The following is a 72,089-nucleotide window of genomic DNA, read 5'->3' on the forward strand; positions in this document are numbered from 1 at the left end:
TGCAACCAATGCGAAAGTAACGGTCATTTCTACGTTCCGGGCAGCCTAGGCTTCACTCTAGGGCGTTGCTCCACCACATCAAATACATACGGCCTTAGAAGTCAACTCCAGAAGCATAAAATACAATATAATTAAAACAGTTTTTCCATCGTATAAAATGAATAATTGCAAACAATGTGAAAGTAACGGTCATTCCTACGTTCCGGGCAACCCAGGGTTCACTCTAGGGCATTGCTCCCCCAGATCGAATAGATAGGGCCTAAAAAGTCAACGCCAGAAGCATAAAATACAATATAAATACAAAAGCTTTTCCACTATATAAAATGAATATTTGCAAACAGTGTGAAAGTAATGGTCATTTCTATGTTCCGGGCAACCTAGGCTTCACTCTAGGGCGTTGCTCCACCAGGTCGAATAGCTGCGACCTTAGAAGACAACGCCTGAAGCATAAAATACAATAAAAATACAACAGTTTTTCCGTCGTATAACAGGAATAATTGCAACCAGTCTGAAAGACATTGTCATTTCTACGTTGCGGGCAACCTAGGCTTCTCTCTAGGGCGTTGCTATACCAGACCGAATAGTTAGGGCCTAGGAAGTCATCGCCAGAAGCACATAATACAATATAAATACAACACCTTTTCCATCGTATAACAGGAATAATTGCAACCAGCGTTCAGGTTATGGTCATTTCTACGTTCCGGGCAACATAGGCTTCATTCTAGGGCGTTGCTCCACTAGATCGAATAGTTAGGGCCTTAGAAGTCAACGCCAGAAGCATAAAATACGATATAGATACAACAGTTTTTCCATCGTATAAAACGAATAATTGCAACCAGTGTGAAAGTAATGGCCATTTCTACGTTCAGGGCACCCTAGGCTTCGCACTAGGGCGTTGCTCCACCAGATCGAATAGCTAGGGACTTGGAGGTCAACGCCAGGAGCATAAAATGCAATAAAAATACATCAGTCTTTCCATCGTATAACAGGAATAATTGCAACCAGTGTGAATATAATGGGCACTTCGACGTTCCGTGCAACCTAGGCTTCACTCTAGGGCATTGCACCACCAGGTCGAATAGTTAGGGCCTTCGAAAGCAACTCCAGACGCATAAAATACAATAAAAATACAACAGTCTTTCCATCGTATAAGAAGAATAATTGTAACCAGTGTGAAGGTAATGGTCATTTCTACGTTTCGGGCAACATACGCTTCACTCTTGAACGTTGCCCCACGAGATCGAATAGCTAGGACCTTAGAAGTCTACGCCAGAAACATAAAATACTATAAAAATGCAACAGTTTTTCCATCCTATAACAGGAATAACCACAACCAGTGTGAAAGTACTGGTCATTTCTACGTTCCGGGTATCCTAGGCTTCTCTCTAGGGCGTTTCTCCACCAGAGCGAATAGTTAGGGCCTAAGAAGTCAACGCCAGAAGCATAAAGTGCTATAAAAATACAACAGTCCTTCCACCGTGTAACAGGAATAATTGCAACCTGTGTGAAGGAAATGGTCATTTCTACGTTCCGGGCAACCTAGGCTTCCCTCTAGGGTGTTGTTCCACCAGATCGAATTGCTAGGGCCTTAGAAGTCAACGCACAAAGCATAAAATACAATAAAAGGACAACAGTTTTTCCTTCATATAGCATGAATAATTGCAATCAGTGTGAAAGTAATGATCATTTCGACGTTTCGGGCATCCTAGATTTAACTGTGAGGTATTGCTCCACCAGATCGAATACGTAGGGCCTTAGAAGTCAAATCCAGAAGCATAAAGTACTATAAAAATCCAACAGTTTGTCCATCGTATAACAGGAACAATTGCAACCCGTGCAAAAGTGATGGTCATTTCTACTTTCCGGGCAACCCAGGCTTCACTCTAGGGCGTTGCTCCACCAGATCGAGTAGTTAGGGCCTTAGAAGTCAACGCCCGAAGCATAAAATGTAAAATAAATAGAACAGTTTTTCCATCGTATAAAACGAATAATTGCTACCAGTGTGAAAGTTATGGTCATTTCTACTTTCCGGGCAACCTAGTCTTCACCCTAGGGCGTTGTTCCACCATATGGTATAGTTTGGGCCTAAGAAGTCAACGCCAGAAGCATAAAATACGATATAAATACAACAGCTTTTCCATCGTATAAAACGAATAATTGCAACCAGTGTGAAAGTAATGGCCTACTCTACGTTCCGGGCATCCTAGGCTTCACTCTAGGGCGTAGCTCCACCACATCGAATAGCTACGGCCTTAGGAGTCAACGCCTGAACCATAAAATACAATAGAAATATCACAGTTTTTCCATCGTATAACAGGAATAATTGCATCAACTGTGAAGGTAATGGTCATTTCTACGTTCCGGGCAACCTAGGCTGCACTCTAGGGTGTTGCTCCACAAGATAAAATAGTTAGGGCCTAAGAGGTCAACGCCAGAAGCATAAAATACAATATAAATACAACAGCTTTTCCATCGTATATAATGTATATTTGCGAATAGTGTGAAAGTAATGGTCATTTCTACGTTCCGGGCAACCTATGCTTCACACTAGGGCGTTGCTCCTCCAGATCGAATAGCTAGCGCATTAGAAGTCAACGCCAGACACATAAGGTACAATAAAAAAACAACTGCTTTTCCACCGTATAACAGGAATAATTGCAACCAGTGCGAATGTGATGGTCATTTCTACGTTCAGGGCAACCTTGGCTTCACTCTAGGGCGTTGCTCCACCAGATCGAATAGTTAGGGCCTTGGAAATCAACGCCCGAAGCCTAAAATAAAATAAAAATACTCAATGGTTCAATCGTATAACAGGGATAATTGCAACCAATGTGAAAGTAATTGTCATTTCAACGTACCGGGCAACCTAGGCTTCACTCTAGGGCGTTACTCCACCACATCGAATAGATATGGCCATAGAAGTCAACGCCAGAATCATAAAATCCAATATAAATACAACAGCTTTTCCACTGTATAAAATGAATATTTGCAAACAGTGTGAAAGTAATGGTCATTTTTACATTCCGGGCAACCTAGGCTTTACTCTGGGGCGTTGCACCACCCCGTCGAATACCTACGACCTTAGAAGACAACGCCTGAAGCATAAAATACAAGAAAAATACAACAGCTTTTCCATCGTATAAAACGAATAATTGCAACCAGTGTGGAAGTTATGGTCATTTCTACGTTCCGGGCAACATAGACTTCACTCTAGGGCGTTGCTCGACCAGTTAGAATAGCTAGGGCCTTAGAAGTCAACGCCGGAAGCATAAAATAAAAATAAATAGAACAGTTTTTCCATCGTATAAAACGAATAATTGCTACCAGTGTGAAAGTTATGGTCATTGCTACGTTCCGCGCACCCTAGGCTTCACCCAAGGGCGTTGTTTCACCAGATGGAATAGTTAGGGCCTAAGAAGTCAACGCCAGAAGCATAAAATACGATATAAATACAACAGCTTTTCCATCGTATTAGACGAATAATTCCAACCAGTGAGAATGTAATGGTCATTTCTACGTTCTGGGCAGCCTAGGCTTCACTCTAGGGCGTTGCTCCACCAGATCGAATAATTAGGGCCTTAGAAATCCACTCCAGAAGCATAAAATACAATAAAGATGCAACAGTTTTTCCACCGTAAAACAGGAATAATTGCAACCAGTGTGAAGGTAATGGTCTTTTCTACGTTCCGGGCAACCTAGGCATCACTCTAGGGCGGTGCACCACCAGATCAAATAGTTAGGGCCTAAGAAGTCAACGCCAGAAGCATAAAATGCAACATAAATTCAACAGATTTTCCATCGTATATAATGTATATTTGCAAACAGTGTGAAAGTAATGGTCATTTATACGTACCGGGCAACCTAGGCACCACTCTCGGGCGTTGCTCCACCAAATCGAATAGCTAGGGCCTTAGAAGTCAACGCCAGAAGCATACAATACAATATAAGTACAAAAGTTTTTCCATCGTATAAAACGAATAATTGCAAACAGTGTGAAAGTTATCGTCATTTCTACTTTCCGGGCAACCCAGGCTTCACCCTAGGGCGTTGTTCCACCAGATGGAATAGTTAGGACCTAAGAAGTCAACGCCAGAAGCATAAAATACAATAAAGATGCAACAGTTTTTCCATCGTAAAACAGGAATAATTGCAACCAGTGTGAAGGTAATGGTCTTTTCTATGTTCCGGGCAACCTAGGCTTCACTCTAGGGCGGTGCACCACCAGATCAAATAGTTAGGGCCTAAGAAGTCAACGCCAGAAGCATAAAATGCAACATAAATACAACAGATTTTCCATCGTATATAATGTATATTTGCAAACAGTGTGAAAGTAATGGTCATTTCTACGTACCGGGCAACCTAGGCACCACTCTCGGGCGTTGCTCCACCAAATCGAATAGCTAGGGCCTTAGAAGTCAACGCCAGAAGCATACAATACAATATAAGTACAAAAGTTTTTCCATCGTATAAAACGAATAATTGCAAACAGTGTGAAAGATATGGACATTTCTACGTTCCGGGCTACCTAGGCTTCACTCTATGGCGTTCTTCCACCACATCGAAAAGCAACGGCCACAGAAGTCAACGCCAGAAGCATAAAATACAATATAAATACAACACCTTTTCCATCGTATAACAGGAATAATTGCAACCAGTGTTAAGGTTATGGTCATTTCTACGTTCCGGGCAACATAGGCTTCATTCTAGGGCGTTGCTCCACTAGATCGAATACTTAGGGGCTTAGAAGTCAACGCCAGAAGCATAAAATACGATATAGATACAACAGTTTTTCCATCGTATAAAACGAATAATTGCAACCAGTGTGAAAGTAATGGCCATTTCTACGTTCCGGGCACACTAGGCTCTGCACTAGGGCGTTGTTCCACCAGATCGAATTGCTAGGTCCTTAGAAGTCAACGCCCAAAGGATAAAATACAATAAAAGTACAACAGTTTTTCCTTCATATAGCATGAATAATTGCAATCAGTGTGAAAGTAATGATCATTTCGGCGTTTCGGGCATCCTAGATTTAACTGTGAGGTATTGCTCCACCAGATCGAATACGCAGGGCCTTAGAAGTCAAATGCAGAACCATAAAGTACTATAAAAATCCAACAGTTTGTCCTTCGTATAACAGGAATAATTGCAACCCGTGCGAAAGTGATGGTCATTTCTACGTTCCGGGCAACCCAGGCTTCACTCTAGGGCGTTGTTCCACCAGATCGTATAGTTAGGGCCTAAGAAGTCAACGCCAGAAGCATAAAATACAGTAAAAATGGAACAGTTTTTCCATCATATAGAATGAATAATTGTAGTCAGTGTGAAAGTAATGATCATTTCGACGTTTCGGTCATCCTAGATTTAACTGTGAGGCACTGCTCCACCAGATCGAATACGTAGGGCCTTAGAAGTCAACGCCAGAAGCATAAAGTACAATAAAAGTGCAACAGTTTGTCCATCTTATAACAGGAATAATTGCAACCAGAGTGAAAGTAATGGTCCTTTCTAGGTTTCGGGCAACCTAGGCTTCACTCTAGGGCGTTGCTCCACCAGATCCAATAGCTAGGGCCTTTGAAGCCAACGCCAGAAGCATAAAATAAAATAAAAATTCACAATGTTTCAATCGTATAACAGGAATAATTGCAACAAGTGTGACGGTAATGGCCATTTCTACGTTCCGGGCAACCTAGGCTTCACCCTAGGTCGGTGCGCCACCACATCGAATAGCTATGGCCTTAGAAGTCAACGCCAGAAACATAAAATACAACATAAGTAAAACAGTTTTTCCATCGTATAAAATGAATAATTGCAAACAGTGCGAAAGTAACGGTCATTCCTACGTTTCGGTCAACCCAGGCTTCACTCTAGGGAGCTGCTACACCAGATCGAATAGTTACGGCCTTAGAAGTCAACGCCAGAAGCATAAAATACAATATAAATACAACAGTTTTTCCTTCGTATAGCAGGAATAATTGCAACCAATGCGAAAGTAACGGTCATTTCTACGTTCCGGGCAGCCTAGGCTTCACTCTAGGGCGTTGCTCCACCACATCAAATACATACGGCCTTAGAAGTCAACTCCAGAAGCATAAAATACAATATAATTAAAACAGTTTTTCCATCGTATAAAATGAATAATTGCAAACAATGTGAAAGTAACGGTCATTCCTACGTTCCGGGCAACCCAGGGTTCACTCTAGGGCATTGCTCCCCCAGATCGAATAGATAGGGCCTAAAAAGTCAACGCCAGAAGCATAAAATACAATATAAATACAAAAGCTTTTCCACTATATAAAATGAATATTTGCAAACAGTGTGAAAGTAATGGTCATTTCTATGTTCCGGGCAACCTAGGCTTCACTCTAGGGCGTTGCTCCACCAGGTCGAATAGCTGCGACCTTAGAAGACAACGCCTGAAGCATAAAATACAATAAAAATACAACAGTTTTTCCGTCGTATAACAGGAATAATTGCAACCAGTCTGAAAGACATTGTCATTTCTACGTTGCGGGCAACCTAGGCTTCTCTCTAGGGCGTTGCTATACCAGACCGAATAGTTAGGGCCTAGGAAGTCATCGCCAGAAGCACATAATACAATATAAATACAACACCTTTTCCATCGTATAACAGGAATAATTGCAACCAGCGTTCAGGTTATGGTCATTTCTACGTTCCGGGCAACATAGGCTTCATTCTAGGGCGTTGCTCCACTAGATCGAATAGTTAGGGCCTTAGAAGTCAACGCCAGAAGCATAAAATACGATATAGATACAACAGTTTTTCCATCGTATAAAACGAATAATTGCAACCAGTGTGAAAGTAATGGCCATTTCTACGTTCAGGGCACCCTAGGCTTCGCACTAGGGCGTTGCTCCACCAGATCGAATAGCTAGGGACTTGGAGGTCAACGCCAGGAGCATAAAATGCAATAAAAATACATCAGTCTTTCCATCGTATAACAGGAATAATTGCAACCAGTGTGAATATAATGGGCACTTCGACGTTCCGTGCAACCTAGGCTTCACTCTAGGGCATTGCACCACCAGGTCGAATAGTTAGGGCCTTCGAAAGCAACTCCAGACGCATAAAATACAATAAAAATACAACAGTCTTTCCATCGTATAAGAAGAATAATTGTAACCAGTGTGAAGGTAATGGTCATTTCTACGTTTCGGGCAACATACGCTTCACTCTTGAACGTTGCCCCACGAGATCGAATAGCTAGGACCTTAGAAGTCTACGCCAGAAACATAAAATACTATAAAAATGCAACAGTTTTTCCATCCTATAACAGGAATAACCACAACCAGTGTGAAAGTACTGGTCATTTCTACGTTCCGGGTATCCTAGGCTTCTCTCTAGGGCGTTTCTCCACCAGAGCGAATAGTTAGGGCCTAAGAAGTCAACGCCAGAAGCATAAAGTGCTATAAAAATACAACAGTCCTTCCACCGTGTAACAGGAATAATTGCAACCTGTGTGAAGGAAATGGTCATTTCTACGTTCCGGGCAACCTAGGCTTCCCTCTAGGGTGTTGTTCCACCAGATCGAATTGCTAGGGCCTTAGAAGTCAACGCACAAAGCATAAAATACAATAAAAGGACAACAGTTTTTCCTTCATATAGCATGAATAATTGCAATCAGTGTGAAAGTAATGATCATTTCGACGTTTCGGGCATCCTAGATTTAACTGTGAGGTATTGCTCCACCAGATCGAATACGTAGGGCCTTAGAAGTCAAATCCAGAAGCATAAAGTACTATAAAAATCCAACAGTTTGTCCATCGTATAACAGGAACAATTGCAACCCGTGCAAAAGTGATGGTCATTTCTACTTTCCGGGCAACCCAGGCTTCACTCTAGGGCGTTGCTCCACCAGATCGAGTAGTTAGGGCCTTAGAAGTCAACGCCCGAAGCATAAAATGTAAAATAAATAGAACAGTTTTTCCATCGTATAAAACGAATAATTGCTACCAGTGTGAAAGTTATGGTCATTTCTACTTTCCGGGCAACCTAGTCTTCACCCTAGGGCGTTGTTCCACCAGATGGTATAGTTTGGGCCTAAGAAGTCAACGCCAGAAGCATAAAATACGATATAAATACAACAGCTTTTCCATCGTATAAAACGAATAATTGCAACCAGTGTGAAAGTTATGGTCATTTCTACGTTCCGGGCAACCTAGGCTTCACCCTAGGGCGTTGCTCCAACAGCTCGAATAGTTAGGGCCTAAGAAGCGAACGCCAGAAGCATAAAATGCAATAAAAATACAACAGTTTTTCCATCGTATAGCAGGAATAATTTGCAACCAGTGTGATAGTAGTGGTCATTTCTACATTCCGGGCAACCCAGGTTTCACTCCAGGGCGTTGCTCCACCAGATCGAATAGTTAGGGCCTAAGATGTCAACGCCAGAAGCATAAAATACAATAAAAATGGAACAGTTTTTCCATCGTATAGCATGAATAATTGCAACCAGTGTGACAGTAATGACCATTTCAACGTTTCGGGCATCCTAGACTTAACTGTGAGGCATTGCTCAACCAGATCGAATACAAAGGGCCTTAGCAGTCAACGCCAGAAGCATAAAGTACATAAAAATCCAACAGTTTGTCCATCGTATAACAGGAATATTGCAACCAGTGTGAAAGTAATGGGCATTTCGACGTTCCGTGCAGCCTAGGCTTCACTCTAGGGCATTGCTCCACCAGGTCGAATAGGTAGGGCCTTAGAAAGCAACTCCAGACGCATAAAATACAATAAAAATACAACAGTCTTTCCATCGTATAAAAAGAATAATTGTAACCAGTGTGAAAGTAACGGTCATTTCTTCGTTTCGGGCAGCATACGCTTCACTCTTGAACGTTGCCCCGCGAGGTCGAATAGCTAGGACCTTAGAAGTCAACGCCAGAATCATAAAATACTATAAAAATGCAACACCTTTTCCATCGTATAAAACGAATAATTGCAATCAGTATGAAAGTTATCGTCATTTCTACTTTCCGGGCAACCCAGGCTTCACCCTAGGGCGTTGTTCCACCAGATGGAATAGTTAGGACCTAACAAGTCAACGCCAGAAGCATAAAATACGATATAAATACAACAGCTTTTCCATCGTATAAAACAAATAATAGCAACCAGTTTGATAGTGATGGTGATTTCTACGTACCGGGCAACCTAGGCTTCACTCTAGGGCGTTGCTCCACCAGATCGAATGGTTAGGGCCTTAGAAGTCAACGCCCGAAGCATAAAATGTAAAATAAATAGAATAGTTTTTCCATCGTATAAAACGAATAATTGCTACCAGTGTGAAAGTTATGGTCATTTCTACTTTCCGGGCAACCTAGACTTCACCCTAGGGCGTTGTTCCACCAGATGGAATAGTTATAGCCTAAGAAGTCAACGCCAGAAGCATAAAATACGATATAAATACAACAGCTATTCCATCGTATAAAACGAATAATTGCAACCAGTGTGAAAGTTATGGTCATTTCTACGTTCCGGGCAACCTAGGCTTCACCCTAGGGCGTTGCTCCAACAGCTCGAATAGTTAGGGCCTTAGAAGTCAATGCCCGAAGCATAAAATGCAATAAAAATACAACAGCTTTTCCATCGTATAGCAGGATTGATTTGCAACCAGTGTGATAGTAGTGGTCATTTCTACGTTCCGGGCAACCTGGGTTTCACTCCAGGGCGGTGCTCCAACAGATCGAATAGTTACGGCCTAAGAAGTCAACGCCAGAAGCACAAAATACGATAAAGATGCAACAGTTTTTCCATCGTATAAAACGAATAATTGCAACCAGTGTGAAAGTTATGGTCATTTCTACAGTCCGAGCAACCTAGGCTTCACTCTAGGGCGTTGCTCCACCAGACCGAATGGTTAGGTCCTTAGAAGTCAACGCCAGAAGCATAAAATACGATATAAATACAACAGCTTTTCCATCGTATAAAAGGAATAATTGCAACCAGTATGAAACTTATGGTCATTTCTACGTACCGGGCATCCTAGGCTTCACTCTAGGGCGTTGCTCTACCAGATCGAATAGTTAGGGCCTTAGAAGTCAACGCCCGAAGCATAAAATACAAAATAAATAGAACAGTTTTTCCATCGTATAAAACGAATAATTGCTACCAGTGTGAAAGTTATGGTCATTTCTACGTTCCGGGCAACCTAGGCTGCACTCTAGGGCGTTGCTCCACTAGATCGAATAGTTAGGGCCTTAGAAGTCAACGCCCGAAGCATAAAATACGATATAAATACAACAGCTTTTCCATCGTATAAAACAAATAATTGCAACCAGTGTGAAAGTTATGGTCATTTCTACGTTCCGGGCAACCTAGGCTTGACTGTATGGCGTTCTTCCACCACATCGGATAGCTACGGCCTCAGAAGTCAGCGCCTGAAGTATAAAATACAATAAAAATACAACAGTCTTTCCATCCTATAACAGGAATAATTGCAACCCGTGTGAAAGGGATGGTCATTTCTACGTTCCACGCAACCTAGGCTTCGCTCTAGGGCGTTGCTCCACCAGATCAAACAGTTAGGTCCTTAGAAGTCAACGCCAGAAGCATAAAATACATTATAAATACAACAGCTTTTCCATCGTATAAAAGTAATAATTGCAAACAGTGTGAAAGTAATGGTCATTTCTACGTTCCGGGCAACCTAGGCTTCACTGTATGGCGTTCTTCCACCACATCGAATAGCTACGGCCTCAGAAGCCAACGCCTGAAGTATAAAATACAATAAAAACACAACACTCTTTCCATCCTATAACAGGAATAATTGCAACAAGCGTGAAAGTAATGATCATTTCGGCGTTTCGGGCAACCTAGGCTGCACTCTAGGGCGTTGCTCCACTAGATCGAATAGTTAGGGCCTTAGAAGTCAACGCCCGAAGCATAAAATACAAAATAAATAAAACAGTTATTCCATCGTATAAAACGAATAATTGCAACCAGTGTGAAAGATATGGACATTTCTACGATCCGGGCTACCTAGGCTTCCCTCTATGGCGTTCTTCCACCACATCGAATAGCAACGGCCACAGAAGTCAACGCCAGAAGCTTAAATACAATATAAATATAACAGTTTTTCCATCGTATACAACGAATAATAGCAACCAGTGTGAAAGTTGTGGTCATTTCTACGTTCCGGGCAACCTAGGCTTCACTGTACGGCGATGCTCCACCAGATCAAACAGTTAGGGCCTTGGAAGTCAACGCCCGAAGCATAAAATACAAAATAAATAGAACGGTTTTTCCATTGTATAAAACGAATAATTGCTGCCAGTGTAAAAGTTATGGTCATTTCTACGTTCCGGGCAACCTAGGCTTCTCCCTCGGGCGTTGTACCACCAGATCGAATAGGTAGTGCCTAAGAAGTGAACGCCAGAAGCATAAAATACAATATAAATACAACAGTTTTTCCATCGTATAAAACGAATAATTGCAACCAGTATGAAACTTATGGTCATTTCTACTTACCGGGCAACCTAGGCTTCACTCTAGGGCGTTGCTCTACCAGATCGAATAGTTAGGGCCTTAGAAGTCAACGCCCGAAGCATAAAATACAAAATAAATAGAACAGTTTTTCCATCGTATAAAACGAATAATTGCTACCAGTGTGAAAGTTATGGTCATTTCTACTTTCCGGACAACCTAGGCTTCACCCTAGGGCGTTGTTCCACCAGATGGAATAGTTAGGTCCTAAGAAGTCAACGCCAGAAGCATAAAATACGATATAAATACAACAGCTTTTCCATCGTATAAAACAAATACTTGTAACCAGTTTGATAGTGATGGTCATTTCTACGTACCGGGCAACCTAGGCTTCACTCTAGGGCGTTGCTCCACCAGAGCGAATAGTTAGGGCCTTAGAAGTCAACGCCCGAAGCATAAAATATAAAATAAATAGAACAGTTTTTCCATCGTGTAAAACGAAAAATTGCTACCAGTGTGAAAGTTATGGTCATTTCTACGTTCCGCGATATCTGGGCTTTACCCTAGTGCATTGTTCCACCAGATGGAATAGTTAGGGCCTAAGAAGTCAACGCCAGGAGCATAAAAAGCGATATAAATACAACAGCTTTTCCATCGTATAAAACGAATAATTGCAACCAGTGTGGAAGTTATGGTCATTTCTACGTTCCGGGCATCCTAGGCTTCACTCTGGGGCGGTGCTCCACCAAATCGAATAGCTAGGGCCTTAGAAGTCAACGCCACAAGCATAAAATACAATAAAGATGCAAAAGTTTTTTCATCGTATAACAGGAATAACTGCAAACAGTATGAAAGTACTTGTCATTTCTACGTTCCGGGTAACCTAGGTTTCACTCTAGGGCGTTGCTCCACCAGATCGAATAGCTAGGGACTTAGAATTCAACGCCATAGGAATAAAATACAATATAAATACAACAGTTTTTCCATCGTATAAAACGAATAATAGCAACCAGTGTGAAAGTTATGGTCATTTCTACGTACCGGGCAACCTGGGCTTCACTCTAGGGCGTTGCTCTACCAGATGGAATAGTTAGGGCCTTAGAAGTCAACGCCCGAAGCATAAAATACAAAATAAATGGAACAGCTTTTCCATCGTATAAAACGAATAATTGCTACCAGTGTGAAAGTTATGGTCATTTCTACTTTCCGGGCAACCTAGGCTTCACCCCAGGGCGTTGTTCCTCCAGATGGAATAGTTAGGGCCTAAGAAGTCAACGCCAGAAGCATAAAATACGATATAAATACAACAGCTTTTCCATCGTATAAAACAAATAATTGCAACCAGTTTGATAGTGATGGTCACTTCTACGTACCGGGCAACCTAGGCTTCACTCTAGGGCGATGCTCCACCAGAGCGAATAGCTGGGGCCTTAGAAGTCAACGCCCGAAGCATAAAATATAAAATAAATAGAACAGTTTTTCCATTGTATGAAACGAATAATTGCAACCAGTGTAAAAGTTATGGACATTTCTACGTTCCGGCCAACCTAGGCTTCACCCGAGGCCGTTGTTCCACCAGATCGAAGAGTTAGAGCCTAAGAAGTGAACGCCAGAAGCATAAAATACGATATAAATACAACAGTTTTTCCATCATATAAAACGAATGATAGCAACCAGTGTGAAAGCTATGGTCATTTCTACGTTCCGGGCAACCTAGGCTGCACTCTAGGGCGTTGCTCCACCAGATCGAATAGTTAGGGCCTTAGCAGTCAACGCCCGAAGCGTAAAATACAAAATAAATAAAACAGTTTTTCCATCGTATAAAACGAAAAATTGCAAACAGTGTGAAAGATATGGTCATTTCTACGTACCGGGCAACCTAGGCTTAACTCTAGGGCGTTGCCCCACCAGATCGAATAGTTAGGGCCTTAGAAGTCAACGCCCGAAGCATAAAATACAAAATAAATAGAACAGTTTTTCCACCGTATAGAACGAATAATTGCTACCAGTGTGAAAGTTATGGTCATTTCTGCGTTCCTGGCAACCTAGGCTTCACCCTAGGGCGTTGTACCACCAGATCGAATAGTTAGGGCCTAAGAAGTCAACGCCAGGAGCATAAAAAACGATATTAATACAACAGCTTTTCCATCGTATAAAACGAATAATTGCAACCAGTGTGGAAGTTATGGTCATTTCTACGTTCCGGGCAACCTGGGCTTCACTCTAGGGCGGTGCTCCACCAAATCGAATAGCTAGGGCCTTAGAAGTCAACGCCAGAAGCATAAAATACAATAAAGATGCAAAAGTTTTTTCATCGTATAACAGGAATAACTGCAAACAGTATGAAAGTACTTGTCATTTCTACTTTCCGGGAAACCTAGGTTTCACTCTAGGGCGTTGCTCCACCAGATCGAATAGCTAGGGACTTAGAATTCAACGCCATAAGAATAAAATACAATATAAGTACAACAGTTTTTCCATCGTATAAAACGAATAATAGCAACCAGTGTAAAAGTTATGGACATATCTACGTTCCGGGCAACCTAGGCTGCACTCTAGGGCGTTGCTCCACCAGATCGAATAGTTAGGGCCTTAGAAGTCAACGCCCGAAGCGTAAAATACAAAATAAATAAAACTGTTTTTCCATCGTATAAAACGAAAAATTGCAAACAGTGTGAAAGATATGGACATTTCTACGATCCGGGCTACCTAGGCTTCCCTCTATGGCGTTCTTCCACCGCATCAAATAGCAACGGCCTCAGAAGTCAACGCCCGAAGCATAAAATACAAAATAAATAGAACGGTTTTTCCATTGTATAAAACGAATAATTGCTGCCAGAGTAAAAGCTATGGTCATTTCTACGTTCCGCGCAACCTAGGCTTCACCCTAGGGCGTTGTACCACCAGATCGAATAGTTAGGGCCTAAGAAGTCAACGCCAGGAGCATAAAAAACGATATAAATACAACACCTTTTCCATCGTATAAAACGAATGATAGCAACCAGTGTAAAAGTTATGGTCATTTCTACGTTCCGGGCAACCTAGGCTGCACTCTAGGGCGTTGCTCCACCAGATCAAACCGTTAGGGCCTTAGAAGTCAACGCCCGAAGCATTAAATACAAAATAAATAGAACAGTTTTTCCATTGTATAAAACGAATAATTGCTACCAGTGTAAAAGTTATGGTCATTTCTACGTTCCGGGCAACCTAGGCTTCACCCTAGGGCGTTTTTGCACCATATCGAATAGCTAGGGCCAAGAAGTGAACGCCAGAAGCATAAAATACAATATAAATACAACAGTTTTTCCATCGTATAAAACGAATAATTGCTACCAGTGTGAAAGTTATATTCATTGCTACGTTCCGCGCAACCTAGGCTTCACCAAAGGGCGTTGTTCCACCAGATGGAATAGTTAGGGCCTAGGAAGTGATCACCAGAAGCATTAGATACAATATAAATACAACAGTCTTTCCATCCTATAACAGGAATAATTGCAGCCCGTGTGAAAGTGATGGTCATTTCTACGTTCCAGGCAAACTAGGCTTCACACTAGGGCGTTGTTCCACCAGATCGAATAGCTAGGGCCTAAGTAGTCAACGCCAGAAGAATAAAATACAATATAAATACAACAGTTTTTCCATCGTATAAAATGAATAATTGCAAACAGTGTGAAAGTAATGGTCATTTCTGCGTTGCGGGCAACCTAGGCTTCACCCTAGGGCGTTGCTCCACCAGATCGAATAGATAGGGACTTAGAAGCCAACGCCAGAAGCATAAAGTGCAACAAAAATACCACAGTTTTTCCATCGTATAACAGGAGTAATTGCAAAAACTGCGAAGGTAATGGTCATTTCTACGTTCCGGGCAGCCTAGGCTTCACTCTAGGGCGTTGCTCCACAAGATCGAATAGTTAGTGCCTTAGGAGTCAACGACAGAAGCATAAAATACAATAAAAATACAACAGTTTTTCTATCGTATAACAGGAATAATTGCATCAACTGTGAAGGTAATGGTCACTTCAACGTTCCGGGCAACCTAGGCTTCACTCTAGGGCGTTGCTCCATCAGATCGCATAGTTAGGGCCTAAGGAGCCGAAGCCAGAAGAATGAAATACAATATAAATACAACAGCTTTTCCATCGTATAAAACGAATAATTGCTACCAGTGTGAAAGTTATGGTCACTTATACGTTCCGGGCAACCTACGCTTCACTCTAGGGCGTTGCTCCATCAGATCGCATAGTTAGGGCCTAAGAAGTGAACGCCAGAAGCATAAAATACAATATAAATGCAACGGTTTTTCCATCATATAAAACGTGTAATTGCAACCAGTATGAAAGTTATGGTCATTTCTACTTTCCGGGCAACCTAGGCTACACCCTAGGACGTTGCTCCAGCAGATTGAATAGTTAGGGCCTTAGAAGTCAATGCCCGAAGCATAAAATGCAATAAAAATACAACAGTTTTTCCATCATATAACAGGAATAATTGCAACCAGTATGAAAGTTATGGTCATTTCTACGTTCCGGGCAACCTAGGCTTCACTCTATGGCGTTCTTCCACCACATCGAATAGTTACGGCCTCAGATGTCAACGCCTGAAGCATAAAATACAATAAAAATACAACAGTCTTTCCATACTATAACAGGAATAATTGCAACCCGTGTGAAAGTGATGGTCATTTGTACGTTCCAGGCAACCTAGGCTTCACTCTAGGGCGTTGCTCCACCAGATCGAATTGTTAGGGCCTAAGAAGTCAACGCCAGAAGCATAAGATACAATATAAATATAACAGTTTTTCCATTGTATAAAACGAATAATTGCTACCAGTGTAAAAGTTATGGTCATTTCTGCGTTCCGGGCAACGTAGGTTTCACTCTACGGCGTTGATCCGCCAGAGGGAATAGTTAGGGCCAAAGAATTAAACGCCAGAAGGATAAAATACAATATAAGTACCACAGTTATTCCATCGTATAAAATGAATAATTGCAACCAGTGTGAAATTTATGGTCATTCCTACATTCCGAGCAACCTAGACTTCACTCTAGAGCGTTGCTCCACCAGATCGAGTAGTTAGGTCCTTAGAAGTCAACGCCAGAAGCATAAAATACGATATAAATACAACAGCTTGTCCATCGTAAAACAGGAATAATTGCAACCAGTGTGAAAGTTATGGTCAGTTCTACTTTCCGGGCAACCTAGGCTTCACCCTAGGGCATTGTTCCAACAGATTGAATAGATAGGACCTTAGAGGTCAATGCCCGAAGCATAAAATGCAATAAAAGTACAACAGTTTTTCCATCATATAACAGGAATAATTGCAACCAGTTTGAAGTGATGGTCATTTCTTCGTTCCGGGCAACTTAGGCTTCACTCTAGGGCGTTGTTCCACCATATCGAACAGTTAGGGCCAAAGAAGTCAACGCCAGAAGCATAAAATGCAATATAAATATGTCAGTTTTTCCATTGTATAAAACGAATAATAGCAACCAGTGTGAAAGTTATGGTCACTTCTTCGTTCCGGGCAACCTAGGCTTCACACTAGGGCGTTGCTCCACCAGATCGAATAGTTAGGGCCTTAGAAGTCAACGCCCGAAGCATAAAATACAAAATAAATAAAACAGCTTTTCCATCGTATAAAACGAATAATTGCAACCAGTGTGAATGTAATGGTCATTTCTACGTTCCGGGCAACCTAGGCTTCACTCTAGGGCGTTGCTCCACCAGATCGAATTGTTAGGACCTTTCAAATCAACGCCAGAAGCATAAAATACAATAAAGATGCAACAGTTTTTCCATCATATAACAGGAATAACTGCAAACAGTGTGAAAGTAATTGTCATTTCTACGTTCCAGGCAACCTAGGCTTCACTCTAGGGCGTTGTTCCACCAGATCGAATAGTTAGGGCCTATGAAGTCAACGTCAGAAGCATAAAATACCATATAAATATAACAGTCTTTCAATCGTATAAAACGAATAATAGCAACCAGTGTGAAAGTTATGGTCATTTCGACGTTCCGGGCAACCTAGGCTTCACCCTAGGACGTTGTTCCACCAGATCGAACAGTTAGGGCCTAAGAAGTGAACGCCAGGAGCATAAAATACAATAAAAATACAACAGTCTTTTCATCGTATAACCGGAATAATAGCAACATGCGTGAAAGTAATGATCATTTCGGCGTTTCGGGCATACTAGACTTAACTCTGAGGCATTGCTCCACCAGATTGAATAGTTAGGGCCTAAGGAGTCAACGCCAGAAGCATAAAATACAATATAAATGCAACAGCTTTGCCACCGTATAAAATGAATAATTGCAAACAGTGTGAAAGATATGGACATTTCTACGTTCCGGGCAACCTAGGCTTCACTCTATGACGTTCTTCCACCACATCGAATAGCTACGGCCTCAGAAGTCAACGCCTGAAGCATAAAATACAATATAAATATAACAGTTTTTCCACCGTATAAAACGAATAATAGCAACCAGTGTGAAAGTTATGGTCATTTCTACGTTCCGGGCAACCTAGGCTTCACTCTAGGGCGTTGCTCCACCAGATCAAACAGTTAGGGCCTTAGCAGCCAACGCCCGAAGCATTAAATACAAAATAAATAGAACAGTTTTTCCATTGTATAAAACGAATAATTGCTACCAATGTAAAAGTTATGGCCATGTCTACGTTGCGGGCAACCTAGGCTTTACCTTAGGCCGTTGTTCAAACCAGATCGAATAGTTAGGGCCTAAGAAGTGAACGCCAGAAGCATAAAATACAATATAAATACAACAGTTTTTCCATCATATAAAACGAATAATTGCAACCAGTATGAATGTTATGGTCATTTCTACTTTCCGGGCAACCTAGGATACACCCTAGGGCGTTGCTCCAACAGATTGAATAGTTAGCGCCTTAGAAGTCAACGCGCGAAGCATAAAATGCAAAATAAATAGAACAGTTTTTCCATCGTATAAAACGAATAACTGCAACCAGTGTGAAAGTACTGGTCATTTCTACGTTCCGGGTAACCTATGTTTCACTCTAGGGCGTTGCTCCACCAGATCGAATAGCTAGGGACTTAGAATTTAACGCCAGAAGGATAAAATACAATATAAGTACAACAGTTTTCTCATCGTATAAAATGAATAATTGCAGACATTGTGAAAGTAATGGTCATTTCTACGTTCCGGTCAACCTAGGCGTCACCCTAGGGCGTTGCTCCACCACGTCCAATAGCTACGGCCTTAGAAGTCAACGCCAGGAGCATAAAATACAATATAAATACAACAGCTTTTCCATCGTATAAAATGAATAACTGCAAACAGTGTGGAAGTAATGGTCACTTCTACGTTCCGGGCAACCTAGGCTTCACTCTAGGGTGTTCCTCCACCAGATGGAATTGCTAGGGACTGAGAATTCAATGCCAGAAGCATAAAATGCAATATAAATTTAACAGCTTTTCCATCGTATAAAAGGAATAATAGCAACCAGTGTGAAAGTTATGGTCATTTCTACGTTCCGGTCAACCTAGGCTTCACTCTAGGACGTTGATCCACCAGATCGAATAGTTAGGGCCTATGAAGTCAACGCCAGAAGCTAAAATACAATAAAGGTGCAACAGTTTTTCCATCGTATAACAGGAATAATTGCAACCAGTGTGAAAGTAATGGTATGTTCTACGTTCCGGGCAACCTAGGCTTCACTCTAGTGCGGTGCTCCACCAGATCAAACAGTTAGGGCCTAAGAAGTCAACGCCAGAAGCATAAATTACAATATAAGTACAACAGCTTTTCCATCGTATATAATGTATATTTGCAAACAGTGTGGAAGTAATGGTCACTTCTACGTTCCGGGCAACCTAGGCTTCACTCTAGGGTGTTGCTCCACCAGATCGAATAGTTAGGGCCTTAGAAGTCAACACCATGAGCATAAGATACAATAAAAATACAACAGTCTTTTCATCGTATTACAGGAATAATTGCAATAAGCGTGAAAGTAATGATCATTTCGGCGTTTCGGGCATCCTAGACTTAACTCTGGGGCATTGCGCCTCCAGATCGAATAGTTAGGGCCTAAGAAGTCACTGCCGGAAGCATAAAATACAATATAAATACAACAGCTTTGCCATCGAATAAAATGAATAATTGCAAACTGTGTGAAAGATATGGTCATTTCTACGTTCCGGGCAACCTAGGCGTCACTCTAGGGCGTTGCTCCACCAGAGCGAATAGTTAGGGCCTTAGAAGTCAACGCCCGAAGCATAAATTATAAAATAAATAGAACAGTTTTTCCATCGTATAAAACGAATAATTGCAACCAGTGTGAATGTAATGGTCATTTCTACGTTCCGGGCAATCTAGGCTTCACTCTAGGGCGTTGCTCCACCAGATCGAATAGTTAGGGCCTTACAAATCAACGCCAGAAGCATAAAATACAATAAAGATGCAACAGTTTTTCCATCATATAACAGGAATAACTGCAAACAGTGTGAAAGTAATTGTCATTTCTACATTCCAGGCAACCTAGGCTTCACTCTAGGGTGTTGTTCCACCAGATCGAATAGTTAGGGCCTAAGAAGTGAACGCCAGAAGCATAAAATACAATATAAATACAACAGTTTTTTCACTCGATAAAACAAACAATTGAAACCAGTATGAAAGTTATGGTCATTTCTACGTTCCGGGCAACCTAGGCTTCACTCTAGGGCGCTGCTCCACCAGATCGAATGGTTAGGTCCTAAGAAGTCAACGCCAGAAGCATAAAATACGATATAAATACAACAGCTTTTCCATCGTAGAACAGGAATAATTGCAACCAGTGTGAAAGTTATGGTCATTTCTGCGTTCCGGGCAACCTAGGCTTCACTCTAGGTCGTTGCTCCACCAGAACAAACATTTAGGGACTTAGAAGTAAACGCCCGAAGCATAAAATACAAAATAAATGCAACAGTTTTTCCATTGTATAAAACGAATAGTTGCTACCAGTGTGAAAGTTATGGTCATTTCCACTTTCCGGGCAACCTAGGCTTCACCCTAGGGCGTTGCTCCAACAGAATGAATAGTTAGGACCTTAGAGGTCAATGCCCGAATCATAAAATGCAATAAAAATACAACAGTTTTTCCATCATATAACAGGAATAATAGCAGCCAGTTTGAAAGTGATGGACATTTCTTCGTTCCGGGCAACTTAGGCTTCACTCTAGGGCGTTGTTCCACCATATCGAACAGTTAGGGCCAAAGAAGTCAACGTCAGAAGCATAAAATACAATATAAATATGACAGTTTTTCCATTGTATAAAACCAATAATAGCAACCAGTGTGAAAGTTATGGTCATTTCTTCGTTCCGGGCAACCTAGGCTTCACACTAGGACGTTGCTCCACCAGATCGAATAGTTAGGGCCTTAGAAATCAACGCCAGAAGCATAAAATACAATAAAGGTGCAACAGTTTTTCCATCATGTAACAGGAATAACTGCAAACAGTGTGAAAGTAATTGTCATTTCTACGTTCCAGGCAACCTAGGCTTCACTGTAGGGCGTTGTTCCACCAGATCGTATAGTTAGGGCCTAAGAAGTCAACGACAGAAGCATAAAATACAATATAAATACAACAGTTTTTCCATCATATAAAACGAATAATTGCAACCAGTATGAAAGTTATGGTCATTTCTACTTTCCGGGCAACCTAGGCTTCACCCTAGGGCGTTGCTCCAACCGATGGAATAGCTAGGGCCTTAGAAGTCAACGCCAGAAGCATAAAATACAATAAAGATGCAAAAGTTTTTTCATCGTATAACAGGAATAACTGCAAACAGTATGAAAGTACTTGTCATTTCTACTTTCCGGGAAACCTAGGTTTCACTCTAGGGCGTTGCTCCACCAGATCGAATAGCTAGGGACTTAGAATTCAACGCCATAAGAATAAAATACAATATAAGTACAACAGTTTTTCCATCGTATAAAACGAATAATAGCAACCAGTGTAAAAGTTATGGACATATCTACGTTCCGGGCAACCTAGGCTGCACTCTAGGGCGTTGCTCCACCAGATCGAATAGTTAGGGCCTTAGAAGTCAACGCCCGAAGCGTAAAATACAAAATAAATAAAACTGTTTTTCCATCGTATAAAACGAAAAATTGCAAACAGTGTGAAAGATATGGACATTTCTACGATCCGGGCTACCTAGGCTTCCCTCTATGGCGTTCTTCCACCGCATCAAATAGCAACGGCCTCAGAAGTCAACGCCCGAAGCATAAAATACAAAATAAATAGAACGGTTTTTCCATTGTATAAAACGAATAATTGCTGCCAGAGTAAAAGCTATGGTCATTTCTACGTTCCGCGCAACCTAGGCTTCACCCTAGGGCGTTGTACCACCAGATCGAATAGTTAGGGCCTAAGAAGTCAACGCCAGGAGCATAAAAAACGATATAAATACAACACCTTTTCCATCGTATAAAACGAATGATAGCAACCAGTGTAAAAGTTATGGTCATTTCTACGTTCCGGGCAACCTAGGCTGCACTCTAGGGCGTTGCTCCACCAGATCAAACCGTTAGGGCCTTAGAAGTCAACGCCCGAAGCATTAAATACAAAATAAATAGAACAGTTTTTCCATTGTATAAAACGAATAATTGCTACCAGTGTAAAAGTTATGGTCATTTCTACGTTCCGGGCAACCTAGGCTTCACCCTAGGGCGTTTTTGCACCATATCGAATAGCTAGGGCCAAGAAGTGAACGCCAGAAGCATAAAATACAATATAAATACAACAGTTTTTCCATCGTATAAAACGAATAATTGCTACCAGTGTGAAAGTTATATTCATTGCTACGTTCCGCGCAACCTAGGCTTCACCAAAGGGCGTTGTTCCACCAGATGGAATAGTTAGGGCCTAGGAAGTGATCACCAGAAGCATTAGATACAATATAAATACAACAGTCTTTCCATCCTATAACAGGAATAATTGCAGCCCGTGTGAAAGTGATGGTCATTTCTACGTTCCAGGCAAACTAGGCTTCACACTAGGGCGTTGTTCCACCAGATCGAATAGCTAGGGCCTAAGTAGTCAACGCCAGAAGAATAAAATACAATATAAATACAACAGTTTTTCCATCGTATAAAATGAATAATTGCAAACAGTGTGAAAGTAATGGTCATTTCTGCGTTGCGGGCAACCTAGGCTTCACCCTAGGGCGTTGCTCCACCAGATCGAATAGATAGGGACTTAGAAGCCAACGCCAGAAGCATAAAGTGCAACAAAAATACCACAGTTTTTCCATCGTATAACAGGAGTAATTGCAAAAACTGCGAAGGTAATGGTCATTTCTACGTTCCGGGCAGCCTAGGCTTCACTCTAGGGCGTTGCTCCACAAGATCGAATAGTTAGTGCCTTAGGAGTCAACGACAGAAGCATAAAATACAATAAAAATACAACAGTTTTTCTATCGTATAAAACGAATAATTGCTACCAGTGTGAAAGTTATGGTCACTTATACGTTCCGGGCAACCTACGCTTCACTCTAGGGCGTTGCTCCATCAGATCGCATAGTTAGGGCCTAAGAAGTGAACGCCAGAAGCATAAAATACAATATAAATGCAACGGTTTTTCCATCATATAAAACGTGTAATTGCAACCAGTATGAAAGTTATGGTCATTTCTACTTTCCGGGCAACCTAGGCTACACCCTAGGACGTTGCTCCAGCAGATTGAATAGTTAGGGCCTTAGAAGTCAATGCCCGAAGCATAAAATGCAATAAAAATACAACAGTTTTTCCATCATATAACAGGAATAATTGCAACCAGTATGAAAGTTATGGTCATTTCTACGTTCCGGGCAACCTAGGCTTCACTCTATGGCGTTCTTCCACCACATCGAATAGTTACGGCCTCAGATGTCAACGCCTGAAGCATAAAATACAATAAAAATACAACAGTCTTTCCATACTATAACAGGAATAATTGCAACCCGTGTGAAAGTGATGGTCATTTGTACGTTCCAGGCAACCTAGGCTTCACTCTAGGGCGTTGCTCCACCAGATCGAATTGTTAGGGCCTAAGAAGTCAACGCCAGAAGCATAAGATACAATATAAATATAACAGTTTTTCCATTGTATAAAACGAATAATTGCTACCAGTGTAAAAGTTATGGTCATTTCTGCGTTCCGGGCAACGTAGGTTTCACTCTACGGCGTTGATCCGCCAGAGGGAATAGTTAGGGCCAAAGAATTCAACGCCAGAAGGATAAAATACAATATAAGTACCACAGTTATTCCATCGTATAAAATGAATAATTGCAACCAGTGTGAAATTTATGGTCATTCCTACATTCCGAGCAACCTAGACTTCACTCTAGAGCGTTGCTCCACCAGATCGAATAGTTAGGTCCTTAGAAGTCAACGCCAGAAGCATAAAATACGATATAAATACAACAGCTTGTCCATCGTAAAACAGGAATAATTGCAACCAGTGTGAAAGTTATGGTCAGTTCTACTTTCCGGGCAACCTAGGCTTCACCCTAGGGCATTGTTCCAACAGATTGAATAGATAGGACCTTAGAGGTCAATGCCCGAAGCATAAAATGCAATAAAAGTACAACAGTTTTTCCATCATATAACAGGAATAATTGCAACCAGTTTGAAGTGATGGTCATTTCTTCGTTCCGGGCAACTTAGGCTTCACTCTAGGGCGTTGTTCCACCATATCGAACAGTTAGGGCCAAAGAAGTCAACGCCAGAAGCATAAAATGCAATATAAATATGTCAGTTTTTCCATTGTATAAAACGAATAATAGCAACCAGTGTGAAAGTTATGGTCACTTCTTCGTTCCGGGCAACCTAGGCTTCACACTAGGGCGTTGCTCCACCAGATCGAATAGTTAGGGCCTTAGAAGTCAACGCCCGAAGCATAAAATACAAAATAAATAAAACAGCTTTTCCATCGTATAAAACGAATAATTGCAACCAGTGTGAATGTAATGGTCATTTCTACGTTCCGGGCAACCTAGGCTTCACTCTAGGGCGTTGCTCCACCAGATCGAATTGTTAGGACCTTTCAAATCAACGCCAGAAGCATAAAATACAATAAAGATGCAACAGTTTTTCCATCATATAACAGGAATAACTGCAAACAGTGTGAAAGTAATTGTCATTTCTACGTTCCAGGCAACCTAGGCTTCACTCTAGGGCGTTGTTCCACCAGATCGAATAGTTAGGGCCTATGAAGTCAACGTCAGAAGCATAAAATACCATATAAATATAACAGTCTTTCAATCGTATAAAACGAATAATAGCAACCAGTGTGAAACTTATGGTCATTTCGACGTTCCGGGCAACCTAGGCTTCACCCTAGGACGTTGTTCCACCAGATCGAACAGTTAGGGCCTAAGAAGTGAACGCCAGGAGCATAAAATACAATAAAAATACAACAGTCTTTTCATCGTATAACCGGAATAATAGCAACATGCGTGAAAGTAATGATCATTTCGGCGTTTCGGGCATACTAGACTTAACTCTGAGGCATTGCTCCACCAGATTGAATAGTTAGGGCCTAAGGAGTCAACGCCAGAAGCATAAAATACAATATAAATGCAACAGCTTTGCCACCGTATAAAATGAATAATTGCAAACAGTGTGAAAGATATGGACATTTCTACGTTCCGGGCAACCTAGGCTTCACTCTATGACGTTCTTCCACCACATCGAATAGCTACGGCCTCAGAAGTCAACGCCTGAAGCATAAAATACAATATAAATATAACAGTTTTTCCACCGTATAAAACGAATAATAGCAACCAGTGTGAAAGTTATGGTCATTTCTACGTTCCGGGCAACCTAGGCTTCACTCTAGGGCGTTGCTCCACCAGATCAAACAGTTAGGGCCTTAGCAGCCAACGCCCGAAGCATTAAATACAAAATAAATAGAACAGTTTTTCCATTGTATAAAACGAATAATTGCTACCAATGTAAAAGTTATGGCCATGTCTACGTTGCGGGCAACCTAGGCTTTACCTTAGGCCGTTGTTCAAACCAGATCGAATAGTTAGGGCCTAAGAAGTGAACGCCAGAAGCATAAAATACAATATAAATACAACAGTTTTTCCATCATATAAAACGAATAATTGCAACCAGTATGAATGTTATGGTCATTTCTACTTTCCGGGCAACCTAGGATACACCCTAGGGCGTTGCTCCAACAGATTGAATAGTTAGCGCCTTAGAAGTCAACGCGCGAAGCATAAAATGCAAAATAAATAGAACAGTTTTTCCATCGTATAAAACGAATAACTGCAACCAGTGTGAAAGTACTGGTCATTTCTACGTTCCGGGTAACCTATGTTTCACTCTAGGGCGTTGCTCCACCAGATCGAATAGCTAGGGACTTAGAATTTAACGCCAGAAGGATAAAATACAATATAAGTACAACAGTTTTCTCATCGTATAAAATGAATAATTGCAGACATTGTGAAAGTAATGGTCATTTCTACGTTCCGGTCAACCTAGGCGTCACCCTAGGGCGTTGCTCCACCACGTCCAATAGCTACGGCCTTAGAAGTCAACGCCAGGAGCATAAAATACAATATAAATACAACAGCTTTTCCATCGTATAAAATGAATAACTGCAAACAGTGTGGAAGTAATGGTCACTTCTACGTTCCGGGCAACCTAGGCTTCACTCTAGGGTGTTCCTCCACCAGATGGAATTGCTAGGGACTGAGAATTCAATGCCAGAAGCATAAAATGCAATATAAATTTAACAGCTTTTCCATCGTATAAAAGGAATAATAGCAACCAGTGTGAAAGTTATGGTCATTTCTACGTTCCGGTCAACCTAGGCTTCACTCTAGGACGTTGATCCACCAGATCGAATAGTTAGGGCCTATGAAGTCAACGCCAGAAGCTAAAATACAATAAAGGTGCAACAGTTTTTCCATCGTATAACAGGAATAATTGCAACCAGTGTGAAAGTAATGGTATGTTCTACGTTCCGGGCAACCTAGGCTTCACTCTAGTGCGGTGCTCCACCAGATCAAACAGTTAGGGCCTAAGAAGTCAACGCCAGAAGCATAAATTACAATATAAGTACAACAGCTTTTCCATCGTATATAATGTATATTTGCAAACAGTGTGGAAGTAATGGTCACTTCTACGTTCCGGGCAACCTAGGCTTCACTCTAGGGTGTTGCTCCACCAGATCGAATAGTTAGGGCCTTAGAAGTCAACACCATGAGCATAAGATACAATAAAAATACAACAGTCTTTTCATCGTATTACAGGAATAATTGCAATAAGCGTGAAAGTAATGATCATTTCGGCGTTTCGGGCATCCTAGACTTAACTCTGGGGCATTGCGCCTCCAGATCGAATAGTTAGGGCCTAAGAAGTCACTGCCGGAAGCATAAAATACAATATAAATACAACAGCTTTGCCATCGAATAAAATGAATAATTGCAAACTGTGTGAAAGATATGGTCATTTCTACGTTCCGGGCAACCTAGGCGTCACTCTAGGGCGTTGCTCCACCAGAGCGAATAGTTAGGGCCTTAGAAGTCAACGCCCGAAGCATAAATTATAAAATAAATAGAACAGTTTTTCCATCGTATAAAACGAATAATTGCAACCAGTGTGAATGTAATGGTCATTTCTACGTTCCGGGCAATCTAGGCTTCACTCTAGGGCGTTGCTCCACCAGATCGAATAGTTAGGGCCTTACAAATCAACGCCAGAAGCATAAAATACAATAAAGATGCAACAGTTTTTCCATCATATAACAGGAATAACTGCAAACAGTGTGAAAGTAATTGTCATTTCTACATTCCAGGCAACCTAGGCTTCACTCTAGGGTGTTGTTCCACCAGATCGAATAGTTAGGGCCTAAGAAGTGAACGCCAGAAGCATAAAATACAATATAAATACAACAGTTTTTTCACTCGATAAAACAAACAATTGAAACCAGTATGAAAGTTATGGTCATTTCTACGTTCCGGGCAACCTAGGCTTCACTCTAGGGCGCTGCTCCACCAGATCGAATGGTTAGGTCCTAAGAAGTCAACGCCAGAAGCATAAAATACGATATAAATACAACAGCTTTTCCATCGTAGAACAGGAATAATTGCAACCAGTGTGAAAGTTATGGTCATTTCTGCGTTCCGGGCAACCTAGGCTTCACTCTAGGTCGTTGCTCCACCAGAACAAACATTTAGGGACTTAGAAGTAAACGCCCGAAGCATAAAATACAAAATAAATGCAACAGTTTTTCCATTGTATAAAACGAATAGTTGCTACCAGTGTGAAAGTTATGGTCATTTCCACTTTCCGGGCAACCTAGGCTTCACCCTAGGGCGTTGCTCCAACAGAATGAATAGTTAGGACCTTAGAGGTCAATGCCCGAATCATAAAATGCAATAAAAATACAACAGTTTTTCCATCATATAACAGGAATAATAGCAGCCAGTTTGAAAGTGATGGACATTTCTTCGTTCCGGGCAACTTAGGCTTCACTCTAGGGCGTTGTTCCACCATATCGAACAGTTAGGGCCAAAGAAGTCAACGTCAGAAGCATAAAATACAATATAAATATGACAGTTTTTCCATTGTATAAAACCAATAATAGCAACCAGTGTGAAAGTTATGGTCATTTCTTCGTTCCGGGCAACCTAGGCTTCACACTAGGACGTTGCTCCACCAGATCGAATAGTTAGGGCCTTAGAAATCAACGCCAGAAGCATAAAATACAATAAAGGTGCAACAGTTTTTCCATCATGTAACAGGAATAACTGCAAACAGTGTGAAAGTAATTGTCATTTCTACGTTCCAGGCAACCTAGGCTTCACTGTAGGGCGTTGTTCCACCAGATCGTATAGTTAGGGCCTAAGAAGTCAACGACAGAAGCATAAAATACAATATAAATACAACAGTTTTTCCATCATATAAAACGAATAATTGCAACCAGTATGAAAGTTATGGTCATTTCTACTTTCCGGGCAACCTATGCTTCACTCTAGGGCGTTGCTCCACCAGATCGACTAGTTAGGTCCTTACAAGTCAACGCCGGAAGCATAAAATACAAAATAAATAGAACAGTTTTTCCATCGTATAAAACGAATAATTGCAACCAGTGTGAAAGTAATGGTCATTTCTACGTTCCGAGAAACCCTGGCGTCACTCTAGGGCGTTGCTCCACCAGATGGAATTGCTAGGGACTTAGAATTCATCGCTAAAAGCATAAAATACAATTAAAATACAACAGTTTTTCCATCGTATAACAGGAATAATTGCAACCAGTGTGAAGGTAATGGACATTTCTACGTTCCGGGCAACGTAGGTTTCACTCTAGGGCGTTGATCCACCAGAGGGAATAGTTAGGGCCTAAGATGTCAACGTCAGAAGCATAAAATACAATATAAATATAACAGTCTTTCAATCGTATAAAACGAATAATAGCAACCAGTGTGAAAGTTATGGTCATTTCGACGTTCCGGGCAACCTAGGCTTCACCCTAGGGCGTTGTACCACCAGATCGAATAGTTAGGGCCTAAGAAGTCAACGCCAGAAGCATAAAATACGATATAAATACAACAGCTTTTCCATCGTAGAACAGGAATAATTGCAACCAGTGTGAAAGTTATGGTCATTTCTGCGTTCCGGGCAACCTAGGCTTCACTCTAGGTCGTTGCTCCACCAGAACAAACATTTAGGGACTTAGAAGTAAACGCCCGAAGCATAAAATACAAAATAAATGCAACAGTTTTTCCATTGTATAAAACGAATAGTTGCTACCAGTGTGAAAGTTATGGTCATTTCCACTTTCCGGGCAACCTAGGCTTCACCCTAGGGCGTTGCTCCAACAGAATGAATAGTTAGGACCTTAGAGGTCAATGCCCGAATCATAAAATGCAATAAAAATACAACAGTTTTTCCATCATATAACAGGAATAATAGCAGCCAGTTTGAAAGTGATGGACATTTCTTCGTTCCGGGCAACTTAGGCTTCACTCTAGGGCGTTGTTCCACCATATCGAACAGTTAGGGCCAAAGAAGTCAACGTCAGAAGCATAAAATACAATATAAATATGACAGTTTTTCCATTGTATAAAACCAATAATAGCAACCAGTGTGAAAGTTATGGTCATTTCTTCGTTCCGGGCAACCTAGGCTTCACACTAGGACGTTGCTCCACCAGATCGAATAGTTAGGGCCTTAGAAATCAACGCCAGAAGCATAAAATACAATAAAGGTGCAACAGTTTTTCCATCATGTAACAGGAATAACTGCAAACAGTGTGAAAGTAATTGTCATTTCTACGTTCCAGGCAACCTAGGCTTCACTGTAGGGCGTTGTTCCACCAGATCGTATAGTTAGGGCCTAAGAAGTCAACGACAGAAGCATAAAATACAATATAAATACAACAGTTTTTCCATCATATAAAACGAATAATTGCAACCAGTATGAAAGTTATGGTCATTTCTACTTTCCGGGCAACCTATGCTTCACTCTAGGGCGTTGCTCCACCAGATCGACTAGTTAGGTCCTTACAAGTCAACGCCGGAAGCATAAAATACAAAATAAATAGAACAGTTTTTCCATCGTATAAAACGAATAATTGCAACCAGTGTGAAAGTAATGGTCATTTCTACGTTCCGAGAAACCCTGGCGTCACTCTAGGGCGTTGCTCCACCAGATGGAATTGCTAGGGACTTAGAATTCATCGCTAAAAGCATAAAATACAATTAAAATACAACAGTTTTTCCATCGTATAACAGGAATAATTGCAACCAGTGTGAAGGTAATGGACATTTCTACGTTCCGGGCAACGTAGGTTTCACTCTAGGGCGTTGATCCACCAGAGGGAATAGTTAGGGCCTAAGATGTCAACGTCAGAAGCATAAAATACAATATAAATATAACAGTCTTTCAATCGTATAAAACGAATAATAGCAACCAGTGTGAAAGTTATGGTCATTTCGACGTTCCGGGCAACCTAGGCTTCACCCTAGGGCGTTGTACCACCAGATCGAATAGTTAGGGCCTAAGAAGTCAACGCCAGGAGCATAAAAAACGATATAAATACAACAGCTTTTCCATCGTATAAAACGAATAATTGCAACCAGTGTGGAAGTTATGGTCATTTCTACGTTCCGGGCAACCTGGGCTTCACTCTAGGGCGGTGCTCCACCAATCGAATAGCTAGGGCCTTAGAAGTCAACGCCAGAAGCATAAAATACAATAAAGATGCAAAAGTTTTTTCATCGTATAACAGGAATAACTGCAAACAGTATGAAAGTACTTGTCATTTCTACTTTCCGGGAAACCTAGGTTTCACTCTAGGGCGTTGCTCCACCAGATCGAATAGCTAGGGACTTAGAATTCAACGCCATAAGAATAAAATACAATATAAGTACAACAGTTTTTCCATCGTATAAAACGAATAATAGCAACCAGTGTAAAAGTTATGGACATATCTACGTTCCGGGCAACCTAGGCTGCACTCTAGGGCGTTGCTCCACCAGATCGAATAGTTAGGGCCTTAGAAGTCAACGCCCGAAGCGTAAAATACAAAATAAATAAAACTGTTTTTCCATCGTATGAAACGAAAAATTGCAAACAGTGTGAAAGATATGGACATTTCTACGATCCGGGCTACCTAGGCTTCCCTCTATGGCGCTCTTCCACCGCATCAAATAGCAACGGCCTCAGAAGTCAACGCCCGAAGCATAAAATACAAAATAAATAGAACGGTTTTTCCATTGTATAAAACGAATAATTGCTGCCAGAGTAAAAGCTATGGTCATTTCTACGTTCCGCGCAACCTAGGCTTCACCCTAGGGCGTTGTACCACCAGATCGAATAGTTAGGGCCTAAGAAGTCAACGCCAGGAGCATAAAAAACGATATAAATACAACACCTTTTCCATCGTATAAAACGAATGATAGCAACCAGTGTAAAAGTTATGGTCATTTCTACGTTCCGGGCAACCTAGGCTGCACTCTAGGGCGTTGCTCCACCAGATCAAACCGTTAGGGCCTTAGAAGTCAACGCCCGAAGCATTAAATACAAAATAAATAGAACAGTTTTTCCATTGTATAAAACGAATAATAGCAACCAGTGTGAAAGTTATGGTCATTTCTTCGTTCCGGGCAACCTAGGCTTCACACTAGGACGTTGCTCCACCAGATCGAATAGTTAGGGCCTTAGAAATCAACGCCAGAAGCATAAAATACAATAAAGGTGCAACAGTTTTTCCATCATGTAACAGGAGTAACTGCAAACAGTGTGAAAGTAATTGTCATTTCTACGTTCCAGGCAACCTAGGCTTCACTGTAGGGCGTTGTTCCACCAGATCGTATAGTTAGGGCCTAAGAAGTCAACGACAGAAGCATAAAATACAATATAAATACAACAGTTTTTCCATCATATAAAACGAATAATTGCAACCAGTATGAAAGTTATGGTCATTTCTACTTTCCGGGCAACCTAGGCTTCACCCTAGGGCGTTGCTCCAACCGATGGAATTGCTAGGGACTTAGAATTCATCGCTAAAAGCATAAAATACAATTAAAATACAACAGTTTTTCCATCGTATAACAGGAATAATTGCAACCAGTGTGAAGGTAATGGACATTTCTACGTTCCGGGCAACGTAGGTTTCACTCTAGGGCGTTGATCCACCAGAGGGAATAGTTAGGGCCTAAGATGTCAACGTCAGAAGCATAAAATACAATATAAATATAACAGTCTTTCAATCGTATAAAACGAATAATAGCAACCAGTGTGAAAGTTATGGTCATTTCGACGTTCCGGGCAACCTAGGCTTCACCCTAGGGCGTTGTACCACCAGATCGAATAGTTAGGGCCTAAGAAGTCAACGCCAGGAGCATAAAAAACGATATAAATACAACAGCTTTTCCATCGTATAAAACGAATAATTGCAACCAGTGTGGAAGTTATGGTCATTTCTACGTTCCGGGCAACCTGGGCTTCACTCTAGGGCGGTGCTCCACCAATCGAATAGCTAGGGCCTTAGAAGTCAACGACAGAAGCATAAAATACAATAAAGATGCAAAAGTTTTTTCATCGTATAACAGGAATAACTGCAAACAGTATGAAAGTACTTGTCATTTCTACTTTCCGGGAAACCTAGGTTTCACTCTAGGGCGTTGCTCCACCAGATCGAATAGCTAGGGACTTAGAATTCAACGCCATAAGAATAAAATACAATATAAGTACAACAGTTTTTCCATCGTATAAAACGAATAATAGCAACCAGTGTAAAAGTTATGGACATATCTACGTTCCGGGCAACCTAGGCTGCACTCTAGGGCGTTGCTCCACCAGATCGAATAGTTAGGGCCTTAGAAGTCAACGCCCGAAGCGTAAAATACAAAATAAATAAAACTGTTTTTCCATCGTATGAAACGAAAAATTGCAAACAGTGTGAAAGATATGGACATTTCTACGATCCGGGCTACCTAGGCTTCCCTCTATGGCGCTCTTCCACCGCATCAAATAGCAACGGCCTCAGAAGTCAACGCCCGAAGCATAAAATACAAAATAAATAGAACGGTTTTTCCATTGTATAAAACGAATAATTGCTGCCAGAGTAAAAGCTATGGTCATTTCTACGTTCCGCGCAACCTAGGCTTCACCCTAGGGCGTTGTACCACCAGATCGAATAGTTAGGGCCTAAGAAGTCAACGCCAGGAGCATAAAAAACGATATAAATACAACACCTTTTCCATCGTATAAAACGAATGATAGCAACCAGTGTAAAAGTTATGGTCATTTCTACGTTCCGGGCAACCTAGGCTGCACTCTAGGGCGTTGCTCCACCAGATCAAACCGTTAGGGCCTTAGAAGTCAACGCCCGAAGCATTAAATACAAAATAAATAGAACAGTTTTTCCATTGTATAAAACGAATAATAGCAACCAGTGTGAAAGTTATGGTCATTTCTTCGTTCCGGGCAACCTAGGCTTCACACTAGGACGTTGCTCCACCAGATCGAATAGTTAGGGCCTTAGAAATCAACGCCAGAAGCATAAAATACAATAAAGGTGCAACAGTTTTTCCATCATGTAACAGGAGTAACTGCAAACAGTGTGAAAGTAATTGTCATTTCTACGTTCCAGGCAACCTAGGCTTCACTGTAGGGCGTTGTTCCACCAGATCGTATAGTTAGGGCCTAAGAAGTCAACGACAGATGCATAAAATACAATATAAATACAACAGTTTTTCCATCATATAAAACGAATAATTGCAACCAGTATGAAAGTTATGGTCATTTCTACTTTCCGGGCAACCTAGGCTTCACCCTAGGGCGTTGCTCCAACCGATGGAATAGCTAGGGCCTTAGAAGTCAATGCCCGACGCATAAAATGCAATAAAAATACAACAGTTTTTACATCCTATAACAGGAATAATTGCAACCAGTTTGAAAGTGATGGTCATTTCTACGTACCGGGCAACCTATGCTTCACTCTAGGGCGTTGCTCCACCAGATCGACTAGTTAGGTCCTTACAAGTCAACGCCGGAAGCATAAAATACAAAATAAATAGAACAGTTTTTCCATCGTATAAAACGAATAATTGCAACCAGTGTGAAAGTAATGGTCATTTCTACGTTCCGAGAAACCCTGGCGTCACTCTAGGGCGTTGCTCCACCAGATGGAATTGCTAGGGACTTAGAATTCATCGCTAAAAGCATAAAATACAATTAAAATACAACAGTTTTTCCATCGTATAACAGGAATAATTGCAACCAGTGTGAAGGTAATGGACATTTCTACGTTCCGGGCAACGTAGGTTTCACTCTAGGGCGTTGATCCACCAGAGGGAATAGTTAGGGCCTAAGAAGTCAACGCCAGAAGCATATAACACAATATAAATACAACAGCTTTTCAATCGTATAAAACGAATAATTGCAACCAGTGTGAAAGTTATGGTCATTTCTTCGTTCCGGGCAACCTAGGCTTCACACTAGGACGTTGTTCCACCAGATCGAATAGTTAGGGCCTAAGATGTCAACGTCAGAAGCATAAAATACAATATAAATATAACAGTCTTTCAATCGTATAAAACGAATAATAGCAACCAGTGTGAAAGTTATGGTCATTTCGACGTTCCGGGCAACCTAGGCTTCACCCTAGGGCGTTGTACCACCAGATCGAATAGTTGGGGCCTAAGAAGTCAACGCCAGGAGCATAAAAAACGATATAAATACAACAGCTTTTCCATCGTACAAAACGAATAATTGCAACCAGTGTGGAAGTTATGGTCATTTCTACGTTCCGGGCAACCTGGGCTTCACTCTAGGGCGGTGCTCCGCCAATCGAATAGCTAGGGCCTTAGAAGTCAACGCCAGAAGCATAAAATACAATAAAGATGCAAAAGTTTTTTCATCGTATAACAGGAATAACTGCAAACAGTATGAAAGTACTTGTCATTTCTACTTTCCGGGAAACCTAGGTTTCACTCTAGGGCGTTGCTCCTCCAGATCGAATAGCTAGGGACTTAGAATTCAACGCCATAAGAATAAAATACAATATAAGTACAACAGTTTTTCCATCGTATAAAGCGAATAATAGCAACCAGTGTAAAAGTTATGGACATATCTACGTTCCGGGCAACCTAGGCTGCACTCTAGGGCGTTGCTCCACCAGATCGAATAGTTAGGGCCTTAGAAGTCAACGCCCGAAGCGTAAAATACAAAATAAATAAAACTGTTTTTCCATCGTATGAAACGAAAAATTGCAAACAGTGTGAAAGATATGGACATTTCTACGATCCGGGCTACCTAGGCTTCCCTCTATGGCGCTCTTCCACCGCATCAAATAGCAACGGCCTCAGAAGTCAACGCCCGAAGCATAAAATACAAAATAAATAGAACGGTTTTTCCATTGTATAAAACGAATAATTGCTGCCAGAGTAAAAGCTATGGTCATTTCTACGTTCCGCGCAACCTAGGCTTCACCCTAGGGCGTTGTACCACCAGATCCAATAGTTAGGGCCTAAGAAGTCAACGCCAGGAGCATAAAAAACGATATAAATACAACACCTTTTCCATCGTATAAAACGAATGATAGCAACCAGTGTAAAAGTTATGGTCATTTCTACGTTCCGGGCAACCTAGGCTGCACTCTAGGGCGTTGCTCCACCAGATCAAACCGTTAGGGCCTTAGAAGTCAACGCCCGAAGCATTAAATACAAAATAAATAGAACAGTTTTTCCATTGTATAAAACGAATAATTGCTACCAGTGTAAAAGTTAGGGTCATTTCTACGTTCCGGGCAACCTAGGCTTCACCCTAGGGCGTTTTTCCACCATATCGAATAGCTAGGGCCAAGAAGTGAACGCCAGAAGCATAAAATACAATATAAATACAACAGTTTTTCCATCGTATAAAACGAATAATTGCTACCAGTGTGAAAGTTATATTCATTGCTACGTTCCGCGCAACCTAGGCTTCACCCAAGGGCGTTGTTCCACCAGATGGAATGGTTAGGGCCTAGGAAGTGATCACCAGAAGCATTAGATACAATATAAATACAACAGTCTTTCCATCATATAACAGGAATAATTGCAGCCCGTGTGAAAGTGATGGTCATTTCTACGTTCCAGGCAAACTAGGCTTCACACTAGGGCGTTGTTCCACCAGATCGAATAGCTAGGGCCTAAGAAGTCAACGCCAGAAGAATAAAATACAATATAAATACAACAGTTTTTCCATCGTATAAAATGAATAATAGCAACCAGTGTGAAAGTTATGGTCATTTCGACGTTCCGGGCAACCTAGGCTTCACCCTAGGACGTTGTTCCACCAGATCGAACAGTTAGGGCCTAAGAAGTGTACGCCAGAAGCATAAAATACAATAAAAATACAACAGTCTTTTCATCGTATAACCGGAATAATAGCAACATGCGTGAAAGTAATGATCATTTCGGCGTTTCGGGCATACTAGACTTAACTCTGAGGCATTGCTCCACCAGATTGAATAGTTAGGGCCTAAGGAGTCAACGCCAGAAGCATAAAATACAATATAAATGCAACAGCTTTGCCACCGTATAAAATGAATAATTGCAAACAGTGTGAAAGATATGGACATTTCTACGTTCCGGGCAACCTAGGCTTCACTCTATGACGTTCTTCCACCACATCGAATAGCTACGGCCTCAGAAGTCAACGCCTGAAGCATAAAATACAATATAAATATAACAGTTTTTCCACCGTATAAAACGAATAATAGCAACCAGTGTGAAAGTTATGGTCATTTCTACGTTCCGGGCAACCTAGGCTTCACTCTAGGGCGTTGCTCCACCAGATCAAACAGTTAGGGCCTTAGCAGCCAACGCCCGAAGCATTAAATACAAAATAAATAGAACAGTTTTTCCATTGTATAAAACGAATAATTGCTACCAATGTAAAAGTTATGGCCATGTCTACGTTGCAGGCAACCTAGGCTTTACCTTAGGCCGTTGTTCAAACCAGATCGAATAGTTAGGGCCTAATAAGTGAACGCCAGAAGCATAAAATACAATATAAATACAACAGTTTTTCCATCATATAAAACGAATAATTGCAACCAGTATGAATGTTATGGTCATTTCTACTTTCCGGGCAACCTAGGCTTCACTCTAGGGCGTTGCTCCACCAGATCGAATAGTTATGTCCTTAGAAGTCAACGCCCGAAGCATAAAATGCAAAATACATAGAACAGTTATTCCATTGTATAAAACGAATAACTGCAACCAGTGTGAAAGTACTGGTCATTTCTGCGTTCCGGGCAACCTAGGCTTCACCATAGAGCGTTGTTCCACCAGATGGAATAGTTAGGGCCTAAGAAGTCAACGCCAGAAGCATAAAATACGATATAAATACAACAGCTTTTCCATCGTATAAAACGAATAATGGTAACCAGTGTGAAAGTTATGGTCATTTCTACGTTCCGGTCAACCTAGGCTTCACTCTAGGACGTTGATCCACCAGATCGAATAGTTAGGGCCTATGAAGTCAACGCCAGAAGCTAAAATACAATAAAGGTGCAACAGTTTTTCCATCGTATAACAGGAATAATTGCAACCAGTGTGAAAGTAATGGTATGTTCTACGTTCCGGGCAACCTAGGCTTCACTCTAGTGCGGTGCTCCACCAGATCAAACAGTTAGGGCCTAAGAAGTCAACGCCAGAAGCATAAATTACAATATAAGTACAACAGCTTTTCCATCGTATATAATGTATATTTGCAAACAGTGTGGAAGTAATGGTCACTTCTACGTTCCGGGCAACCTAGGCTTCACTCTAGGGTGTTGCTCCACCAGATCGAATAGTTAGGGCCTTAGAAGTCAACACCATGAGCATAAGATACAATAAAAATACAACAGTCTTTTCATCGTATTACAGGAATAATTGCAATAAGCGTGAAAGTAATGATCATTTCGGCGTTTCGGGCATCCTAGACTTAACTCTGGGGCATTGCGCCTCCAGATCGAATAGTTAGGGCCTAAGAAGTCACTGCCGGAAGCATAAAATACAATATAAATACAACAGCTTTGCCATCGAATAAAATGAATAATTGCAAACTGTGTGAAAGATATGGTCATTTCTACGTTCCGGGCAACCTATGCTTCACTCTAGGGCGTTACTCCACCAGATCGAATAGTTAGGTCCTTACAAGTCAACGCCCGAAGCATAAAATACAAAATAAATAGAACAGTTTTTCCATCGTATAAAACGAATAATTGCAACCAGTGTGAAAGTAATGGTCATTTCTACGTTCCGAGAAACCCTGGCGTCACTCTAGGGCGTTGCTCCACCAGATGGAATTGCTAGGGACTTAGAATTCATCGCTAAAAGCATAAAATACAATTAAAATACAACAGTTTTTCCATCGTATAACAGGAATAATTGCAACCAGTGTGAAGGTAATGGACATTTCTACGTTCCGGGCAACGTAGGTTTCACTCTAGGGCGTTGATCCACCAGAGGGAATAGTTAGGGCCTAAGAAGTCAACTCCAGAAGCATATAATACAATATAAATACAACAGCTTTTCAATCATATAACAGGAATAATTGCAACCAGTTTGAAAGTGATGGTCATTTCTTCGTTCCGGGCAACTTAGGCTTCACTCCAGGGCGTTGCTCCACCTGATCGAATAGTTAGGGCCAAAGAAGTCAACGCCAGAAGCATAAAATACAATAAAGATGCAACAGTTTTTCCATCATATAACAGGAATAATTGCAACCAGTTTGAAAGTGATGGTCATTTCTTCGTTCCGGGCAACTTAGGCTTCACTCCAGGGCGTTGCTCCACCTGATCGAATAGTTAGGGCCAAAGAAGTCAACGCCAGAAGCATATAATACCATAAAAATACAACAGCTTTTCAATCGTATAAAACGAATAATTGCAACCAGTGTGAAAGTTATGGACATTTCTACATTCCGGCCAACCTAGGCTTCACCCTAGGGCGTTGCTCCACCAGATCGAATAGTTAGGGCCTTAGAAGTCAACGCCCGAAGCATAAAATACAATAAAGATGCAACAGTTTTTCCATCATATAACAGGAATAATTGCAACCAGTTTGAAAGTGATGGTCATTTCTTCGTTCCGGGCAACTTAGGCTTCACTCCAGGGCGTTGCTCCACCTGATCGAATAGTTAGGGCCAAAGAAGTCAACGCCAGAAGCATAAAATACAATATAAATATGACAGTTTTTCCATTGTATAAAACGAATAATGGCAACCCGTGTGAAAGTTATGGTCATTTCTTCGTTCCGGGCAACCTAGGCTTCACACTAGGACGTTGCTCCACCAGATCGAATAGTTAGGGCCTTAGAAATCAACGCCAGAAGCATAAAATACAATAAAGGTGCAACAGTTTTTCCATCATGTAACAGGAATAACTGCAAACAGTGTGAATGTAATTGTCATTTCTACGTTCCAGGCAACCTAGGCTTCACTGTAGGGCGTTGTTCCACCAGATCGTATAGTTAGGGCCTAACAAGTCAACGACAGAAGCATAAAATACAATATAAATATAACAGTTTTTCCATCGTATAAAGCGAATAATAGCAACCAGTGTGAAAGTTATGGCCATTTCTACGTTCCGGGCAACCTAGGCTTTACCCTAGGTTGCTGTTCCTCCAGATCGAATAGTTAGGGCCTAAGAAGTGAACGCCAGAAGCATAAAATACAATATAAATACAACAGTTTTTCCATCATATAAAACGAATAATTGCAACGAGTATGAAAGTTATGGTCATTTCTACTTCCCGGGCACCCTAGGCTTCACCCTAGGACGTTGTTCCACCAGATCGAACAGTTAGGGCCTAAGAAGTCAACGTCAGAAGCATAAAATACAATATAAATATAACAGTTTTTCCATCGTATAAAACGAATAATAGCAACCAGTGTGAAAGTTATGGTCATTTCGACGTTCCGGGCAACCTAGGCTTCACCCTAGGACGTTGTTCCACCAGATCGAATAGTTAGGTCCTTAGAAGTCAACGCCCGAAGCATAAAATACAAAATAAATAGAACAGTTTTTCCATCGTATAAAACGAATAATTGCTACCAGTGTGAAAGTTATGGTCATTTCTACTTTCCTGGCAACCTAGGCGTCACTCTAGGGCGTTGCTCCACCAGATCGAATAGCTAGTGACTTAGAATTCATCGCTAAAAGCATAAAATACAATTATAATACAACAGTTTTTTCATCGTATAACAGGAATAATTGCAACCAGTGTTAATGTAATGGTCATTTCTACGTTCTCGGCAACCTAGGTTTCACTCTAGGGCGTTGCTCCACCAGGTCGAATAGTTAGGGCCTAAGAAGTCAACGCCAGAAGCATAAAATACGATATAAATACAACAGCTTTTCCATCGTATAAAGCGAATAATTGCAACCAGTGTGAGAGTTCTGGTCATTTCGACGTTCCGGCAACCTAGGCTTCACTCTAGGGTGTTGCTCCACCAGATCGAATAGTTAGGGCCTTAGAAGTCAACACCATGAGCATAAGATACAATTAAAATACGACAGTCTTTTCATCGTATTACAGGAATAATTGCAATAAGCGTGAAAGTAATGATCATTACGGCGTTTCGGGCATCCTAGACTTAACTCTGGGGCATTGCGCCTCCAGATCGAATAGTTAGGGCCTAAGAAGTCACTGCCGGAAGCATAAAATACAAAATAAATACAACAGCTTTGCCATCGAATAAAATGAATAATTGCAAACTGTGTGAAAGATATGGTCATTTCTACGTTCCGGGCAACCTAGGCATCACTCTAGGGCGTTGCTCCACCACATCTAATAGCTACGGCCTTAGAAGTCAACGCCAGAAGAATAAAATACAATAAAGATGCAACAGCTTTTGCATCGTATAAAACGAATAATTGCAGCCAGTGTGAAAGTTATGGTCATTTCTACTTTCCGGGCAACCTAGGCTTCACCCTAGGGCGTTGCTCCACCAGATGGAATAGCTAGGGCCTAAGAACTCAACGCCAGAAGCATAAAATAGAATAAAGACGCAACAGTTTTTCCATCGTATAACAGGAATAACTGCAAACAGTATGAAAGTACTGGTCATTTCTACGTTCCGGGTAACCTAGGTTTCACTCTAGGGCGTTGCTCCACCAGATCGTATAGTTAGGGCCTATGAAGTCAACGCCATAAGAATACAATACAATATAAATATACCAGTTTTTCAATCGTATAAAACGAATAATAGCAACCAGTTGTCTAGATTATGGTCATTCCAACGTTCCTGGCAATCTAGGCTTCACTCTAGGGCGTTGCTCCACCAGATCAATCAGTTAGGGCGTTAGAAGTCAACGCCCGAAACATAAAATGCAAAATAAATAGAATAGCTTTTCCATTGTATAAAACGAATAATTGCTACCAGTGTGAAAGTTATGGTCATTTCTACGTTCCGGCAACCTAGGCTTCACTCTAGGGTGTTGCTCCACCAGATCGAATAGTTAGGGCCTTAGAAGTCAACACCATGAGCATAAGATACAATAAAAATACAACAGTCTTTTCATCGTATTACAGGAATAATTGCAATAAGCGTGAAAGTAATGATCATTTCGGCGTTTCGGGCATCCTAGACTTAACTCTGGGGCATTGCGCCTCCAGATCGAATAGTTAGGGCCTAAGAAGTCACTGCCAGAAGCATAAAATACAATATAAATACAACAGCTTTGCCATCGAATAAAATGAATAATTGCAAGCAGTGTGAAAGATATGGTCATTTCTACGTTCCGGGCAACCTAGGCGTCACTCTAGGGCGTTTGTCCACCACATCTAATAGCTACGGCCTTAGAAGTCAACGCCAGAAGAATAAAATACAATAAAGATGCAACAGCTTTTGCATCGTATAAAACGAATAATTGCAGCCAGTGTGAAAGTTATGGTCATTTCTACTTTCCGGGCAACCTAGGCTTCACCCTAGGGCGTTGCTCCACCAGATGGAATAGTTAGGGCCTAAGAAGTCAACGCCAGAAGCATAAAATAGAATAAAGACGCAACAGTTTTTCCATCGTATAACAGGAATAACTGCAAACAGTATGAAAGTACTGGTCATTTCTACGTTCCGGGTAACCTGGGTTTCACTCTAGGGCGTTGCTCCACCAGATCGTATAGTTAGGGCCTATGAAGTCAACGCCATAAGAATAAAATACAATATAAATGTACCAGTTTTTCAATCGTATAAAACGAATAATAGCAACCAGTTGTCTAGGTTATGGTCATTCCAACGTTCCTGGCAATCTAGGCTTCACTCTAGGGCGTTGCTCCACCAGATCAATCAGTTAGGGCGTTAGAAGTCAACGCCCGAAACATAAAATGCAAAATAAATAGAATAGCTTTTCCATTGTATAAAACGAATAATTGCTACCAGTGTGAAAGTTATGGTCATTTCTACGTTCCGGGCAACCTAGGCTTCGCACTAGGGCGTTGTTCCACCAGATCGAATGGTTAGGGCCTAAGAAGTGAACGCCAGAAGCATAAAATACAATATAAATACAACAGTTTTTTCACTCCATAAAACAAATACTTGAAACCAGTATGAAAGTTATGGTCATTTCTACGTTCCGGGCAACCTAGGCTTCACTCTAGGGCGTTGCTCCACCAGATCGAATGGTTAGGTCCTAAGAAGTCAACGCCAGAAGCATAAAATACGATATAAATACAACAGCTTTTCCATCGTATAAAACGAATAATTGCAACCAGTGTGAAAGTAATGGTCATTTCTACGTTCCGCGCAACGTAGGTTTCACCCTAGGGCGTTGTTCCACCAGATCGAATAGTTAGGGCCAAAGAAGTGAACGCCAGAAGCAAAAAATACAATATAAATACAACAGTTTTGCCATCATATAAAACGAATAATTGCAACCAGGATAAATTTATGGTCATTTCCACTTTCCGGGCAACCTAGGCTTCACCCTAGGGCGTTGCTCCAACAGATTGAATAGTTAGGGCCTTAGAAGTCAATGCCCGAAGCATAAAAGGCAATAATAGTACAACAGTTTTTCCATCATGTAACAGGAATAACTGCAAACAGTGTGAAAGTAATTGTTATTTCTACGTTCCAGGCAACCTAGGCTTCACTGTAGGGCGTTGTTCCACCAGATCGTATAGTTAGGGCCTAAGAAGTCAACGACAGAAGCATAAAATACAATATAAATACAACAGTTTTTCCATCATATAAAACGAATAATTGCAACCAGTGTGAAAGTTATAGTCATTTCTACTTTCCGGGCAACCTAGGCTTCACCCTAGGGCGTTGCTCCAACCGATGGAATAGCTAGGGCCTTAGAAGTCAATGCCCGACGCATAAAATGCAATAAAAATACAACTGTTTTTACATCCTATAACAGGAATAATTGCAACCACTTTGAAAGTGATGGTCATTTCTACGTACCGGGCAACCTAGGCTTCACTCTAGGGCGTTGCTCCACCAGATCGAATAGTTAGGTCCTTAGAAGTCAACGCCCGAAGCATAAAATACAAAATAAATAGAACAGTTTTTCCATCGTATAAAACGAATAATTGCAACCAGTGTGAAAGTAATGGTCATTTCTACGTTCCGAGAAACCCTGGCGTCACTCTACGGCGTTGCTCCAGCAGATGGAATTGCTAGGGACTTAGAATTCATCGCTAAAAGCATAAAATACAATTAAAATACAACAGTTTTTCCATCGTATAACAGGAATAATTGCAACCAGTGTGAAGGTAATGGTCATTTCTACGTTCCGGGCAACGTAGGTTTCACTCTAGGGCGATGATCCACCAGAGGGAACAGTTAGGGCCTAAGAAGTCAACGCCAGAAGCATATAATACAATATAAATACAACAGCTTTTCAATCGTATAAAACGAATAATTGCAACCAGTGTGAAAGTTATGGACATTTCTACATTCCGGCCAACCTAGGCTTCACCCTAGGGCGTTGCTCCACCAGATCGAATAGTTAGGGCCTTAGAAGTCAACGCCAGAAGCATAAAATCCAATAAAGATGCAACAGTTTTTCCATCGTTTTACAGGAATAACTGCAACCAGTGTGAAAGTAATTGTCATTTCTACGTTCCAGGCAACCTAGGCTTCACTGTAGGGCGCTGTTCCACCAGATCGTATAGTTAGGGCCTAAGAAGTCAACGACAGAAGCATAAAATACAATATAAATACAACAGTTTTTCCATCATATAAAACGAATAATTGCAACCAGTGTGAAAGTTATGGTCATTTCTACTTTCCGGGCAACCTTGGCTTCACCCTAGGGCGTTGCTCCAACCGATGGAATAGCTAGGGCCTTAGAAGTCAATGCCCGACGCATAAAATGCAATAAAAATACAACAGTTTTTACATCCTATAACAGGAATAATTGCAACCAGTTTGAAAGTGATGGTCATTTCTACGTACCGGGCAACCTAGGCTTCACTCTAGGGCGTTGCTCCACCAGATCGAATAGTTAGGTCCTTAGAAGTCAACGCCCGAAGCATAAAATACATAATAAATAGAACAGTTTTTCCATCGTATAAAACGAATAATTGCAACCAGTGTGAAAGTAATGGTCATTTCTACGTTCCGAGAAACCCTGGCGTCACTCTACGGCGTTGCTCCACCAGATGGAATTGCTAGGGACTTAGAATTCATCGCTAAAAGCATAAAATACAATTAAAATACAACAGTCTTTCCATCGTATAACAGGAACAATTGCAACCAGTGTGAAAGTTATGGACATTTCTACATTCCGGCCAACCTAGGCTTCACCCTAGGGCGTTGCTCCACCAGATCGAATAGTTAGGGCGTTAGAAGTCCACGCCCGAAGCATAAAATACGATAAAGATGCAACAGTTTTTCCATCGTATAAAACGAATGATTGCTACCAGTGTGAAATTTATGGTCATTCCTACATTCCGAGCATCCTAGGCTTCACTCTAGAGCGTTGCCCCACAAGATCGAATGGTTGGGTCCTTAGACGTCAACGCCAGAAGCATAAAATACGATATAAATACAACAGTTTGTCCATCGTAGAACAGGAATAATTATAACCAGTGTGAAAGTTATGGTCATTTCTACGTTCCGGGCAACCGAGGCTTCACTCTAGGGCGTGGCTCCACCAGATCAAACAGTTAGGGCCTTAGAAGTCAACGCCCGAAGCATAAAATACAAAATAAATGGAACAGGTTTTCCATTGTATAAAACGAATAATTGCTACCAGTGTGAAAGTTATGGTCATTTCTACGTTCCGGGCAACCTAGGCGTCACTCTAGGGTGTTGCTCCACCAGATCGAATAGTTAGGGCCTTAGAAATCAACGCCAGAAGCATAAAATACAATAAAGATGCAACAGCTTTTCCATCCTATAAAACGAATAATTGCAACCAGTGTGAAAGTTATGGTCATTTCTACTTTCCGGGCAACCTAGGCTTCACTCTAGGGCGTTGCTCCAACAGAATGAATAGTTAGGACCTTAGAGGTCAATGCCCGAAGCATAAAATGCAATAAAAATACAACAGTTTTTCCATCATATAACAGGAATAATAGCAACCAGTTTGAAAGTGATGGTCATTCCTTCGTTCCGAGCAACCTAGGCTTCACTGTAGGCCGTTGTTCCACCAGATCGTATAGTTAGGGCCTAAGAAGTCAACGACAGAAGCATAAAATACAATATAAATACAACAGTTTTGCCATCATATAACACGAATAATTGCAACCAGGATAAATTTATGGTCATTTCCACTTTCCGGGCAACCTAGGCTTCACCCTAGGGCGTTGCTCCAACAGATTGAATAGTTAGGGCCTTAGAAGTCAATGCCCGAAGCATAAAAGGCAATAATAGTACAACAGTTTTTCCATCATGTAACAGGAATAACTGCAAACAGTGTGAAAGTAATTGTTATTTCTACGTTCCAGGCAACCTAGGCTTCACTGTAGGGCGTTGTTCCACCAGATCGTATAGTTAGGGCCTAAGAAGTCAACGACAGAAGCATAAAATACAATATAAATACAACAGTTTTTCCATCATATAAAACGAATAATTGCAACCAGTGTGAAAGTTATAGTCATTTCTACTTTCCGGGCAACCTAGGCTTCACCCTAGGGCGTTGCTCCAACCGATGGAATAGCTAGGGCCTTAGAAGTCAATGCCCGACGCATAAAATGCAATAAAAATACAACTGTTTTTACATCCTATAACAGGAATAATTGCAACCACTTTGAAAGTGATGGTCATTTCTACGTACCGGGCAACCTAGGCTTCACTCTAGGGCGTTGCTCCACCAGATCGAATAGTTAGGTCCTTAGAAGTCAACGCCCGAAGCATAAAATACAAAATAAATAGAACAGTTTTTCCATCGTATAAAACGAATAATTGCAACCAGTGTGAAAGTAATGGTCATTTCTACGTTCCGAGAAACCCTGGCGTCACTCTACGGCGTTGCTCCAGCAGATGGAATTGCTAGGGACTTAGAATTCATCGCTAAAAGCATAAAATACAATTAAAATACAACAGTTTTTCCATCGTATAACAGGAATAATTGCAACCAGTGTGAAGGTAATGGTCATTTCTACGTTCCGGGCAACGTAGGTTTCACTCTAGGGCGATGATCCACCAGAGGGAACAGTTAGGGCCTAAGAAGTCAACGCCAGAAGCATATAATACAATATAAATACAACAGCTTTTCAATCGTATAAAACGAATAATTGCAACCAGTGTGAAAGTTATGGACATTTCTACATTCCGGCCAACCTAGGCTTCACCCTAGGGCGTTGCTCCACCAGATCGAATAGTTAGGGCCTTAGAAGTCAACGCCAGAAGCATAAAATCCAATAAAGATGCAACAGTTTTTCCATCGTTTTACAGGAATAACTGCAACCAGTGTGAAAGTAATTGTCATTTCTACGTTCCAGGCAACCTAGGCTTCACTGTAGGGCGCTGTTCCACCAGATCGTATAGTTAGGGCCTAAGAAGTCAACGACAGAAGCATAAAATACAATATAAATACAACAGTTTTTCCATCATATAAAACGAATAATTGCAACCAGTGTGAAAGTTATGGTCATTTCTACTTTCCGGGCAACCTTGGCTTCACCCTAGGGCGTTGCTCCAACCGATGGAATAGCTAGGGCCTTAGAAGTCAATGCCCGACGCATAAAATGCAATAAAAATACAACAGTTTTTACATCCTATAACAGGAATAATTGCAACCAGTTTGAAAGTGATGGTCATTTCTACGTACCGGGCAACCTAGGCTTCACTCTAGGGCGTTGCTCCACCAGATCGAATAGTTAGGTCCTTAGAAGTCAACGCCCGAAGCATAAAATACATAATAAATAGAACAGTTTTTCCATCGTATAAAACGAATAATTGCAACCAGTGTGAAAGTAATGGTCATTTCTACGTTCCGAGAAACCCTGGCGTCACTCTACGGCGTTGCTCCACCAGATGGAATTGCTAGGGACTTAGAATTCATCGCTAAAAGCATAAAATACAATTAAAATACAACAGTCTTTCCATCGTATAACAGGAACAATTGCAACCAGTGTGAAAGTTATGGACATTTCTACATTCCGGCCAACCTAGGCTTCACCCTAGGGCGTTGCTCCACCAGATCGAATAGTTAGGGCGTTAGAAGTCCACGCCCGAAGCATAAAATACGATAAAGATGCAACAGTTTTTCCATCGTATAAAACGAATGATTGCTACCAGTGTGAAATTTATGGTCATTCCTACATTCCGAGCATCCTAGGCTTCACTCTAGAGCGTTGCCCCACAAGATCGAATGGTTGGGTCCTTAGACGTCAACGCCAGAAGCATAAAATACGATATAAATACAACAGTTTGTCCATCGTAGAACAGGAATAATTATAACCAGTGTGAAAGTTATGGTCATTTCTACGTTCCGGGCAACCGAGGCTTCACTCTAGGGCGTGGCTCCACCAGATCAAACAGTTAGGGCCTTAGAAGTCAACGCCCGAAGCATAAAATACAAAATAAATGGAACAGGTTTTCCATTGTATAAAACGAATAATTGCTACCAGTGTGAAAGTTATGGTCATTTCTACGTTCCGGGCAACCTAGGCGTCACTCTAGGGTGTTGCTCCACCAGATCGAATAGTTAGGGCCTTAGAAATCAACGCCAGAAGCATAAAATACAATAAAGATGCAACAGCTTTTCCATCCTATAAAACGAATAATTGCAACCAGTGTGAAAGTTATGGTCATTTCTACTTTCCGGGCAACCTAGGCTTCACTCTAGGGCGTTGCTCCAACAGAATGAATAGTTAGGACCTTAGAGGTCAATGCCCGAAGCATAAAATGCAATAAAAATACAACAGTTTTTCCATCATATAACAGGAATAATAGCAACCAGTTTGAAAGTGATGGTCATTCCTTCGTTCCGAGCAACCTAGGCTTCACTGTAGGCCGTTGTTCCACCAGATCGTATAGTTAGGGCCTAAGAAGTCAACGACAGAAGCATAAAATACAATATAAATACAACAGTTTTTCCATCATATAACACGAATAATTGCAACCAGTATGAATGTTATGGTCATTTCTACTTTCCGGGCAACCTAGGCTTCACCCTAGGGCGTTGCTCCAACCGATGGAATAGCTAGGGCCTTAGAAGTCAATGCCCGACGCATAAAATGCAATAAAAATACAACAGTTTTTACATCCTATAACAGGAATATTTGCAACCAGTTTGAAAGTGATGGTCATTTCTACGTACCGGCCAACCTAGGCTTCACCCTAGGGCGTTGCTCCACCAGATCGAATAGTTAGGGCGTTAGAAGTCCACGCCCGAAGCATAAAATACGATAAAGATGCAACAGTTTTTCCATCGTATAAAACGAATGATTGCTACCAGTGTGAAATTTATGGTCATTCCTACATTCCGAGCATCCTAGGCTTCACTCTAGAGCGTTGCCCCACAAGATCGAATGGTTGGGTCCTTAGACGTCAACGCCAGAAGCATAAAATACGATATAAATACAACAGTTTGTCCATCGTAGAACAGGAATAATTATAACCAGTGTGAAAGTTATGGTCATTTCTACGTTCCGGGCAACCGAGGCTTCACTCTAGGGCGTGGCTCCACCAGATCAAACAGTTAGGGCCTTAGAAGTCAACGCCCGAAGCATAAAATACAAAATAAATGGAACAGGTTTTCCATTGTATAAAACGAATAATTGCTACCAGTGTGAAAGTTATGGTCATTTCTACGTTCCGGGCAACCTAGGCGTCACTCTAGGGTGTTGCTCCACCAGATCGAATAGTTAGGGCCTTAGAAATCAACGCCAGAAGCATAAAATACAATAAAGATGCAACAGCTTTTCCATCCTATAAAACGAATAATTGCAACCAGTGTGAAAGTTATGGTCATTTCTACTTTCCGGGCAACCTAGGCTTCACTCTAGGGCGTTGCTCCAACAGAATGAATAGTTAGGACCTTAGAGGTCAATGCCCGAAGCATAAAATGCAATAAAAATACAACAGTTTTTCCATCATATAACAGGAATAATAGCAACCAGTTTGAAAGTGATGGTCATTTCTTCGTTCCGAGCAACCTAGGCTTCACTGTAGGCCGTTGTTCCACCAGATCGTATAGTTAGGGCCTAAGAAGTCAACGACAGAAGCATAAAATACAATATAAATACAACAGTTTTTCCATCATATAAAACGAATAAATGCAACCAGTATGAATGTTATGGTCATTTCTACTTTCCGGGCAACCTAGGCTTCACCCTAGGGCGTTGCTCCAACCGATGGAATAGCTAGGGCCTTAGAAGTCAATGCCCGACGCATAAAATGCAATAAAAATACAACAGTTTTTACATCCTATAACAGGAATATTTGCAACCAGTTTGAAAGTGATGGTCATTTCTACGTACCGGGCAACCTAGGCTTCACTCTAGGGCGTTGCTCCACCAGATCGAATAGTTAGGTCCTTAGAAGTCAACGCCCGAAGCATAAAATACAAAATAAACAGAACAGTTTTTCCATCGTATAAAACGAATAATTGCAACCAGTGTGAAAGTAATGGTCTTTTCTACGTTCCGAGAAACCCTGGCGTCACTCTAGGGCGTTGCTCAACCAGATGGAATTGCTAGGAACTTAGAATTCATCGCTAAAAGCATAAAATACAATTAAAATACAACAGTTTTTGCATCGTATAACAGGAATAATTGCAACCAGTGTGAAGGTAATGGTCATTTCTACGTTCCGGGCAACGTAGGTTTCACTCTAGGGCGTTGATCCACCAGAGGGAATAGTTAGGGCCTAAGAAGTCAACGCCAGAAGCATATAATACAATATAAATACAACAGCTTTTCAATCGTATAAAACGAATAATTGCAACCAGTGTGAAAGTTATGGTCATTTCTTCGTTCCGGGCAATCTAGGCTTCACACTAGGACGTTGTTCCACCAGATCGAATAGTTAGGGCCTAAGATGTCAACGTCAGAAGCATAAAATACAATATAAATATAACAGTTTTTCCATCGTATAAAACGAATAATAGCAACCAGTGTGAAAGTTATGGTCATTTCTACGTTCCGTGCAACCTAGGCTTCACCCTAGGGCGTTGTTCCACCAGATCGAATAGTTAGGGCCAAAGAAGTGAACGCCAGAAGCAAAAAATACAATATAAATACAACAGTTTTTCCATCATATAAAACGAATAATCGCAACCAGGATAAATTTATGGTCATTTCCACTTTCCGGGCAACCTAGGCTTCACCCTAGGGCGTTGCTCCAACAGATTGAATAGTTAGGGCCTTAGAAGTCAATGCCCGAAGCATAAAAGGCAATAATAGTACAACAGTTCTTCCATCATATAACAGGAATAATTGCAACCAGTTTGAATGTGATGGTCATTTATACGTTCCGGGCAACCTAGGTTTCACTCTAGGGCGTTGTTCCACCAGATCGAATAGTTAGGGCCTAAGAAGTCAACGCCAGAAGAATAAAATCAATATAAGTACAACAGTTTTTTAAATCGTATAAAATGAACAATTGCAAACATTATGAAAGTAATGGTCATTTCTACGTACCGGGCAACCTAGGCTTCACTCTAGGGCGTTGCTCCACCAGATCGAATAGTTAGGTCCTTAGAAGTCAACGCCCGAAGCATAAAATACAAAATAAATAGAACAGTTTTTCCATCGTATAAAACGAATAATTGCAACCAGTGTGAAAGTAATGGTCATTTCTTCGTTCCGAGAAACCCTGGCGCCACTCTACGGCGTTGCTCCACCAGATGGAATTGCTAGGGACTTAGAATTCATCGCTAAAAGCATAAAATACAATTAAAATACAACAGTTTTTCCATCGTATAACAGGAATAATTGCAACCAGTGTGAAGGTAATGGTCATTTCTACGTTCCGGGCAACGTAGGTTTCCCTCTGGGGCGTTGATCCACCAGAGGGAATAGTTGGGGCCTAAGAAGTCAACGCCAGAAGCATATAATACAATATAAATACAACAGCTTTTCAATCGTATAAAACGAATAATTGCGACCAGTGTGAAAGTTATGGACATTTCTACATTCCGGCCAACCTAGCCTTCACCCTAGGGCGTTGCTCCACCAGATCGAATAGTTAGGGCCTTAGAAGTCAACGCCAGAAGCATAAAATACAATAAAGATGCAACTGTTTTTCCATCGTTTTACAGGAATAACTGCAACCAGTGTGAATGTACTGGTCATTTCTACGTTCCGGGCAACCTAGGCGTCACTCTAGGGCGTTGCTCCACCTGATCGAATAGATAGGGCCTTAGAAGTCAACGCCAGAAGCATAAAATGCAATAAAGATGCAACAGTTTTTCCATCGTATAACAGGAATAACTGCAAACAGTGTGATAGTACTGGTCATTTCAACTTTCCGGGCAATCTAGGCTTCACTCTAGGGCGTTGCTCCACCAGATCAATCAGTTAGGTCCTTAGAAGTCAACGCCCGAAGCATAAAATACAAAATAAACAGAACAGTTTTTCCATCGTATAAAACGAATAATTGCAACCAGTGTGAAAGTAATGGTCTTTTCTACGTTCCGAGAAACCCTGGCGTCACTCTAGGGCGTTGCTCAACCAGATGGAATTGCTAGGAACTTAGAATTCATCGCTAAAAGCATAAAATACAATTAAAATACAACAGTTTTTCCATCGTATAACAGGAATAATTGCAACCAGTGTGAAGGTAATGGTCATTTCTACGTTCCGGGCAACGTAGGTTTCACTCTAGGGCGTTGATCCACCAGAGGGAATAGTTAGGGCCTAAGAAGTCAACGCCAGAAGCATATAATACAATATAAATACAACAGCTTTTCAATCGTATAAAACGAATAATTGCAACCAGTGTGAAAGTTATGGTCATTTCTTCGTTCCGGGCAATCTAGGCTTCACACTAGGACGTTGTTCCACCAGATCGAATAGTTAGGGCCTAAGATGTCAACATCAGAAGCATAAAATACAATATAAATATAACAGTTTTTCCATCGTATAAAACGAATAATAGCAACCAGTGTGAAAGTTATGGTCATTTCTACGTTCCGTGCAACCTAGGCTTCACCCTAGGGCGTTGTTCCACCAGATCGAATAGTTAGGGCCAAAGAAGTGAACGCCAGAAGCAAAAAATACAATATAAATACAACAGTTTTTCCATCATATAAAACGAATAATCGCAACCAGGATAAATTTATGGTCATTTCCACTTTCCGGGCAACCTAGGCTTCACCCTAGGGCGTTGCTCCAACAGATTGAATAGTTAGGGCCTTAGAAGTCAATGCCCGAAGCATAAAAGGCAATAATAGTACAACAGTTCTTCCATCATATAACAGGAATAATTGCAACCAGTTTGAATGTGATGGTCATTTATACGTTCCGGGCAACCTAGGTTTCACTCTAGGGCGTTGTTCCACCAGATCGAATAGTTAGGGCCTAAGAAGTCAACGCCAGAAGAATAAAATCAATATAAGTACAACAGTTTTTTAAATCGTATAAAATGAACAATTGCAAACATTATGAAAGTAATGGTCATTTCTACGTTCCGGGCAACCTAGGCGTCACTCTAGGGCGTTGCTCCACCACATCTAATAGCTACGGCCTTAGAAGTCAACGCCAGAAGAATAAAATACAATAAAGATGCAACAGCTTTTCCATCGTATAAAACGAATAATTGCAACCAGTGTGAAAGTTATGGTCATTTCTACTTTCCGGGCAACCAAGGCTTCGCCCTAGGGCGTTGCTCCAACAGAATGAATAGTTAGGACCTTAGAGGTCAATGCCCGAAGCATAAAATGCAATAAAAATACAACAGTTTTTCCATCCTATAACAGGAATAATTGCAACCAGTGTGAAAGTGATGGTCATTTCTACGTACCGGGCAACCTAGGCTTCACTCTAGGGCGTTGCTCCACCAGATCGAATAGTTAGGTCCTTAGAAGTCAACGCCCGAAGCATAAAATACAAAATAATTAGAACAGTTTTTCCATCGTATAAAACGAATAATTGCAACCAGTGTGAAAGTAATGGTCATTTCTACGTTCGAGAAACCCTGGCGTCACTCTACGGCGTTGCTCCACCAGATGGAATTGCTAGGGACTTAGAATTCATCGCTAAAAGCATAAAATACAATTAAAATACAACAGTTTTTCCATCGTATAACAGGAATAATTGCAACCAGTGTGAAGGTAATGGTCATTTCTACGTTCCGGGCAACGTAGGTTTCCCTCTAGGGCGTTGATCCACCAGAGGGAATAGTTAGGGCCTAAGAAGTCAACGCCAGAAGCATATAATACAATATAAATACAACAGCTTTTCAATCGTATAAAACGAATAATTGCGACCAGTGTGAAAGTTATGGACATTTCTACATTCCGGCCAACCTAGCCTTCACCCTAGGGCGTTGCTCCACCAGATCGAATAGTTAGGGCCTTAGAAGTCAACGCCAGAAGCATAAAATACAATAAAGATGCAACAGTTTTTCCATCGTTTTACAGGAATAACTGCAACCAGTGTGAATGTACTAGTCATTTCTACGTTCCGGGCAACCTAGGCGTCACTCTAGGGCGTTGCTCCACCTGATCGAATAGCTAGGGCCTTAGAAGTCAACGCCATAAGCATAAAATGCAATAAAGATGCAACAGTTTTTCCATCGTATAACAGGAATAACTGCAAACAGTGTGATAGTACTGGTCATTTCTACGTTCCGGGCAACCTAGGCTTCACTCTAGGGAGTTGCTCCACCAGATCGAATAGTTAGGGCGTTAGAAGTCCACGCCCGAAGCATAAAATACGATAAAGATGCAACAGTTTTTCCATCGTATAAAACGAATGATTGCTACCAGTGTGAAATTTATGGTCATTCCTACATTCCGAGCATCCTAGGCTTCACTCTAGAGCGTTGCCCCACAAGATCGAATAGTTGGGTCCTTAGACGTCAACGCCAGAAGCATAAAATACGATATAAATACAACAGTTTGTCCATCGTAGAACAGGAATAATTATAACCAGTGTGAAAGTTATGGTCATTTCTACGTTCCGGGCAACCGAGGCTTCACTCTAGGGCGTGGCTCCACCAGATCAAACAGTTAGGGCCTTAGAAGTCAACGCCCGAAGCATAAAATACAAAATAAATGGAACAGGATTTCCATTGTATAAAACGAATAATTGCTACCAGTGTGAAAGTTATGGTCATTTCTACGTTCCGGGCAACCTAGGCGTCACTCTAGGGCGTTGCTCCACCACATCTAATGGCTACGGCCTTAGAAGTCAACGCCAGAAGAATAAAATACAATAAAGATGCAACAGCTTTTCCATCGTATAAAGCGAATAATTGCAACCAGTGTGAAAGTTATGGTCATTTCTACTTTCCGGGCAACCTAGGCTTCACACTAGGACGTTGCTCCACCAGATCGAATAGTTATGGCCTTAGAAATCAACGCCAGAAGCATAAAATACAATAAAGGTGCAACAGTTTTTCCATCATGTAACAGGAATAACTGCAAACAGTGTGAAAGTAATTGTCATTTCTACGTTCCAGGCAACCTAGGCTTGACTGTAGGGCGTTGTTCCACCAGATCGTATAGTTAGGGCCTAAGAAGTCAACGACAGAAGCATAAAATACAATATAAATACAACAGTTTTTCCATCATATAAAAGGAATAATTGCAACCAGTATGAAAGTTATGGTCATTTCTACTTTCTGGGCAACCTAGGCTTCACCCTAGGGCGTTGCTCCAACCGATGGAATAGCTAGGGCCTTAGAAGTCAATGCCCGACGCATAAAATGCAATAAAAATACAACTGTTTTTACATCCTATAACAGGAATTATTGCAACCAGTTTGAAAGTGATGGTCATTTCTACGTACCGGGCAACCTAGGCTTCACTCTAGGGCGTTGCTCCACCAGATCGAATAGTTAGGTCCTTAGAAGTCAACGCCCGAAGCATAAAATACAAAATAAATAGAACAGTTTTTCCATCGTATAAAACGAATAATTGCAACCAGTGTGAAAGTAATGGTCATTTCTACGTTCCGAGAAGCCCTGGCGTCACTCTAAGGCGTTGCTCCACCAGATGGAATTGCTAGGGACTTAGAATTCATCGCGAAAAGCATAAAATACAATTAAAATACAACAGTTTTTCCATCGTATAACAGGAATAACTGCAAACAGTATGAAAGTACTGGTCATTTCTACGTTCCGGGTAACCTAGGTTTCACTCTAGGATGTTGCTCCAGCAGATCGTATAGTTAGGGCCTAAGAAGTCAACGCCATAAGTATAAAATACAATATAAATGTACCAGCTTTCCATCGTATAAAACGAATAATAGCAACCAGTTGCCTGGGTTATGGTCATTTCAACGTTCCTGGCAATCCAGGCTTCATTCTAGGGCGTTGCTCCACCAGATTAATCAGTTAGGGCGTTAGAAGTCAACGCCCGAAGCATAAAATGCAAAACAAATAGAACAGCTTTTCCATTGTATAAAACGAATAATTGCTACCAGTGTAAAAGTTATGGTCATTTCTACGTTCCGGGCAACCTAGGCTTCACTCTAGGGCGTTGCTCCACCAGATCGAATAGTTAGGGCCTTAGAAGTCTACACCAGAAGCATAAAATACGATATAAATACAACAGTTTGTCCATCGTAGAACAGGAATAATTGCAACCAGTGTGAAAGTTATGGTCATTTCTGCGTTCCGGGCAACCTAGGCTTCACTCTAGGTCGTTGCTCCACCAGAACAAACATTTAGGGACTTAGAAGTAAACGCCCGAAGCATAAAATACAAAATAAATGCAACAGTTTTTCCATTGTATAAAACGAATAATTGCTACCAGTGTGAAAGTTATGGTCATTTCTACGTTCCGGGCAATCTAGGCTTCACCCTAGGGCGTTGTTCCACCAGATCGAATAGTTAGAGCCTAAGAAGTGAACGCCAGAAGCATAAAATACAATATAAATACAACAGTTTTTCCATCGTATAACAGGAATAATTGCAACCAGTGTGAAGGTAATGGTCATTTCTACGTTCCGGGCAACGTAGGTTTCCCTCTAGGGCGTTGATCCACCAGAGGGAATAGTTAGGGCCTAAGAAGTCAACGCCAGAAGCATATAATACAATATAAATACAACAGCTTTTCAATCGTATAAAACGAATAATTGCGACCAGTGTGAAAGTTATGGACATTTCTACATTCCGGCCAACCTAGCCTTCACCCTAGGGCGTTGCTCCACCAGATCGAATAGTTAGGGCCTTAGAAGTCAACGCCAGAAGCATAAAATACAATAAAGATGCAACAGTTTTTCCATCGTTTTACAGGAATAACTGCAACCAGTGTGAATGTACTAGTCATTTCTACGTTCCGGGCAACCTAGGCGTCACTCTAGGGCGTTGCTCCACCAGATCGAATAGTTAGGGCGTTAGAAGTCCACGCCCGAAGCATAAAATACGATAAAGATGCAACAGTTTTTCCATCGTATAAAACGAATGATTGCTACCAGTGTGAAATTTATGGTCATTCCTACATTCCGAGCATCCTAGGCTTCACTCTAGAGCGTTGCCCCACAAGATCGAATAGTTGGGTCCTTAGACGTCAACGCCAGAAGCATAAAATACGATATAAATACAACAGTTTGTCCATCGTAGAACAGGAATAATTATAACCAGTGTGAAAGTTATGGTCATTTCTACGTTCCGGGCAACCGAGGCTTCACTCTAGGGCGTGGCTCCACCAGATCAAACAGTTAGGGCCTTAGAAGTCAACGCCCGAAGCATAAAATACAAAATAAATGGAACAGGTTTTCCATTGTATAAAACGAATAATTGCTACCAGTGTGAAAGTTATGGTCATTTCTACGTTCCGGGCAACCTAGGCGTCACTCTAGGGCGTTGCTCCACCACATCTAATGGCTACGGCCTTAGAAGTCAACGCCAGAAGAATAAAATACAATAAAGATGCAACAGCTTTTCCATCGTATAAAGCGAATAATTGCAACCAGTGTGAAAGTTATGGTCATTTCTACTTTCCGGGCAACCTAGGCTTCACCCTAGGGCGTTGCTCCAACAGAATGAATAGTTAGGACCTTAGAGGTCAATGCCCGAAGCATAAAATGCAATAAAAATACAACAGTTTTTCCATCATATAACAGGAATAATAGCAACCAGTTTGAAAGTGATGGTCATTTCTTCGTTCCGAGCAACTTAGGCTTCACTCTAGGGCGTTGTTCCACCATATCGAACAGTTAGGGCCAAAGAAGTCAACGCCAGAAGCATAAAATACAATATAAATATGACAGTTTTTCCATTGTATAAAACGAATAATAGCAACCAGTGTGAAAGTTATGGTCATTTCTTCGTTCCGGGCAACCTAGGCTTCACACTAGGACGTTGCTCCACCAGATCGAATAGTTATGGCCTTAGAAATCAACGCCAGAAGCATAAAATACAATAAAGGTGCAACAGTTTTTCCATCATGTAACAGGAATAACTGCAAACAGTGTGAAAGTAATTGTCATTTCTACGTTCCAGGCAACCTAGGCTTGACTGTAGGGCGTTGTTCCACCAGATGGAATAGTTAGGGCCTTAGAAGTCAACGCCCGAGGCATAAAATACAAAATAAATGTAACAGCTTTTCCATCGTATAAAACGAATAATTGCAACCAGTGTGAAAGTTATGGTCATTTCTACTTTCCGGGCAACCTAGGCTTCACCCTAGGGCGTTGCTCCAACAGAATGAATAGTTAGGACCTTAGAGGTCAATGCCCGAAGCATAAAATGCAATAAAAATACAACAGTTTTTCCATCATATAACAGGAATAATTGCAACCAGTTTGAAAGTGATGGTCATTTCTTCGTTCCGGGCAACTTAGGCTTCACTCTAGGGCGTTGCTCCACCATATCGAACAGTTAGGGCCAAAGAAGTCAACGCCAGAAGCATAAAATACAATATAAATATGACAGTTTTTCCATTGTATAAAACGAATAATAGCAACCAGTGTGAAAGTTATGGTCATTTCTTCGTTCCGGGCAACCTAGGCTTCACACTAGGACGTTGCTCCTCCAGATCGAATAGTTAGGGCCTTAGCAATCAACGCCAGAAGCATAAAATACAATAAAGATGCAACAGTTTTTCCATCGTTTTACAGGAATAACTGCAACCAGTGTGAATGTACTGGTCATTTCTACGTTCCGGGCAACCTAGGCGTCACTCTAGGGCGTTGCTCCACCTGATCGAATAGGTAGGGCCTTAGAAGTCAACGCCAGAAGCATAAAATGCAATAAAGATGCAACAGTTTTTCCATCGTATAACAGGAATAACTGCAAACAGTGTGATAGTACTGGTCATTTCAACTTTCCGGGCAATCTAGGCTTTACTCTAGGGCGTTGCTCCACCAGATCAATCAGTTAGGTCCTTAGAAGTCAACGCCCGAAGCATAAAATGCAAAATAAATAGAACAGTTTTTCCATTGTATAAAACGAATAATTGCTACCAGTGTAAAAGTTATGGTCATTTCTACGTTCCGGGCAACCAAGGCTTCACTCTAGGGCGTTGCGCCGCCAGATCGAATAGTTAGGGCCTTAGAAGTCAACGCCCGAAGCACAAAATACAAAATAACTAAAACAGTTTTTCCATCGTATAAAACGAATAATTGCAACCAGTATGAAAGTTAACGTCATTTCTACTTTCCGGGCAACATAGGCTTCACCCTTGGGCGTTGCACCAACAGATTGAATAGTTAGGGCCTTAGAAGTCAACGCCCGAAGCATAAAATACAAAATAAATAAAACAGCTTTTCCATCGTATAAAACGAATAATTGCAACCAGTGTTAAGGTAATGGTCTTTTCTACGTTCCGGGCAACCTAGGCTTCACCCTAGGGCGGTGCTCCACCAGATCAAATAGTTAGGGCCTAAGAAGTCAACGCCAGAAGCATAAAATACAACATAAATACAACAGATTTTCCATCGTATATAATGTATATTTGCAAACAGTGTGAAAGTAATGGTCATTTCTATGTACCGCGCAACCTAGACCCCACTCTCGGGCGTTGCTCCACCACATCTGATAGCTACGGCCTTAGAAGTCAACCCCAGATGAATAAAATACAATAAAGATGCAACAGCTTTTCCATCGTATAAAACGAGTAATTGCTACAAGTGTGAAAGTTATGGTCATTTCTACGTTCCGCGCAACCTAGGCTTCACCCTAGGGCGTTGTTCCACCAGATGGAATAGTTAGGGCCTTAGAAGTCAACGCCCGAAGCATAAAATACAAAATAAATGTAACAGCTTTTCCATCGTATAAAACGAATAATTGCAACCAGTGTGAAAGTAATAGTCATTTCTACGTTCCGGGCAACGTAGGTTTCACTCTAGGGCGTTGATCCTCCAGAGGGAATAGTTAGGGCATAAGAAGTCAACGCCAGAAGCATAAAATACAAAATAAATAAAACAGTTTTTCCATCGTATAAAACGAATAATTGCTACCAGTGTGAAAGTTATGGTCATTTCTACGTTCCGCGCAACCTAGGCTTCACCCTAGGGCGTTGATCCGCCAGAGGGAATAGTTAGGGCATGAGAAGTCAACGCCAGAAGCATAAAATACAAAGTAAATAAAACAGTTTTTCCATCGTATAAAACGAATAATTGCTACCAGTGTGAAAGTAATGGTCATTTCTACGTTCCGCGCAACCTAGGCTTCACCCTAGGGCGTTGTTCCACCAGATGGAATAGTTAGGGACTAAGAAGTCAACGCCAGAAGCATAAAATGCGATATAAATACTACAGCTTTTCCATCGTATAAGACGAATAATTGCAACCAGTGTGAAAGTAATAGTCATTTCTACGTTCCGGGCAACGTAGGTTTCACTCTAGGGCGTTGATCCGCCAGATGGAGTAGTTAGGGCATAAGAAGTCAACGCCAGAAGCATAAAATACAAAATAAATAAAACAGTTTTTCCATCGTATAAAACGAATAATTGCTACCAGTGTGAAACTTATGGTCATTTCTACGTTCCGCGCAACCTAGGCTTCACTCTAGGGCGTTGCTCGACCAGATCGAATAGCTAGGGCCTTAGAAGTCAACGTCTGAAGTATAAAATACAATAAAAATACAACAGTCTTACCATCCTATAACAGGAATAATTGCAACCAGTGTGAATGTTATGGTCATTTCTACTTTCCGGGCATCCCAGGCTTCATCCTAGGACGTTGTTCCGCCAGATCGAACAGTTAGGGCCTAAGTAGTCAACGCCAGAAGCATAAAATACAATATAAATATAACAGCTTTTCCATCGTATAAAACGAATGATAGCAACCAGTGTGAAAGTTATTGTCATTTCTACGTTCCGGGCAACCTAGGCTTCACTCTCGGGCGTTGCTCCACCAAATCGAATAGCTAGGGCCTTAGAAGTCAACGCCTGAAACATAAAACACTATATAAATACAACAGTTTTTCCATCATATAAAACGAATAATTGCAACCAGTATGAAAGTTATGGTCATTTCTTCTTTCCGGGCAACCTAGGATTCACCCTAGGCCGTTGCTCCAACAGATTGAATAGTTAGGGCCCTAGAAGTTAATGCCCGAAGCATAAAATACAATATAAATACAACAGCTTTTCCATCATATAACAGGAATAATTGCAACCAGTTTGAAAGTGATGATCATTTCTTCGTTCCGGGCAACTTAGGCTTCACTCTAGGGCGTTGTTCCACCATATCGAACAGTTAGGGCCAAAGAAGTCAACGCCAGAAGCATAAAACATAATATAAATACAACAGCTTTTCCACCGTATATAATGTATATTTGCAAACAGTGTGAAAGTAATGGTCATTTCCATGTTCCGTGCAACCTAGGCTTCACTCTAGGGCGTTGTTCCACCAGATCGAATAGTTAGGGCCTAAGAAGTCAACGCCAGAAGAATAAAATCAATATAAGTACAATAGTTTTTCCATCGTATAAAATGAGTAATTGCAAACATTGTGAATGTAATGGTCATTTCTACGTTCCGGGCAGCCTAGGTGTCACTCTAGGGCGTTGCTCCACCACATCTAATAGCTACGGCCTTAGAAGTCAACGCCAGAAGAATATAATACAATAAAGATGCAACAGCTTTTCCATCGTATAAAACGAACAATTGCAACCAGTGTGAAAGTTATGGTCATTTCTACTTTCCGGGCAACCTAGGCTTCACCCTAGGGCGTTGCTCCAACAGAATGAATAGTTAGGACCTTAGAGGTCAATGCCCGAAGCATAAAATGCAATAAAAATACAACAGTTTTTCCATCATATAACAGGAATAATTGCAACCAGTTTGAAAGTGATGGTCATTTCTTCGTTCCGGGCAACTTAGGCTTCACTCTAGGGCGTTGCTCCACCATATCGAACAGTTAGGGCCAAAGAAGTCAACGCCAGAAGCATAAAATACAATATAAATATGACAGTTTTTCCATTGTATAAAACGAATAATAGCAACCAGTGTGAAAGTTATGGTCATTTCTTCGTTCCGGGCAACCTAGGCTTCACACTAGGACGTTGCTCCTCCAGATCGAATAGTTAGGGCCTTAGCAATCAACGCCAGAAGCATAAAATACAATAAAGATGCAACAGTTTTTCCATCGTTTTACAGGAATAACTGCAACCAGTGTGAATGTACTGGTCATTTCTACGTTCCGGGCAACCTAGGCGTCACTCTAGGGCGTTGCTCCACCTGATCGAATAGGTAGGGCCTTAGAAGTCAACGCCAGAAGCATAAAATGCAATAAAGATGCAACAGTTTTTCCATCGTATAACAGGAATAACTGCAAACAGTGTGATAGTACTGGTCATTTCAACTTTCCGGGCAATCTAGGCTTTACTCTAGGGCGTTGCTCCACCAGATCAATCAGTTAGGTCCTTAGAAGTCAACGCCCGAAGCATAAAATGCAAAATAAATAGAACAGTTTTTCCATTGTATAAAACGAATAATTGCTACCAGTGTAAAAGTTATGGTCATTTCTACGTTCCGGGCAACCAAGGCTTCACTCTAGGGCGTTGCGCCGCCAGATCGAATAGTTAGGGCCTTAGAAGTCAACGCCCGAAGCACAAAATACAAAATAACTAAAACAGTTTTTCCATCGTATAAAACGAATAATTGCAACCAGTATGAAAGTTAACGTCATTTCTACTTTCCGGGCAGCATAGGCTTCACCCTTGGGCGTTGCACCAACAGATTGAATAGTTAGGGCCTTAGAAGTCAACGCCCGAAGCATAAAATACAAAATAAATAAAACAGCTTTTCCATCGTATAAAACGAATAATTGCAACCAGTGTTAAGGTAATGGTCTTTTCTACGTTCCGGGCAACCTAGGCTTCACCCTAGGGCGGTGCTCCACCAGATCAAATAGTTAGGGCCTAAGAAGTCAACGCCAGAAGCATAAAATACAACATAAATACAACAGATTTTCCATCGTATATAATGTATATTTGCAAACAGTGTGAAAGTAATGGTCATTTCTATGTACCGCGCAACCTAGACCCCACTCTCGGGCGTTGCTCCACCACATCTGATAGCTACGGCCTTAGAAGTCAACCCCAGATGAATAAAATACAATAAAGATGCAACAGCTTTTCCATCGTATAAAACGAGTAATTGCTACAAGTGTGAAAGTTATGGTCATTTCTACGTTCCGCGCAACCTAGGCTTCACCCTAGGGCGTTGTTCCACCAGATGGAATAGTTAGGGCCTTAGAAGTCAACGCCCGAAGCATAAAATACAAAATAAATGTAACAGCTTTTCCATCGTATAAAACGAATAATTGCAACCAGTGTGAAAGTAATAGTCATTTCTACGTTCCGGGCAACGTAGGTTTCACTCTAGGGCGTTGATCCTCCAGAGGGAATAGTTAGGGCATAAGAAGTCAACGCCAGAAACATAAAATACAAAATAAATAAAACAGTTTTTCCATCGTATAAAACGAATAATTGCTACCAGTGTGAAAGTTATGGTCATTTCTACGTTCCGCGCAACCTAGGCTTCACCCTAGGGCGTTGATCCGCCAGAGGAAATAGTTAGGGCATGAGAAGTCAACGCCAGAAGCATAAAATACAAAGTAAATAAAACAGTTTTTCCATCGTATAAAACGAATAATTGCTACCAGTGTGAAAGTAATGGTCATTTCTACGTTCCGCGCAACCTAGGCTTCACCCTAGGGCGTTGTTCCACCAGATGGAATAGTTAGGGACTAAGAAGTCAACGCCAGAAGCATAAAATGCGATATAAATACTACAGCTTTTCCATCGTATAAGACGAATAATTGCAACCAGTGTGAAAGTAATAGTCATTTCTACGTTCCGGGCAACGTAGGTTTCACTCTAGGGCGTTGATCCGCCAGATGGAGTAGTTAGGGCATAAGAAGTCAACGCCAGAAGCATAAAATACAAAATAAATAAAACAGTTTTTCCATCGTATAAAACGAATAATTGCTACCAGTGTGAAACTTATGGTCATTTCTACGTTCCGCGCAACCTAGGCTTCACTCTAGGGCGTTGCTCGACCAGATCGAATAGCTAGGGCCTTAGAAGTCAACGTCTGAAGTATAAAATACAATAAAAATACAACAGTCTTACCATCCTATAACAGGAATAATTGCAACCAGTGTGAATGTTATGGTCATTTCTACTTTCCGGGCATCCCAGGCTTCATCCTAGGACGTTGTTCCGCCAGATCGAACAGTTAGGGCCTAAGTAGTCAACGCCAGAAGCATAAAATACAATATAAATATAACAGTTTTTCCATCGTATAAAACGAATGATAGCAACCAGTGTGAAAGTTATTGTCATTTCTACGTTCCGGGCAACCTAGGCTTCACTCTCGGGCGTTGCTCCACCAAATCGAATAGCTAGGGCCTTAGAAGTCAACGCCTGAAACATAAAACACTATATAAATACAACAGTTTTTCCATCATATAAAACGAATAATTGCAACCAGTATGAAAGTTATGGTCATTTCTTCTTTCCGGGCAACCTAGGATTCACCCTAGGCCGTTGCTCCAACAGATTGAATAGTTAGGGCCCTAGAAGTTAATGCCCGAAGCATAAAATACAATATAAATACAACAGCTTTTCCATCATATAACAGGAATAATTGCAACCAGTTTGAAAGTGATGATCATTTCTTCGTTCCGGGCAACTTAGGCTTCACTCTAGGGCGTTGTTCCACCATATCGAACAGTCAGGGCCAAAGAAGTCAACGCCAGAAGCATAAAACATAATATAAATACAACAGCTTTTCCACCGTATATAATGTATATTTGCAAACAGTGTGAAAGTAATGGTCATTTCCATGTTCCGTGCAACCTAGGCTTCACTCTAGGGCGTTGTTCCACCAGATCGAATAGTTAGGGCCTAAGAAGTCAACGCCAGAAGAATAAAATCAATATAAGTACAATAGTTTTTCCATCGTATAAAATGAGTAATTGCAAACATTGTGAATGTAATGGTCATTTCTACGTTCCGGGCAGCCTAGGTGTCACTCTAGGGCGTTGCTCCACCACATCTAATAGCTACGGCCTTAGAAGTCAACGCCAGAAGAATATAATACAATAAAGATGCAACAGCTTTTCCATCGTATAAAACGAACAATTGCAACCAGTGTGAAAGTTATGGTCATTTCTACTTTCCGGGCAACCTAGTCTTCACCCTAGGGCGTTGCTCCAACAGATTGAATAGATAGGACCTTAGAGGTCAATGCCCGAAGCATAAAATGCAATAGAAATACAACAGTTTTTCCATCATATAATAGGAATAATTGCAACCAGTTTGAAAGTGATGGTCATTTCTTCGTTCCGGGCAACTTAGTCTTCACTCTAGGGCGTTGTTCCACCATATCGAACAGTTAGGGCCAAAGAAGTCAACGCCAGAAGCATAAAATACAATATAAATATGACAGTTTTTCCATTGTATAAAACGAATAATAGCAACCAGTGTGAAAGTAATTGTCATTTCTACGTTCCAGGCAACCTAGGCTTCACTCTAGGGCGTTGTTCCACCAGATCGAATAGTTAGGGCCTAAGATGTCAACGTCAGAAGCATAAAATACAATATAAATATAACAGTTTTTCCATCGTATAAAACGAATAATAGCAACCAGTGTGAAAGTTATGGTCATTTCTACGTTCCGTGCAACCTAGGCTTCACCCTAGGGCGTTGTTCCACCAGATCGAATAGTTAGGGCCAAAGAGGTGAACGCCAGAAGCAAAAAATACAATATAAATACAACAGTTTTTCCATCATATAAAGCGTATAATTGCAACCAGGTTAAATTTATGGTCAGTTCCACTTTCCGGGCAACCTAGGCTTCAGCCTAGGGCGTTGCTCGAACAGATTGAATAGTTAGGGCCTTAGAAGTCAATGCCCGAAGCATAAAAGGCAATAATAGTACAACAGTTCTTCCATCATATAACAGGAATAATTGCAACCAGTTTGAATGTGATGGTCATTTATACGTTCCGGGCAACCTAGGTTTCACTCTAGGCCGTTGTTCCACCAGATCGAATAGTCAGGGCCTAAGAAGTCAACGCCAGAAGGATAAAATCAATGTAAGGACAACAGTTTTTTAAATCGTATAAAATGAACAATTGCAAACATTGTGAAAGTAATGGTCATTTCTACGTTCCGGGCAACCTAGGCGTCACTCTAGGGCGTTGCTCCACCACATCTAATAGCTACGGCCTTAGAAGTCAACGCCAGAAGAATAAAATACAATAAAGATGCAACAGCTTTTCCATCGTATAAAACGAATAATTGCAACCAGTGTGAAAGTTATGGTCATTTCTACTTTCCGGGCAACCTAGGCTTCACCCTAGGGCGTTGCTCCAACAGAATGAATAGTTAGGACCTTAGAGGTCAATGCCCGAAGCATAAAATGCAATAAAAATACAACAGTTTTTCCATCATATAACAGGAATAATTGCAACCAGTTTGAAAGTGATGGTCATTTCTTCGTTCCGGGCAACTTAGGCTTCACTCTAGGGCGTTGCTCCACCATATCGAACAGTTAGGGCCAAAGAAGTCAACGCCAGAAGCATAAAATACAATATAAATATGACAGTTTTTCCATTGTATAAAACGAATAATAGCAACCAGTGTGAAAGTTATGGTCATTTCTTCGTTCCGGGCAACCTACGCTTCACACTAGGACGTTGCTCCGCCAGATCGAATAGTTAGGGCCTTAGAAATCAACGCCAGAAGCATAAAATACAATAAAGATGCAACAGTTTTTCCATCGTTTTACAGGAATAACTGCAACCAGTGTGAATGTACTGGTCATTTCTACGTTCCGGGCAACCTAGGCGTCACTCTAGGGCGTTGCTCCACCTGATCGAATAGATAGGGCCTTAGAAGTCAACGCCAGAAGCATAAAATGCAATAAAGATGCAACAGTTTTTCCATCGTATAACAGGAATAAATGCAAACAGTGTGATAGTACTGGTCATTTCAACTTTCCGGGCAATCTAGGCTTCACTCTAGGGCGTTGCTCCACCAGATCAATCAGTTAGGTCCTTAGAAGTCAACGCCCGAAGCATAAAATGCAAAATAAATAGAAGTTTTTCCATTGTATAAAACGAATAATTGCTACCAGTGTAAAAGTTATGGTCATTTCTACGTTCCGGGCAACCTAGGCTTCACTCTAGGGCGTTGCGCCACCAGATCGAATAGTTAGGGCCTTAGAAGTCAACGCCCGAAGCACAAAATACAAAATAACTAAAACAGTTTTTCCATCGTATAAAACGAATAATTGCAACCAGTATGAACGTTAACGTCATTTCTACTTTCCGGGCAACATAGGCTTCACCCTTGGGCGTTGCACCAACAGATTGAATAGTTAGGGCCTTAGAAGTCAACGCCCGAAGCATAAAATACAAAATAATTAAAACAGCTTTTCCATCGTATATAATGTATATTTGCAAACAGTGTGAAAGTAATGGTCATTTCTATGTACCGCGCAACCTAGACCCCACTCTCGGGCGTTGCTCCACCACATCTGATAGCTACGGCCTTAGAAGTCAACCCCAGATGAATAAAATACAATAAAGATGCAACAGCTTTTCCATCGTATAAAACGAGTAATTGCTACAAGTGTGAAAGTTATGGTCATTTCTACGTTCCGCGCAACCTAGGCTTCACCCTAGGGCGTTGTTCCACCAGATGGAATAGTTAGGGCCTTAGAAGTCAACGCCCGAAGCATAAAATACAAAATAAATGTAACAGCTTTTCCATCGTATAAAACGAATAATTGCAACCAGTGTGAAAGTAATAGTCATTTCTACGTTCCGGGCAACGTAGGTTTCACTCTAGGGCGTTGATCCTCCAGAGGGAATAGTTAGGGCATAAGAAGTCAACGCCAGAAACATAAAATACAAAATAAATAAAACAGTTTTTCCATCGTATAAAACGAATAATTGCTACCAGTGTGAAAGTTATGGTCATTTCTACGTTCCGCGCAACCTAGGCTTCACCCTAGGGCGTTGATCCGCCAGAGGAAATAGTTAGGGCATGAGAAGTCAACGCCAGAAGCATAAAATACAAAGTAAATAAAACAGTTTTTCCATCGTATAAAACGAATAATTGCTACCAGTGTGAAAGTAATGGTCATTTCTACGTTCCGCGCAACCTAGGCTTCACCCTAGGGCGTTGTTCCACCAGATGGAATAGTTAGGGACTAAGAAGTCAACGCCAGAAGCATAAAATGCGATATAAATACTACAGCTTTTCCATCGTATAAGACGAATAATTGCAACCAGTGTGAAAGTAATAGTCATTTCTACGTTCCGGGCAACGTAGGTTTCACTCTAGGGCGTTGATCCGCCAGATGGAGTAGTTAGGGCATAAGAAGTCAACGCCAGAAGCATAAAATACAAAATAAATAAAACAGTTTTTCCATCGTATAAAACGAATAATTGCTACCAGTGTGAAACTTATGGTCATTTCTACGTTCCGCGCAACCTAGGCTTCACTCTAGGGCGTTGTTCGACCAGATCGAATAGCTAGGGCCTTAGAAGTCAACGTCTGAAGTATAAAATACAATAAAAATACAACAGTCTTACCATCCTATAACAGGAATAATTGCAACCAGTGTGAATGTTATGGTCATTTCTACTTTCCGGGCATCCCAGGCTTCATCCTAGGACGTTGTTCCGCCAGATCGAACAGTTAGGGCCTAAGTAGTCAACGCCAGAAGCATAAAATACAATATAAATATAACAGTTTTTCCATCGTATAAAACGAATGATAGCAACCAGTGTGAAAGTTATTGTCATTTCTACGTTCCGGGCAACCTAGGCTTCACTCTCGGGCGTTGCTCCACCAAATCGAATAGCTAGGGCCTTAGAAGTCAACGCCTGAAACATAAAACACTATATAAATACAACAGTTTTTCCATCATATAAAACGAATAATTGCAACCAGTATGAAAGTTATGGTCATTTCTTCTTTCCGGGCAACCTAGGATTCACCCTAGGCCGTTGCTCCAACAGATTGAATAGTTAGGGCCCTAGAAGTTAATGCCCGAAGCATAAAATACAATATAAATACAACAGCTTTTCCATCATATAACAGGAATAATTGCAACCAGTTTGAAAGTGATGATCATTTCTTCGTTCCGGGCAACTTAGGCTTCACTCTAGGGCGTTGTTCCACCATATCGAACAGTTAGGGCCAAAGAAGTCAACGCCAGAAGCATAAAACATAATATAAATACAACAGCTTTTCCACCGTATATAATGTATATTTGCAAACAGTGTGAAAGTAATGGTCATTTCCATGTTCCGTGCAACCTAGGCTTCACTCTAGGGCGTTGTTCCACCAGATCGAATAGTTAGGGCCTAAGAAGTCAACGCCAGAATAATAAAATCAATATAAGTACAATAGTTTTTCCATCGTATAAAATGAGTAATTGCAAACATTGTGAATGTAATGGTCATTTCTACGTTCCGGGCAGCCTAGGTGTCACTCTAGGGCGTTGCTCCACCACATCTAATAGCTACGGCCTTAGAAGTCAACGCCAGAAGAATATAATACAATAAAGATGCAACAGCTTTTCCATCGTATAAAACGAACAATTGCAACCAGTGTGAAAGTTATGGTCATTTCTACTTTCCGGGCAACCTAGTCTTCACCCTAGGGCGTTGCTCCAACAGATTGAATAGATAGGACCTTAGAGGTCAATGCCCGAAGCATAAAATGCAATAGAAATACAACAGTTTTTCCATCATATAATAGGAATAATTGCAACCAGTTTGAAAGTGATGGTCATTTCTTCGTTCCGGGCAACTTAGTCTTCACTCTAGGGCGTTGTTCCACCATATCGAACAGTTAGGGCCAAAGAAGTCAACGCCAGAAGCATAAAATACAATATAAATATGACAGTTTTTCCATTGTATAAAACGAATAATAGCAACCAGTGTGAAAGTAATTGTCATTTCTACGTTCCAGGCAACCTAGGCTTCACTCTAGGGCGTTGTTCCGCCAGATCGAATAGTTAGGGCCTAAGATGTCAACGTCAGAAGCATAAAATACAATATAAATATAACAGTTTTTCCATCGTATAAAACGAATAATAGCAACCAGTGTGAAAGTTATGGTCATTTCTACGTTCCGTGCAACCTAGGCTTCACCCTAGGGCGTTGTTCGACCAGATCGAATAGTTAGGGCCAAAGAAGTGAACGCCAGAAGCAAAAAATACAATATAAATACAACAGTTTTTCCATCATATAAAGCGTATAATTGCAACCAGGTTAAATTTATGGTCAGTTCCACTTTCCGGGCAACCTAGGCTTCACCCTAGGGCGTTGCTCCAACAGAATGAATAGTTAGGACCTTAGAGGTCAATGCCCGAAGCATAAAATGCAATAAAAATACAACAGTTTTTCCATCATATAACAGGAATAATTGCAACCAGTTTGAAAGTGATGGTCATTTCTTCGTTCCGGGCAACTTAGGCTTCACACTAGGACGTTGCTCCGCCAGATCGAATAGTTAGGGCCTTAGAAATCAACGCCAGAAGCATAAAATACAATAAAGATGCAACAGTTTTTCCATCGTTTTACAGGAATAACTGCAACCAGTGTGAATGTACTGGTCATTTCTACGTTCCGGGCAACCTAGGCGTCACTCTAGGGCGTTGCTCCACCTGATCGAATAGATAGGGCCTTAGAAGTCAACGCCAGAAGCATAAAATGCAATAAAGATGCAACAGTTTTTCCATCGTATAACAGGAATAACTGCAAACAGTGTGATAGTACTGGTCATTTCAACTTTCCGGGCAATCTAGGCTTCACTCTAGGGCGTTGCTCCACCAGATCAATCAGTTAGGTCCTTAGAAGTCAACGCCCGAAGCATAAAATGCAAAATAAATAGAACAGTTTTTCCATTGTATAAAACGAATAATTGCTACCAGTGTAAAAGTTATGGTCATTTCTACGTTCCGGGCAACCTAGGCTTCACTCTAGGGCGTTGCGCCACCAGATCGAATAGTTAGGGCCTTAGAAGTCAACGCCCGAAGCACAAAATACAAAATAACTAAAACAGTTTTTCCATCGTATAAAACGAATAATTGCAACCAGTATGAACGTTAACGTCATTTCTACTTTCCGGGCAACATAGGCTTCACCCTTGGGCGTTGCACCAACAGATTGAATAGTTAGGGCCTTAGAAGTCAACGCCCGAAGCATAAAATACAAAATAATTAAAACAGCTTTTCCATCGTATAAAACGAATAATTGCAACCAGTGTGAAGGGAATGGTCTTTTCTACGTTCCGGGCAACCTAGGCTTCACCCTAGGGCGGTGCTCCACCAGATCAAATAGTTAGGGCCTAAGAAGTCAACGCCAGAAGCATAAAATACAACATAAATACAACAGATTTTCCATCGTATATAATGTATATTTGCAAACAGTGTGAAAGTAATGGTCATTTCTATGTACCGCGCAACCTAGGCCCCACTCTCGGGCGTTGCTCCACCACATCTGATAGCTACGGCCTTAGAAGTCAACCCCAGATGAATAAAATACAATAAAGATGCAACAGCTTTTCCATCGTATAAAACGAGTAATTGCTACCAGTGTGAAAGTTATGGTCATTTCTACGTTCCGCGCAACCTAGGCTTCACCCTAGGGCGTTGTTCCACCAGATGGAATAGTTAGGGCCTACGAAGTCAACGCGAGAAGCATAAAATACGATATAAATACAACAGCTTTTCCATCGTATAAGACGAATAATTGCTACCAGTGTGGAAGTTATGTTCATTTCTACGTTCCGGGCAACCTAGGCTTCACTCTAGGGCGTTGCCCGACCAGATCGAATAGCTAGGGCCTTAGAAACCAACGCCTGAAGTATAAAATACAATAAAAGTACAACAGTCTTTCCATCCTATAACAGGAATAATTGCAACCCGTGTGAAAGTGATGGTCATCTCTACGTTCCAGGCAACCTAGGCTTCACCCTAGGGCGTTGTTCCACCAGATGGAATAGTTAGGGCCTTAGAAGTCAACGCCCGAGGCATAAAATACAAAATAAATGTAACAGCTTTTCCATCGTATAAAACGAATAATTGCAACCAGTGTGAAAGTAATAGTCATTTCTACGTTCCGGGCAACGTAGGTTTCACTCTAGGGCGTTGA

This window comes from Calliopsis andreniformis, unplaced genomic scaffold (assembly GCF_051401765.1).
Source record: "Calliopsis andreniformis isolate RMS-2024a unplaced genomic scaffold, iyCalAndr_principal scaffold0025, whole genome shotgun sequence".
Lineage (NCBI taxonomy): Eukaryota > Metazoa > Arthropoda > Insecta > Hymenoptera > Andrenidae > Calliopsis > Calliopsis andreniformis.